This window comes from Sinohyriopsis cumingii, chromosome 8, assembly GCF_028554795.1.
Source record: "Sinohyriopsis cumingii isolate HCF-2022 chromosome 8, ASM2855479v2, whole genome shotgun sequence".
Lineage (NCBI taxonomy): Eukaryota > Metazoa > Mollusca > Bivalvia > Unionida > Unionidae > Sinohyriopsis > Sinohyriopsis cumingii.
The window spans coordinates 57,683,304-57,754,854 of NC_142968.1; the positions used below are offsets into that span (position 1 = coordinate 57,683,304).

Consider the following 71,551-nt stretch of genomic DNA (forward strand, 5'->3'; position numbering starts at 1 on the left):
TAGTCTAATATTTCAACACTAATTTAAATCATTCGTGGTTGTAGAACGTTAAAATAGCTTCTAAACATAGGATGCAATTTTGCTGCTGACGCTTCTGGATTATTTTCAATAATCACTATTAACGCATTAGAAAGCATCAACTCAAAAATATGGTTTTAGGAAAAATAAGCTAATAAAACACTGAAAATAATATAAACGTGGATAACAAACATTCTTTTCTCATGTAAGTTAGATGATTCTAAAGCAGAGTCCCACGGGCCTCATTTACCAACCATACAGTTCTTTAATATATGGGATATATTAGCGATTTAAGCAACACTTTGAAAATCGTAGCACACTATTTTGTCCCGTTTACACTGATTGCTTCTTAATACATTATTCGCCAAGGCTGTCTCTAGATAACGTCTTCCCAGTAATGATTTACGTTATCAATATCAACCAAATTTATGACTGCTTACATTGAAAAGAGCAGGCAGGGTTAAATACTAGATTTTTAATGCGATACAGTATATATTCGTTTCATGTCCAAATATGCTATTGACAAGTAAACAAAGTTCAAACTCTTCTTCATTCTTGGAAATATAACATTATTCCTTAATGTAATTTCACAGTCAACATATTTCTAACGTATTCAAAGCCCATCGTCCAATACGACGCTTTTGAATACTAACGTGAAATTGCAGTCAAGAAGTAATTCAGAGTAACATAAAGACTGCAAATTTGAAGAAAAAAAAGATATTTTCTCAAAAACAAAGATAGAGTTATAAATCAGAGTTCATTATAAAATCAATTCAAAACTTTATAATATGAATTGAAAAACACTAATCTAGAAAATTAAATTATAGTCGTTAATGTTTATATATCATTTATAGAAGGATAAAGGTACCAAACAGTTACAGAATTATACATGTTAATAAATACAGCGTTTAATGGGAACAGCTGCACAAAAGTATATTTTTCAAGTTTCCTTCATATTTTAATTTTTCAGACTATTCCATCGGCCTAATCTTCGACAGACCAAATTGCATATTCGGAACTCTTAGCATAATCAAAACCTGTATAATTATGTGTCTTCTTTGGAAAATTTCTTAAGGTATTACAGTCTATTAGACAAATCCTATCGATACAGGCAGAAATAGTTCCTTCTCAAACAGACCATTTGACAAATGTTTCTAAGCTTTCACCTTGTGAAATGATAGGTATTATATATACTTGAATATCTTCCAGCTAGTATCAACTAGTATATGTTTTAACAAAATCTAGTCTGACCATGGAAGTCAATGATAGTACATTAATACAAGATCATGTGTCTTGTTACATATTGCATAGTGTAAGCCCCATCAAAATAAATGGGAACTGAAACTGTAAGATGTTAATTTTTGGAGCAAAAGAAAATATTTAAATTACAGAATAATTATAGCTAATATCATTTAAGTGTCATTATTACTTGTTTAATACTCTCTTTGACTTCTCAGAAGTAATTCGAAGAAAGGTGTAACATTATACATGGAAACCCGTTGTTTACATATGGAAACCCGTTGTAGGATTTCCTTTCGTGGACATGATTTCCACCGATGTATAGTTCTCGCCAGCTCTTATGAGGCATTATTTAAAAGGCTGTATTAAATAAATGAGAGTAAAAAGTGCACCATTATTAGCCTACCTTTAAAAGCAGCGAGCGTTGCTCCTGAAGATAAAAAAGACCTATCAAATTGATAACTGTTTTGGGAGAAATACATGAACGGCGTTTGGGGGTAGCAAGCGGTGCGACCGCCCCAGGCCACCGCTCTTGAGGGGCCCCGCGCTTGAAAAATGACAATAATAATCAGTTTATTAGGCCAAAGACATTGTCATGTTATTATTTCGATTAAAAAGACCGTTGTTCACAAGCAGGATTTTAAAAAAAATGAATAATGAAAAAACTAAATTCGTGCGCCAAATCGCGAAAGTTGATCTAGTCTGGACAATCAATGTTTGCAGTAGCATACCAATCGAGATACCGATACTCTGGCCCCGAGCGGTCATGGCCGGCCCTAGGTCCCGCGTACACCTAACGCCGCCTCTGAAGAAATAGTTTCAAAATGGGCCTAAACGAAAATTGGGAATAATGGCTCAGTCTTGAACAGCCAGCTAGTTTGCCCTATTACTGGATAGTCATAAGATGGGCTTCCGCAACATAATATTACTAAAGGAAGTGACATAACAAAAACAAGCGGCTAACAATACCATGATACGGATCGGAAAGGTATCAGAAAAACACGGAAGACGGTTCATATTTGGCCATTCCCTATGTTTTGCAGGCAGGAAAACAAATATTATCCAAAAATTTCTCTTGTTATAATAAGCCAGTGTCAGATATGAATACATGCTTGAACAAAAGTCAAGATCGTTAATTTCTAAATGTTTATTTTTTTCAAACCCAGGATGTAGGATATATTTGGACATAATTCTAGACAAATTTCATTTTTTTTCTGGTTTGTTTTCTTTCCTTCGTTCTTTCGCTAGTTTGAACAGCAAAAGTTTTAATTCTGTTAGGTACAAGTGTAAATGGCAGCTACTTTCTGCAAAGGCAGAATCTCGCTTTTGTCCACATAGTTAGCTCCTCTGAAACAGGACTGTCTCGCTGCATATTCTGCAACGTCCCGCCTACCCGTGCTGATGTATACACCGTAGTCTGGACCATAATTATCGTCTGATTCAATGGAGAAATCGAGCGTATCGTTGCTCTTCAACCATGTTGTGACCACACTGGGCATCAACTGGTTGCGTTTACTATGTAAAAAAATGACAAACGAGAACCGATATTGTGAATGAAATCAAAACAATATATCCAAGAGAGAGAGAGAGAGAGAGAGAGAGAGAGAGAGAGAGAGAGAGAGAGTCTATGTGTGTTTGATTTGGAATATTAACATAGCCTTAAACTGCGTTTTCAGTCATATCTCTACGATGTCTGCAGTGTGACAGTTTATAGTGAAGTCTAACATTGGGGCATCATGCCGCAGACATGTAGCACCCTGTTCCACCCAGCCACATTATCCTGACACCCGGCCAACCAGTCCTACCACTAACCTCTTAATGCTGAGCGCCTAGCGAAGCAGCTGATAGTATAATTTCTTTAAGTCTTTGGTATGACTCAGCCGGAATTCGAACCAGCGACCTCCTGCATCCAAGGTCTACGCTCTAACCACTTAGACCACCGGAGAGGTCGAGATCGCGATCGAGAGAGAGTGCATGTGTGCTTTGGATTTTTATCGTAGCTTCAACAATTTTTCAGTCAAATCACTACTGTGTCTGCATTGCGGCACTTTATAGTGTTGTCTAGCACTTGGGCATCATGCCATATACATTTAACATCATGTCCCATCCAGTCACATTATCTTGACACCAGGGAGACCAATCCTAACACTAACCTCTTATGCTAAGCGCCAAGTGAGGCAGCTGAGAGTATCATTTTGATAAGTCATTGGCATGACTCTCCCGGGTTCGAACCAGCGACCTCTCGCATCCGAGGTGGACGCTTTAACCACTAAGTCCACCGGAGTTGAGAGAGAGAGAGAGAGAGAGAGAGAGAGAGAGAGAGAGAGAGAGAGAGAGAAAGAGAGAGATACATTTCAACGGATGATTAGCTGAGAGTTGAGGTAGCATGACATCTGTCCTATTATAGAGTTTAATACATTTTTGTATGATTTTATTTCATACACGAGGAAGAATTATTTTAATATCGGAATAAGGGTGTTAATCCAACATTATGCTGTGGTACGTTGATAATATTTGTCAGATAAGTTTTTTGTGATATAAGATGTTCGACATATAATTACTGAATTTAAACAATATCACCGACATGAACAATTAATGTATTTGATCTCCATTACTGAGCGAAGGAATCATGTTTGAAAATCGATATAAGATACGTGGACTATTGCAATTAACACAAACAAAATATTGCCGAAGGACGCATTAGAACAATCTACAACTGTTGTAAATCCCACAGACCTCTCATGTCGATCTTAATCATCCCCCGATTTCAATTCATTATTGGAACACACCCAAATATCACCATCGTACTCAGCTACAATGCGGAGTACACGTAGATTTTAACAGTGGTTTCATTCCAATTGGAACAATCATTGGAAACTTAGAAAAGAAAACCAGCCGAGATAAATGTCCACTAATTAAGTGCGTTTGCTGAGCATTCCTTGCTTTTGGGAAACATTGCTTTGAATCGGAAACCACCATCTTGAACAACACGTCAGAATCGAGGTAATGGTTTGCATTTAATATTGATGGTAGTGATCGTTTGATGAAATGGTGTTGGGCACCCAAACAATTAAATTAGCATCGTTTTGTACGAGTTGATTTTCTTGTCTGAAGGGCTTTGATTTCTTCAAGCAATTCGATGAGTTATTTAAAGCTCACTCAGAAAAATTGGAATTGATCTCAAACGGCAGTGATGTAAGATGGTGAGATCATCGCCTTTAATAAATCGTGTTAAAAAATTATCTCTACCATCTGTGGGAAAATATACTCTAAACGACGTTCCTGTAGTGACTGGGCTTCAAATACAATGGTTTTAAAGTGACACTTGGAGTTTTACTGGGCTTTTCTCCTATAATAAATATATTACGAAAAGTGTCATTGTATTTCTATTTCAAAAATGTTTTGAATTATTTTATAGAATCTAGCTTTGGGAGTTTGCATTGCAATACTCTGACAGTTATATGCCTTAAAGATGTGTGTGACCCTCATAACATGAATTAGGAAAAATTGTTTCAATACAACATGTACATTTCGGTTCAGAATATCGTACTGTGTAATACAGCAATTAGCATCAGGTAGTAGGTATTTGTTCATATGTGGAGGTCAATTGAGATAGAGAGAAGACATGAATAAATCTTGTCAGGACCTGCTATGGGTCACCTTTGCATTTTTAAACGTTAAATAAAAAAAATTTCAGACAGATTTTAGATCTTCAATCAATAATTAGAGTACTTCTGTTATGTTTAAAGTTTTTTTTAGCATCAAAGATTACGTTGAAATAATGATATAATCAAGAACATAATTGTACGCCGTCAGAATCACCAAGAAAGTAAGACAGAGGGAACTCGGTGAACAAATTATATACTTATGAACATGAATTGATTTTATCTATAACTATGCAAAACTTTCTTCACAAATAAACATGATATATAAGATAATGGAAGAATGTTCAGTTGGTATTGAATTACACATCATCACATGAAAGACTATTAAGAGCTGTGGTAATGAGAATAAAGAGCCTTGGCAATAGATAGACCATGGCAGTTGACCGGGTGGCTTAGGCAAGATTTGAACTCATAAGCCAGTAACTGTCAATCCAGCAGTAGCCACTGAGTTACCACGGACCACGTTTGCTGGAGGTGAAGCAAAAACAGGTGATAATTTATTATTTCGAAGAATTCACAGCACTTGATATCAGGACTGCGTCTCCATTTCTAGTAAGTTATATAATAATCACATGCAATTTACTTTTAAATGAGAGATTTAGGAAATAAGTTGGAACATTACGTTACCTTACATGACAATTTGGAGATCTACTGTCAATCATGACCTTGACATTTGTATTGATGGATCCATCACCGAGTAGCACAACAGGACATCGAAACTCTAGGCATGCAACTCTGTCACTTTTGGTTATGCCTGCATCCACGTCCAAAGCACCTGTGGTGAAGTTCCCATAATATGCCATTGATGGCCCTGTGCTGACAGCAGTTATGAATGTTTCTGGTGGTGCACCCTGAAAAGTTTCAACAGTCTAGGACTTTAAACAAATTGGTTCTTTCTGAAGTCGAATTAAGGTATCGTGTCCTTGGAAAGTTGAGCAGATAAAATTTTGAGACTAACTGTGTTATTCTATTTTAAAAATACATCCATGACAGTTCTTTCAGTCTGTTTAAGTGCGAGAAGTAAAGACACTCTGATTCTGGAGGAGACTACTGACCGTGACTAGACGACCATCTAGTTTGTTGCAGTCGGATCCAGAGATCGAACCCCGGACTACTAAGGTGTATAAGGAATGTTTTGCCGTTGCGCTCTTTCAGCGCTATATATCTTTTATAATATGTTGATTTATCATTGTCAAGTAATGATTTTACCAGAGATGAGAGTTTGGTATTTCTCGTTTTGAATTTCCTTTTTGCTCACTAATATTTCAGCATTCGAATAATGTTTTATTTTTGTACCTTTCATATCTGAGTATTGTTAATGAAATTGCTATTTTTATAAACTATTTTCATCTTGTAAAATAAACCTGCATACAAATCTGAGATATCGTCCTTATCTTGTAATTTGCGTGCTGAAAATGAGTCAATTAAGGCTTTGTCCATTGTCTATTGTCACTTGCTAACGGTGTGTCCTGTAACCTTGATAATGCTTCTTTCAGGAGATGGAAAATATAATTTCGTTTATGACTTCTTAGCGACTGACTGGAAAGGAGCCATCATGGTGAGAATGAAACAATGACATGATATTCTTCCAGGATATTGCATTTCAGAAAGGAAAATATTCTTAAAATAAAAAGGGCAAAGAGTATGTATTTGCGAAGCTCACAATGCAATTATCACGTACATTAAAGGTAAAAGTAAGAGGGTTAATTGTGTAAAAGTTTGTGTTTAAGAATCTTACTGTAACATCGGAAAATATGTTCATTATATCAAAGATCTACGCAGGATGTTTGCACCAGAGATGTAGAACATAGACGAAAATAATAACATTTAACATTTGTTAAAACTCTTGTCTCTTACTTAATGACTCTCTTAGATGTTCGTCCTAGACATGCTGATGCACTCACCGAAACACCAATTTTCAAGAAGCACACTTTCCCATCTTCTAAGAATTCTGGCATTGCGTACCACGACAACAATCTGAATGGCAGAGTTTCGACAGCATGCAAGTTAGGTTGCAAATACGTGTCATTGCTCCCACCTAAAAAAAAGAAAGGCACATTTCAGGTAGAAACCCACAACGTTATTACATTTGTAGTCTCTATGTTTTACAGGCAATTACTTTGAATTCCAGCTGACTACTCCTTCCGGTCTTCGATGAAAAGTAAACGATTTCTTTCTTTGGGGACCATTTTCTAATATACAATCTGCATTTCACTTTTAATAATGAACTGTTCTAGAAGTTCGCTTTCGTTCAATATAGAAAAGCTCATTGGTTGAGGATATATCTCTTAAACTACACTCCTAGCATATTCATGGATGAACTGAACTCCTTTGGCTTAAAGACTTTCAAGATGCATACACTACATTTGAGTAAGAGTTAAAGTGTATATTTGTTTAAGGCACATCAACATATACTAATAGGATATCTGTCTTGCGAGTAAATATAAGGAATTATTATATGCTCATTTTTGTCTCCCAAACATTTACATTGTCAGAACAGTGCAGTATCTTAGGATAATGAACACCTTGATATTGCATGCACGTGCACAACACGTGTGCTTAAAACTAATGTAGTGTATTTGGAGGTACGTTGTAAACAAACCATGTACACTCATGTAGTAGGCGATTTAGGTTTTGGTTGATTAGATTTGTTTTTGAATGAAATAAACAATCTGTTTCATCCATTTAAATGTATAGATGATAAAGTTAACGATGTGAACGAGTTCGCTGGGTCAGAAACGAAACTTTCAAACAAGCACACCAATGAACGTGATATTCGCAGTGTCAACAACAAACGTGAGAGATGCAGTAATTGAAAATACTGTTTTTGTCATTGAGACAGTTATTTAGGAGAATATTCGTATCTTTTCGCAAACAGAATGGTTCAGACTATGACCAGTGCTCCCTATGGTCCATAAAAAGATAGCATAGAAAAGAACATTGAGGCCAAGTGATACCGCATATTTATCAAAGACGTACCATTTTACAAGTCCGACAAAATACTAGATTCGAGAAACAAATGCATCTGAAGGTTTTGGTAGAAAGCTAAGAGCCTCAGTGCCAATAAGCCAAGACGAAGAAAAAGTATTATTTTCAAATAATATACTTATATTTATGCATCTTGAATTTCCTCAAAATGTACTTTTTTAGTTAGTTCTGTAAATCCATGTGACATGTCCTGCAAACCCTTGCACACATGGATATTATACTGGAATTTCGAGTACATTTCCAATTGATCACATTCTGCGTACTGCACTGAATTAACCCAAGAATCCTGTCCATCATGATCAGAAAAGCATAATTGACTTGGATTAACATAAAAACCAAACCCACCCATTCCAGACCAAATGCAAAAGTTGTTGCAATGCGCATTCATTTACAATATGCTCTAAATTTAAATTTTGACTAGGCCAAAACGACAAATCTTTTTTAAACAAGCGTGCGACTTAGTTCAAAGGTAGCTGGGCCATGCTATGTGCACATTGCATTATATTGTTATTGTGTATTGATGAATCTACGGTTGTGTATTTATTTTTAAATACAGCATAAATTCTATTCCCTTGTTTCTTGTAGTGTATTTTTTTTTCATTATTAAGCCTTAGGAAGAACAAAATGTGTAAATAATAACCTACAAAAAGGTTACGAATATATGGTCACAAACCAAGCAACATAAAGAAACAAAACCAACAAGTTTTGTAGAACTTAACAAATAATTCAATTCTCTAAGTTATAGAATAAACATTTAAGAGGAACTTACAGTATTATGAATTAGATCCCAAATAATCCTTAAAAGTTTTATCAAAACTCCAAAAGAATACAGTGTTCCGAATGAATTTTAGGTCTTGAACGTGCTGATGTAATGAAGATGGTAGAGCGCTAATAGTCTTGATCTATCACATTGGCATTGTCCAAAATTTCTTTGAATAAATTCACAATAATCCCACAATAATATTTTAATCAAAAGTCAATAAACACTTTGTTATTCCAACAAATAATCCAAACAAATAAGTCCTTTCAAAAATTCATATACAAAAACAACATTAAGCACACCTGCGGACTGATTTTAAAACAAGAACATAGGAACTAGGAATCAATTCATTTTTCACTTCATCGCTCTTATACACACTTAAGGTTCTATGTCGCAATATTTCATACTGGATCAAGATCGTAATACTTCCACATGACATATTTTTCAATACATCCTCACGTCGAAACAGAACCCACTTGGTTTAATCATCTATTTGGAAATTACCTCGAACTTGTAAAGTAAAGAGGTTCATTATTACAACTGATTGAAAACCCGGTCAATATCTGTTTACAGCTTGTTGCCGTCTACAGTCATGCACAAGAAGTAAAGACACAGTATAGATATACATAATAATACCATAGTCTTAGAAATTTAAGAATTGTTTCATCCTCTGTGTGTGTGTGTGCGTGTGAGAGAGAGAGAGAGAGAGAGAGAGAGAGAGAGAGCAGAAGAAGAAAAAAGACATAGGCCTCAGTACGGAAATTAAGTTTCAATTATATGCAGAATGGAAGGTATTTTCCTCAAGAGTCAAATCGCTACTCCTGATATATAAGTTTTCTCCCACTGCTACGTTTCAATATCACATTATGAAATATGTAAAAAGAGCTTATATCTTGCCGATAAAATTTCAATAAAGATAAAGTCATATTTCCCGAGATATCCTACCGCAGCAGACACAGTCTGGTTTGGGCATGTTTCGAATGTGTACCCTTCTGGTTTGGAATTCGTACTAACCACTGAGAGAGAGAGAGAGAGAGAGAGAGAGAGAGAGAGAGAGAGAGAGAGAGAGAGAGAGTTTATGTTGGGAAGAACTGAAAATTCTCTTCATCATGATACTTCATTAATGTGATAACGGGCGAACTTGAGAGAAACGAAACGCTATCACGACATGCACGGAGACATTTATTATCAATGTCGAATCCATTGATATCTCTGCTAGTGAAAATTCTTACGCATTTGCATTAGCACTTGCATTCCACGTATTAATTTCATTCCAGAACTGCGTCGTCTGTAGTCCGAAGGTTGAATATTTCCTCACTGATACTAAATTGTTATAATCTGAATCCAGTAAAGGATAGTTCCGAATTGCGATAAAGATGATCAACATTAATTTTGGAGCCATCTACAACTTCTTTTAGGACCTTTTACTAAACCTTAGAATAACAGATTATGGCACTCGACAATAACACAATGGATATTCCATAGAGTCCTACCCATTTCTCCGTAGATAGAGTGGAAGATGTTGACCGCTGGACAATGATAGCATCTATAGTTCACTTCAAACTTACCTTTTTCACACAAGTCTCCGAGATATCCGGATGGGCAGCTGCACACATCAACCCCTACGCAAGTCCCGTTATTCATACATGACGGTTTGCAAATGGCTATGATAAACGATAAAGAAATTAAATAATCCCGGAAAACTACAATATATTTTTACATTTGCTCTGAAAGTTGGAGTCTAATAATTACGTTTCTTGAGAATGAGCACGCGTTGCTTCTTTCTACTTCAAATCAAAGAATAACTTCCAACTGGGTTTAGGAAAGAGACTATATTCCTTGATGTATCTGCTGTAAGAATTATAAATGATAGAGAATGATAATGTCATAACAGACTAGAAGTAGATGGAATTTAATCAAAAACAAACGTAGCCTAGGACTCGACATTGTTCTTATATATGTGCAATAAAGTTACCCATTGTAAGGATTCCCCATGTTGTTTTACAGTTTTCTGAAACTATCAAATTCCGGTGGGATCTAATGAGTCCCACATCTGGTCATAAAGCATTTTTTCAAACATAGATTTTTGTACATATGGTCCAACTCACAAATTCTTTCAACATGAATATTCATAACAATCACACGATATTAGAATCTTCACTGTCATATGTATTCTTTTTTGCACCTAAACGTATTTGTGTTTAAACTTACCATGGCAGGGGGTGCTGTTAATAATTTTCTCATTCTTTAGCAATGACTTTTTTTTTTAATTACGTATGCGACACATCCTTTCCGATGATAGTGTCCAGCTTTCATCCAGGAATTCTATCCAGATGTATCTACCATGTTGCCATGTCATTTTTGGATTATAAAGCATAAGTATATCTATCACTCTTCACCTATACGTTTCCTATAATAACATCTATAGTACTAGATTAGCTTTAGTTCAAATTGGTTACCTTATCTACATTAACGTATACTTACGTTTCTCACATGTGTCTCCTGCATATGTCGACAAGCACGTACATCTATTATGAGCAAGGCATGTCCCGCCATGTTTACAAGGAGGATCGCAGACAGCTGAAAGCCAGGCAAAAGCGAAGAAATAAAAATAACTTTGGTCCTTCTATCCATCAGCAAGACATTCGAAAATCATGTTAGTAAACGGTTACTGTATGTTTCAGCTAAACCGTATATGATGTGTCATGAACTCACTATGATCTTCATTTATGATTTTGACATTTTTGCACACACACACATACACACAAACACAGACATATCTATCTATCTATCTATCTATCTTCTCTCTCTCTCTCTCTTTATATGTACACATACATACCCGAGGACTCGGGTTCGAATCTCCATATAGTATGAATTAAACATTCTCTAACCTGTATGATAATACTTCTTATTCATGTTTGTAATAATTCTGTTAGTATTATCAAGCAATCTCCTGTAGAATCTAGAGATAACGCTTTTCGTTCTATTTGGTGTATATTTGTGATCCTCTAGAATTATTTATATATACTTTGCTTACTGTCCTCGGAATCTTGAATAATAATGTACCTAGATGAGAATTAAATACAAGATCGACATGCGGGTGTACCTGCTACGTGCGGATGCTTATACTACCGCCGATTGGGTAACATCATTTTTAGGTGATGTGTGCATGGTCGAGATAGTATGGGGGTTGGTGCTTACTGGCAAGGCGATGGGAGCCGCTCTCTCGCGGCCCCGTGTTCGAATGTCCGTAGAGTACGAATTAAAAATTCTCTAACCTGATTTATAATACTAGTTATTCGTGTGTGTGTATATATATATATATATATATATATATATATATATATATATATATATATATATATATATATATATATATATATATATATATATATATATATATATATATATATATATGTGTGTGTGTGTGTGTGTGTGTGTGTGTGTGTGTGTGTGTGTTTGCATCGATTCCTTAACCTATTTAACAATGCTACATTGAATACCACAAACAGCAAAGTTATTGGCGTTCAGTGGTGTGTTGGGTGTGGAAGATCGGAACATCCTTAATAAAAAGTACCGTCCATGTTGTAGCCCATGAAATCCTGCTTTTACGCCACAGGAAACATATATGTGGATGTTATGATGCTAGTTAAATACCAGGAATATTCTATTTGACGAAACTCGGGGTTCATATTTATTCAGCACCAGATTTTGGTATCATAAGCATGATTCATATCAAAATTTCCCCATTTATTATAGTTTGGTAGCAGGGCAGTTTTAAGATAACGTGGTCAAAGGACGTGATCTTTTAAACGTAGGCTTCAGTACAAAATGCCTGCTCTGTCTGTTATCAAGTTGTGTCTTCTGTATTTACACTGTACATCTGTTTACGTATATGCAAGCTAGTCTGTTTCGATCTCATCCATTAGTAAAGCAGTTGAAACCTTTACGTCACTCTCACTGTTTTAGACACAATTAGAGGAATAATAACGTCTTCCTTTACAAAACGATGCTCCTGTCTTCTTCATTCAATCTTTAAACGGTACTATTTCTTAAGATATCAATAGAACATCCACACAAGGATCTAGGGTGGCTTGCACGGGCACGGCAAAACGTCTTCAGGTAATATTAACTATGGAAATGGGTGGTGTAATTGCTAATGATACTGCATTGATATGGTACCCTTCCCACAATTCATTTACATCCTTTATACGCAACGTATTGTCTGCATACATTTTCTAACAATTCGTCCAGTAGTTTATTTACAAAATAAATAATTCAAACTAAAATGATTGCCTATATTCATAGAATTCCAGTTAGTTTTTGAAACTGTTTTGCTTTTTATCATCTTGAAGAGCACAAACTTATCACAGTCACAATGCTTTTACTTCTTGCAATCAGCCGTAAAGAATAATGTTTGTTTTGCGAATCGATGTACATGAATATCTTGTAAAGGGAATAGACTCTATATATATATAAGTTCTTCAAGCATTTAGATAGATAGAGAGAGAGAGATAAATAGATAGATAAGACAATGCAATAAAGATAGACAGATTGGTTCAAAGAATATATATATATATATATATATATATATATATATATATATATATATATATATATATATATATATATATATATATATATATATATATATTTATAGATAACGTATGCGCGATAGACGTTGAGACACGGTAGTGGAATATAAAGACTATTTGCTCATCAGTTCTTTATCTTAGAAGTTTTAGATCTTAATATAATTAGGGGTGTCACTAAACACCCCAGGACACCCCAAGACTTTCAAAGAACACATCAAGACTCAATAAATTACCTACTTTAAATTTCAACAACAACACAAACAAACACAGAAACAAAAAGTGTGAATATTTAGAGATTGTTTATTTAGCGGAAAAAGTAGCGAGGTCAAAGAGTTGCCAAGGGAAATAACTCCCATTTCGACACCAAGAAAATTACCAAGACATTTCGACCCCAAGACACTTCAGTTCCACTCAAGGGACAATTCGCCCCCAATTCATGCATATTTAAAAAAATAATTAACACTAATATTAATTTCCACTAATCATGCCATTATTCATTGACGTCTGCAATTAAAGAAGATACCAACACATCTCTAAGTCGCCGAAGAAAAAGAAATATCAACATTTAATTAAAATTAAAGTCACGTTTATTAAGTTAATGAATGCACGCTAATCTGAATGAAAGGAAATCACATTTACTGCACACTAGAAATTTGCATAAAAAATCCGATTTTGTTTTAGAAACAATAATTAGCACACTGTTAATGGCCATTCCCACTAATCACACGGTTATTCATTGATGTTTAAAATTTAAAAACAAGATGTAAACAGTCAATTATAATTAAAGTCACTTTTATTAAGTTAATCAATGCACGCTATTTTGAATGAAAAGAAAAAGTTTGAAAATTAAACGCACCACACGCTTTAATTTGTACAAAAGAGCCAAATATTTTATTACATGCTAGTTTTTATCCCAAGCTTTAATCAAGGTGTTTGGCATACTTGTGTGTACATTTAGCATTAATTTATATTAATTACAGTTTATATTGTGACATTTCGATCGGATATATTTTGGTACAATATGAACTGAACTGTGTCAATTGTGACAATGGCGTTTTATCCTTGTGTAAAATATCATAATCATGTCAGGCCTCGCCAGCTTGCTTTGTCTTGTAATAGATGCGGGAAATGACAGCATCGCATTTGCGATACAGGTTAGTGTAATGATGCATTATCCTTTTTTATTCTGTCAGTCTTCCTCTCTTAAATATTTATTTATTTATCTATTTATTTCTGAATTGAACATACCAAGTAGCACAGATGATGCTTGTATATTCATACATTTTAGATATAATAGTATATATATAAATTATGTTTTTCTTTCAAGCTTACCAACTTCATACAGTTATATAATTTCTTTATTTGTAAAACATAATGTAAATAATTAAATATTGAATCAATTAACGATTAGCAAAAACATCTTACTAATTTCAATATTTCAGGCTGACTCCAACACTGTTTACAGTAATTGCGAAGTATTAGATTTTTGACTTTAAATACCAATATATCATGTTCTGTAGTTTTAAATGTATTTTATTTCTAAATTAATTAGTAGTGAGCATGAAGTTAGTAGCGAACTCTTCTATACAATAAATCAATACTACGATTACAGATGTAAATTCTTAATAATATTTAGCTTTCCAAAACATAATATATATTTTATAATTATTAGTATATAATAATAATAGCTTTGTTAATTACGGTGTATTTTCCATTTTGTGATTTCATGTATTTTGATTTCTGTATACGTTTAATGTCCTTGAGGACGTTTGCGAAAATCTGTTTTTTGCTTTTCGGATTTGCACCTTCAGACGCTGTCGTATACGTGTCAAATGTGTTCTTTTTTCGTTAACTGATAATTCCCTCTGTCGTAAAGAGCGCTTCTATCATCTATGAAATGGAGCTGTGTCGCGCTGAAAAGTTTATGTATTAAATCTTGCGCGTGTTGTGGTTTCCAGTCAACCGAAAGTTGCAGAATGTTATTGATGGACTCTGCAGTGTCATTAGTCAAATTCATGCGTTCAGCATTTTTGCAGCTGTTTTTTGAAAAAATATTTATGTATTCTTGGTTTCAAATTATTTATAAAGTATGGTGCAAATGTCGGATGCTGTTCATTGATGATTGTCTCTAAAAGTTCCGATCAACTTTCAAAATCTAATGCAGTATTTTCGCCTGTGATGACACCGGTATCAAATATTTGGGTCATTATTATATCACGTTCACCTTTTTCCGCCAATATTATATTTTGAAAGAATTGCCTGACATTATCCTTCAGATGTTTCGTGCACAGATAGCGTGTAGCCGAGGGGAATACAGACTCTATTGGCTTGGTTATACTCTTCTCGTCATCACTTCCAAATTCCATCATTTCAGGCACTCTTACTTCCACGGACAACAACTTTATCTAGATCTGTAGCAATATGCTCCAGAAAGCTCTTGTAAGTTCCGTAAGAAGCGTCTGTGTACAGAAGGACAGGGTCAATACATATCGGATGTTCGTTTGTACTGTTTCCGTCAATCTTTGATACGTTATAATATCGTTTTACACATCAATAACTCTTTATGAAATTTGTTTTGTAAATATAATGCGAAGAAAGCACGATTTGCTAGAGAACTCAATAATCAATAAATATGCGTTCTGTTTGATAGTGTTGATAAAGGCCTGATTTACTAAAAGTTAATTTTATATTTTCTTTATGGAAACATTGTAAAGTTATTTTGGTAAAAATAAATGTAAATGCGATAGCCCATATTTTTTATTTAATGATTTCAGCTAGAAACTTGCTACATTAAATAAATTTAAAACAATGAAAATCTAACTTTTATATTCTATTGCTATGCTTGCGAAAACATTAATAACTTCTAAAATAAACCAGTTGTGTGTGCTTCATCGTTTTTTTTCGCTTAATCAGTCTGTAATTTGGGTAATATTATTGGCATGTTCTCTCGATTCGCTATTGAGACTGAGTAATTCATACCGAGAATTAAACGACTTGGCGGTTTGTGAGTTATTGTTGATAATTAATTGTCTATGTGACTGTACCATTCATTAAATGGCCTGTATAATCAGACAGTTTAGATAAATTACATCTGATATATCAAGCATAACATTTATGTAAAATCGAAAGGAATTACCGAGCGACTTTCCTTCACGGCTACTTAAAATCAAGGGAAATCACTTGCATGGAGCTTGTAATACTCGTTTGTAATGTATTCTAAACGTCTCTGTCAAAAATGTTGATGCACGATTTAAAATTAAAATTTGTATATAAACAGTTTATAACAAAATAAATAAGAGAAGTATGGTGCATAGCCATTAAATAAGGAAATTGTTTAATAATATTGCAAAATTAAAGATATTTGATGCATAAGAGTTTCCGTAGATAATCGGAAATAGGGACATCAACCAATACTATTAATCATTGATGGTAACAATGTATGTGTGTTTGCTTTTTTTCCGCTTCTTAGTACGTTTTTGAGAGCTTTGGTGCCAATATATGTAATATTGGGTTGTTCTTGGTGAGTCTTGGGGTGTCTTGGGGTGTTTAGAGAGACCGTTATAATTAATGGTTTTTATATTATTAATAAATGGACGACATGGTCAAGGATTACAACATTCTGACATCGTTTTGATACCATCATAGTTCTGGCTGTGCTTTAATATGCCCAACCTCAAAAAAACGGAAAATATCAAACAGCATCAGTTTGCACTATTATTTTGATTGGGGACATTTTGTTCAACCGATCAAAGTGCAGCTTGCACAAATTGATATATTATTATTAAACGAACATATCCTAACGTATTTAATATCACAGGGGAAAAGTGACTGCTGTCGTGAAAGGTAATCTCAGACTGAACAAGTGTATATCTCGATGAAAAAAATTGCGAGTCTTATAATTTATTGCAATACTCAAGATGACACAACCTCTACAGAATGACACTCTGAAGGCCAAATATAAGTTTTGCTTTTACGGTTTCTAATTTGCATTTATCAGGATTCATGTGAAAGTGAAATAGCAAAATGTACAATACTCAGCGACCCATTGAGATAACGTTTGATAGACTCTTCTCTCAGTCATTAATATCTTTAATTATTTCCCGGAGGTTGGGGAGGGATTGGTTCACGCTTTCAAAAATGGAATACTATACTTGGCACAAGCTTGTATATGTGTCTTTTCTAATGTGTACGAAAAATAGCAATGATATGAAAGCTGCGAACAATATAACAGAAACTGCAATACAATCTTATCCTCTATGCAAAATTTCTGCCGAATTAAAAATATGTTTAAACTAACTATGCGGGATTTACGTAATCATGGATATTTTTGCAGTGGTATATGTAGTAATGAGTACAAGTATTATGACGCCAAATTCTTTTCAAACAAACAGTACAAATAGTTCTTTGCTCCCTTATTTACACCCTAAATATTATGGGGAGGTTCACATCTTTGAACTGAAACTGAACTTTATGAAATTAGAATTGCAATCAGAATTTGATTTTGCTATTTTAAAGTGGAATCCATGATGATGTATAAGACATATGGCTCACATAACACATGTAATGTTCAACATTCTAATGTGTTCAATCAGACAAATGATGAACTTGAAAGCATTCAATCTATTGTTGTCAATTTAAAGGTTAATAAGATTTACAAAGAATTTCTTCTGCAAGCTAAAAGTGAACACGACACAAATCTTTACACTTACGTGTTTCACAACCAGCTCCTGTATATTGTGACGAACAAGCACATATGTGAGAAGCGAGACATGTACCACCATTTTTACAGGAAGGATTACACAGATCTGAAAGAAAACCCATTATATATATATTGTAGATATATTCTAATATATTTTACTCTTTCATTTATTTTGATTAAATAAATAAACGACACACAGCTAGAATATACGCATAACATGTACGCTGTTTCTTTGACATATGACACGAAATATACAAATGCGTCATTAAAAGAAAATAAGGCTTGCCGAGTTCCCATTAAAAGAAAAATAATTGTATAATGAGTGGTATATCAAAATTATAGCTTGCGTGCTATACATATATTTTTATTTATAACACATACAAATCCAAATACTTGCGTTTCCAAGGGAGTTAAAATTGCAGGAAACAGTATATTGACGGAGGAAGTGGACTCTTCACATCCCTGCCTAGTCTACAACACGGGGTTCTGCGGATATTGTAGCTATTCACAATCCTCTTTGGATATTGATAATTTGTTTCTTTGTCTGAGCTTCTATTTTCATCTATATTGACTAAACAAATAAACAACACGCTTATAATCAAAACAAGAAAATTAGTTTAAAAGTAGACAGTAGAGCACTATATACATCGCATGGCAAGCGTCTCAGAACAGGGAACGCGCGGTCATTATCACCGTTGAAAAGACTGAAACGAGTGGGGAACAGGCTAAACGAAATGCAGTACCTACAAGAGATAAATCCAACATTAAAATTTTTATTTACAATTGAGTTTAGTCGTCATTATGCTTGACTTACTATTGCTACAGGCCATAATGTTCTTTGTACCCTTCGTCTCTCTTTCTCTTTCCTTTGGTCGGTTTGTCTTTGTTGTACCATCATAGACCCAGAGACATAGTCAAATACGGGCGGCGAAAATCCGCTACTCTCGTTTTCTACGCATTTTGCTTGTAGCGTGCGACGATGGTACAGAGAGAGAGAGAGAGAGAGAGAGAGACCCACTGAGGATATCCATAGAGCGATAGCGAAAAGTAGAAGTCTGGATGAAAGTAAAACTTAAATGCTTACTGACTAACCAACACCGTAAGAGAGAGAGAGAGAGAGAGAGAGAGGGAGAGGGACAGGCATGCATTTTAATAAACAGGCTATTGCAACTTTGTACCTTTAGCATCGTGCAACACTGTCGGAAAATCCAATAAAAGTATACACATACCATTATAATGATTCGGGTTTTAATACGTTACTTAGTGTAAGTTCAGATTCAAGGTTTTCATCCAGCTCAAATATTCTTTTTCCTCCCTAACTCCACACATCTCCACGTATGTTTTTCCCTTATGGCATGTGTGTGTGTGTGTGTGTGTGTGTGTGTGAGAGAGACAGAGAGAGAGAGAGAGAGAGAGAATACTTCCTTCACGATATGATTAGTCTATCAATAAAACACAAATCTGGGATCAACTTATAATAATTTCCTATGAAATATTATATCCCGGATGAAACAATTTGCAGATGGCGCAAACATTTCATTGCTGACGTAATGACGCCATCGATTGGGGTCGGTTTTTCTAGCCATTCCTGCCTTGTTGCAGCCATTTCTGTTCTGCTAGCACTAAAAAGTAACAACAATCAACATCGTTCAGCCTATTTTTTGAATTTAATTTTATCTACATCAAATACAATGTAGATTTTGTATAGTATTCGCATTTTTTGAATCTTCTTATGTTTTCGTTTATGTAATTGTCTTTGCATCTTTGTGCCCTTGAAAAAGAAATCGTTAGACGTCGAAAGCACACTGTCTTGTTTAGCACCAGTTTTGGATAGTTTGCCGTTTTTTTTGTCATATCTATTATTTCCCTGACCAACCAACGCGATCTTTATGATCCAGTATGTTAGGCAAGAACGTTATTTACCGTGTTTGACAATTATGTGTTTGTTTCTTGAGTAGGTGTAGAAAATGATATTTGGTTTTATCAAGTGAATAATGGATATATTTCAATTGGTTCTCACGTACAAAAATAAACGTATATGTTATTCACTAGGAGCAAACAATTTTCCTTTTTATTGTATTGTCAAACGTATTGGATAGAAAGATTCACTGTATAACATATTGAAGTAACAGCTTTCGTACTGTTTCCCGAGCAATGTCTGCGGTTTACAATTTATGTTCTGCTGTATTTTGTGATTATGTGCACAGAAAATATCAACAATGACATAATTCTTCTTCACAATTGAAAGTAAATTACCACATTAACAAAAACACGTAATTTGCGCATTCTTAGATTTGAATTCGAGTCGTGTTTAACAGGAGCGGGCCATGTGTATGGATCGACTACGCAAGCGTCATAAAATAACCTTGAATTTCACGGTTATAATTTTATCCGTGTCTCTTGACTACCATTGAAAAAATATATATTTTTTCCCTCCAGACAAAAATCAAGATTATTTCTCTCAGGAAATCCAGTAAATCACTGCCTAGTTTATAACAAAAGTGGAAACATTATATTGTCACAAATAGCGAAGCCACGAGCAGGGTCAGATAAAAGGGGAAGGAAATCGAGCAGTTGTTCTAGGGCCCCCGCCCGGCCTAAGACTGGCGATGAACCCATCAATGTGCTGAAATGGTAACTAACATATACTTGGTTGTGGAGGGTGGGTGCCTTTGTGAATTGCTTCAGGATCTCCTACCATCTTGATCCGGTAACGACAGTATACATTGTTTTCTACTCATCGAGTCAAGTATCTCCTTATTTCTATTAAAGCCGTATAGTTTTAGTTATATACATTTGAAAGCAATCAACGTCGACTTGCGTGGAGTTTGCTTACATTCCCTGGTTTGTAACCAGAGCTCATCCATCCTTGATTTCTACATCAAGTTAGAACATGATTATGAGTGTGATGTCAGTTAAAATGGATACTTGAGCATTTCTGGGGATACCATATTTAATCTGTTTTATCTCTCAAGTACCATTTCCAGTGAATATCAAATATAATCATGTCATTTAAGTTCAGTAAACGTGTCAAGTTGCATGATTCATGTGGAGAACAATTTGAATGAGCCATTAAATGAGACATACTTTTGCTGTTGTTCAGAATTCGTTTTAGACAGTTTTTGTTAGGATTGTCTCATTGCTTACATAAATATGCAGTATTAGACAATTAGGGCCAATCAGCAATTACTGTAACCTATTGTAGTCCCTAGCAAAATCAATAACGTTTTTCTCTGAATGTTCCTGGAGATTTGCTATCCAGTCATAAACGTTACATGCACTAAATAAAAGCAGCATTATAGTTGTCAATCGTCAAAATAAAGTAGCTATGAAAATAACAATAGATATGATCTAACATTAAGTACATAAGTATTATATTCTATCTAGTTCTAAGGAAGGTTGTCACATTTCCTTTTTAATCAGCTTCGGATATAAGTAACATGGCTTGTTGCAGGAGTTGATTTGAAATTTTCATCGTGGTTATGACCTTATGTACACGTAGAGATATGAATAAGCAATTGATATTATACTGCAAGGGTGGCACTAAGATGGACTCCACAGAGAGACCTGGCACCGAACCGTGGAGCTAGAACTCAAGACCATAGGCCTCGCCCTGCAGACCGCCCCCATAACAGCAGCCGACAGACCAGAATGGTGCTCCATTGCTGTCGCCTCAAGCACCAGACGGCGCAGAGAGGATTGATTGATGATACTTCATGTTGGCTGTTGTGAACCGCAAATACCAATTTTAATTTAATTATTGCAACCACAGCTTTCAGATACCATATTTTGTTTGTTTAAAAAAGAAGAAAAGTGTAATATATCATGCATACATTTAGCAAATGGTATAAAGATTATTTTGTAATATCAGAAGCAAATAAACTGCAATAATATTGTGCCTCCTTGCAAACAAAATCCGCAACATTTTAAAGATGCTGATGTTACCTTGATGCATTTTGTTTTGCTCTGTCTTTTTGTCTTAGTAAATGACCGAATGTTAGAACCGAACGGTGGGCTAGAACAGGTGGGCTAGAACAGTTTGGAAGAATATGTCAAGCATGTGATGCTTTTGGCTAAGACGTGAGTTTTAGTTATCTAACCGTATTAAATAATATGTGGAAAACCTTGTTATGCCCAGATTGGGTGTTAGACGCAAACACGTCAGTCATTGAATTAAGAACGTAAAGATGTCGACCAGTCAATTAAATTCCGATTAAAAGTTATTTTTATTTGAGTGAAAAATTCCTGTCTCGGCCTTTAAGCGTTTATGCATTGTTGCAGTAATTACTTCAATTTATGAAACTTGGGCGCAAGTGTGTTTTATTAACTGTAGAAATGACCATTCGCAACTTATGTCTTCCAACGGGCTAGAGTGGACAATGTTGCGCTATTCACACGCAGAACTCTATGTTTACTCTTCGCGTCGGAGGCTAAATACGTAACCGTTGTTTACTGAAAATGTACGCTAGCATTCAACTTTAAACGACAAAGTAAATTTTTATTTTAAAATGTCAGTGAATTTCACCTTGATTATACTGGTTAATATAGAGTGTCTTTAAAAGCGACGAAGAACAATTATTGAAGATGAACTTACATGAATCACATCTTGACCCCGTAAACCTCGAAGTGCAAGCGCATCTGTTAGACGAATAGCATGTACCTCCGTTTTGGCATGAAGGACTGCAATCTGAAAATAGGCATGCTTAAATTCTCAATATAACATCGGTGAAAAGTATGAATTGCATAAAAATGTTTAAAATGTCCAATATTATTCATTATATGGAAAAATATTATTTACTTTTGTGGAAGCGTGCCATCCATTCATGAAGATTTCTCTTAATTGAAGAATTCGAAAGCTGTTTAAAAAATTTGATTTTAGATATACTTGGTGATTCTTTAGTGTTCTCTCTGTTTTTGTTTTAAAAACGTTTTTTTATGATTTAATTTCGCATGCCAAATTAACTTGTTCTATGCCTATCTTCAGAAAACAATCGCTGAAAGATTTTTTTCGAATGAGCTTATGACATTATGCATAAATAACGATGTACCAAACATAATGTATTAAAATAAAAGATGATTACACTGAAGGTTTGTAATCGACTGAAGATATTTAACAATATACTATGAAAAGTAGCAATTCAATTATTCTTCTAATATGAACTATATGACAAACAGCTGGAAGATTATGTTAATATTTAAGCCTTTCAGCTTCATAAAACCATTCTCTGCCCTAAAACTTACGAAATAAAAAATATTTCTTTAAGTCATAAAATGTACATATTATTGAGTCGAAGAAAGAATAGGCACATAATCCATTAAAAATGTTAGAGGAAAAGACGAAAATGCATTTGCAAGAAATCATTAATCCAACAAAGCAAACTTTCTGCAATAATTTGAGGGTGTAAAGAACGTTAGAATTGAAAAGAACACAGAGTCATCATGATTCCATATACATATATGTCTCAATCTGGGAAGTTTTATGAATAAAAAGCAGGACGAGATAACCTTTCAAAATTTCTATATAGCTGTTTAAATTATAGGCCTCACCTGAGCTACAGTATACACCAGCATCCATATCATGCGTACAACTAAAATTTCCCCACGAATTGTGTGTTTGCTCACATGATGCCAATGACAGTTCAGTCCCAGAACATGCAAGGTTTGTCATCCATATTTGACCGGTTCCTTTTCCATACATAGCATGTGGTATAGCGGACCCGTTACTAAAGAACACAGAAAAGTATTTCGTCAACTTAAAATTAATATTTGTTTTCTTGATCGCTTTTCTTCCTATGCAAGGGATATTGAATGTATCTAACATATATAAGGCCTCTATTTGAATTGCAAACCCTCATTCTTCACAAGTTAAAAAGCAACTCAATGAACGGGCGTGCACAGAAATAATTTCCACACAACTCTGAGGGTAATAGGAAACAGTTGTAGCTATATTGCTAACCTTGATGTTATTCAAACATCTCCGTTCAAAATAATAATGTACTCATTTAACAAAGAGCCACGTTTTTTTTTTCTACCGGCAGAGTTCTTAAATTGAAAAATACGATAACGTATAATTCTATAATTTTTCTCTAAGATACCCATGTTACAGGGAATAAAGTGTACAACAGGATTCTGCACTCAAGGTTTACAAAACAAAAACAGTGACAAGAACAAGAATAACAAAATTAAAAATGCAACGAAACAATGGGGTACTGTGGTTTATAACTTCCCTCCAGTCCCATAGAAACAAAGAAAAGAATTTCTTCTTGTTTCAGCTGTGTTTTTTTCTTCTTTGCTTTTCAATTTTTTTTATCTCATATCTTTTATGGTTTGGATATAATACATTTTCTGTAAACGTGAACTATTCAGGTATATAATTATCACTTGAAAAATTTCTATTTTGCAAACAAAAGCAAATATTTATAAGAGTTTGAATGGTGCCTTTCTAGGCACAACTTTTGCGTGCTATATAACATATGTGCAAATGATGTTTCAATCTATCTCTTTTTTTCTCAACTATTTGAAAACGTTTTATTTTGATCGTTGATACTAAATCATATAGTACGAAATGTTTAATATTGTGTATCAAATATGTTTTCTTGATATCAACAATTTTTGAATTTTGATGGCATATATAATTTTAATAATAATAATAATAATAATAATAATAATAATAATAATAATAATTATAATAATAAACAATAATCATCACTACTACTTGTTTTCATCATGATCTTAATATTACTCTTGCTGTTTGTTTATTCTCTGTCATTGTTATTATAAGCATTGCTGATGATCTGAATCTTCATTACGAATGTGAATACTGATGATCATTTTTCTATTTATTTTCACAATCCTTGGAAAAAAGGCTATGCTCCATCAACTTATTTGAGGAACGTTTTCCTGAGGTTAGAAGTTATATATTTAGAGAATCCACTATTTTAATCACTTGATTGTCTATTTTGTATAACTTTTTCAATTATAATATTCTATCAAATAATTCTTCAACATAAAGAGTGAATAATAAAATACTGCAAATATTAATACTTAGGTCTTTTATCTGAATACATTTCGAATCCTACAAAAGTATCATTATGCATTAATGTTAAATTCAAATTTATAGTTGTTCAAAAGTAAGAAGGGAAATTAAGCATCTGAAATTATATCATTGTTGAAAACAACATTTAAATTGGATCTGCTTGGTTACTACTATTTTTGAATTATTGGCAGAGTCATGATGACTAAATGAAGGGTTTGCAATTTAAAATGAAAATATTATATTAGTATTAGAGATAATCGGAATGACGAGGACCTGCAAACTGCCTCCCCATGGTGTTCCATGTATTCTTGTAAAGTTACTGTCTTTATAACATAATTTATGCGTGAATATTACAGAAATGCTTGTTCTTCTTGGTTTGACCATATTTTTCCAGTGAATTTGTAAACAGTTACTGAAGATACATACATTTTAATTTTTTAACCAGTATATCTAGTACTTTAAATTTTATGGGGGTTAAATTTATAATTTTTTTCCGTCAGTATTAACGCAAAAATCATTTTAATGACAATTCCAAACGAAACTGACCCCGAGGTCATTCGGTCTGTGCAGAAAGTGGCGAGCAATTTGGAGGACATCTGAACGGGAGATAAATGAATATCGGAGGACAAAGATATATCTAAAACTCATGCGTCTGTAATAAGGAGAATCTATAAAACAATGAATCATTTTGTATAGCGAAGAATATCAAAACAATGTTGCATTGATTTCGTAATATAATGAAGGGATGCATTTCATCAAATTTGTAATTTGTTCTGGTTGGTTTGGACATTTGTATAGGATTTAAAACGATTCAGCTGTAAACAGAAGCTGACAACATCAAACAGAATCAACCAATAGATATCAGTCATGACATTTAACTGCTCGATCTTATGTTTTCACAATTTCCTGCCTTGTTTTGTGTTTCTCTTAAGTGAAAATAAAGACAACACTTAACTGGAAGAACTTGTGGTCTAATTCTTTTATCGTTGTGGATCAATACAATGTTTTTAAACTAGAAAAAAAAAATTGATCGCTGATTATTTTTCCGGAATCGCATGTAGAACGAAGCAAGTTATGTCAGGGTGACATAATCATGTACAGAGTCAAACAATACTTATAATTAACGTTTCAATTTTTATTTTTGGAATCATTTCGATGATCCTAAAAGTGATGTTTTAGGCCACTAGTTTCTGAAAGAAACCCGTCTTATTTGATAAAATATATGTACAAAGGGTCCTTGCATGCACTATTAATTTTTATCGCAAGGAAAATCCTGAGAGAAATCACATTCGAATGCAGAATGTTATTTGATATACATACGTTTAATACTCTGATGCAGATATACTTTCAATAAAGACGTTATCGAATTGTCTGGAACACTATGAGGAAACGTTGTGAATGATGGTTTTACTTTTAGTGAAGACTACTGCATTTAATAACGAATCGGCAATATTGGTACAAACGTAAAAGTTCTTGTTACGAGGTTGCCTCTGATGAAAAATTCTTTTGAAAGAATTTGTTTAATTAATTTTATTTTCAATTGATTGGCAGGTTTGCATAGTATGAATACAATGAAAGGACTTGATGCCAGTAGTCTTTGAGTCAATTTTAGCTGAGCGATGTTAAAAAACCCTAATGAAAACGTTCTTTTCGTTCAATTAACGCGTCACAGTGCTGATACATTGGCAAAAATGCCAATGGATTTGATGCACGAATACCTCTTGGACAAATTTTCAAATCTATGTTTTTAAAGACCAGGTTTGATATGTTTAAGTTTTGTTTGTCCTGGCAATATCTTTTTGCAAATCGGGTTCATATTTCCAAAACAAGAGAGGCTATGGTTCAAGAAAATTTAGATTACAAGAAAATTTAAATCACATTTAGCATTATCCTCAAATCTAAATAATTACAGTTATTAAGGTAGATATCTGCATGTAGTGGTTCTTTAGCAAATATGTACACTTTGATTGAGGATTATTAATCGTAATAATGTTTTGAGCAGCTAAGGCTTTTGAAAACCACAGGGACTTTGTAATGCATGCACATACACTTAATTTCATTATGTTTCGCCCATGCAATATATACATAGGTTGTCAGTCTTAACTCAAGAGCATGGTCAAGCACAAACATTGACCTCAGCCATTGGACTCTGAAATTATAAACCATATGTAAACATACAGAAAGACGCAAAACAAAATTTTGTAAAACTTATCAAACAATTTAATTATCATCATAAATGAAAATGTGAGAGGAACTTAAAGTAATATGAAATGAATCCAAACTGATCGTGATAAAGGTCTTTGAAGGTCATACATAAATGAAAAGTTCATTATAAATTTAAAAACCGGAAATGTACTGGTCCTCCAAGAACAGTAACGTTGTCAAGATAGCGTTGTCCAGAAATTGTTCGAATAAAATATCACAGTTCCAGAATAATATTATAGTCCAAAATAAGCACTTTCTATTTCCACTGAACTGTCCAAACAAATATATTTGTTGTCGAATAATATATAAGTACAACATAAAACACGTCTGCAGACTTATTGCAGAAATACAAGAAGTGATAATGACTGCAAAATAGGAATAAAATCATTACTCAGTTCTCTCTTTATATATCCCATCTATTGCGAATATATTTCGCAATAGACCCCACGTGACGGACATTACTGAATTCTTCCAGAATCTTCGAAAGCCCATCAACCAATGATAAATTAAGCCAAAGTCGCCATTATGTATTATTATTAAGATTATTATTAATAAGTGTCAGCACATATGTAATCATCTATATTTAGATCCTATGTAATTTGCGTTCTTAAGACAGTCAGGTAACCTAGACAAAATATAACAAAAAAAATTTGTACAAGTTAGAACCATGAATATAAATTTAAAAATAAATAAATCACATCATGTACCAGGAGTTGCAAAAATATAGATACACATCACACATATAGGTCTTATAGATAAGACCAAATTAGTTATGTAGAACGAACATTACTCATATGATTCTGATATGGCTATTTTTCTTTGTTTATGCGAAATGTATCAACAATACAAATTTTAAAATATCGTGTCTCAAATAAACTTTTGTCCACAAGATGTTTTACGACTATGGACTCTGGTCTTAAATTTATGTATTCGATCTATGCAATCTCCGGGATCATCTTTCTCAAGAAGAATACGTTTGTCCCCTGTAAGTTGGTTTCGTTCTAAAAAAACAAATAACCTTTTAAAAATCATTTAACGAGCTTACTAAAAACTGTATATTTATTTTACATACTGTCACTGTCTACTTTCAAAGATAGTGTAGCAGGAGAGGTCGAGGATCCAACAGTAACTCATCTCGACAGCCAGGCATACATACCAATAGACTAAAGGATCTAGACCGAATAGACTGGTAAGTATTCTAATGCAGTTTAAACTTATGCCAAACATTCAAGTTCTGGTGCAATTCAAGCAACATTTTAACAGATACCAACCTAAAACCCAGCATCTGGCACGCCACTTTGACATCATCATCATCCCAATTGATTCCACATATCGTTCCCCACTGCCTATTGTGAAACACTTCCACAGTTCCGATGGCGGCATTTGGTCCCCCACTGAGTCGAATTGGGAGAACTAAGTCAAAAGAGGTGAAAGCATCAATCCGACTGAACATGATATTAACGTGTACTGGCTTAAGCATGAGACACAAATATTAAATTTACAAAAGGCTTGAAAGGTTGTAAATATTATATGCATTACATTGTTTACCATGCAGTTATATATAAGTATTAATTTGCAGCAAAATAATAACTTCTAAAAGCTTTCGCAACATTGCGATCTCTTCAATATATATATATATATATATATATATATATATATATATATATATATATATATATATATATATATATATATATATATATATATATATATATATATATATATTGTGCTTTTGTCCGACAAATGACCTTACTTAGAGCATATTTCATGTCATGCGATAATTTAATTTGCATTTATCTAATATTCATCATTTAAGAAAAACCTTTTGTCTATGTACTTCAGAAATAATAAAAAGGGTCAGTTTGTTCCATTTCAGCGTGTATTATAATTTTTGGAACCATAACCGTATTAAATTTATTATACAACTAATTATTATAATTATTTGTGCTAAATGATTTTTAAAGCCTTTATTCTTTTGTTGGCTGACAGATATAGTTATCCTCCATGCACATCCACGTTGCATACACGTTTTACGCATGAGCGTCTGTTGCGACAAGATGTATAGTGGTTTAACTTCTGTGGTGAGTATCACATTTATGCAGCTCTATGATATACAATTCCCAAACTCACCTATAAAATCTTAACTAACACCAAAGTCGCACCTGCTGGGTGGGTGGGGGATAACTACGACTGGAAAGATATCGAATGTTTGCATCTACAGCCACTTTGTATTGCTTTTAAGCACCATTCTGTGACGACGAATATCCTGTAACCTCTAACATAGATGTTAAATTCCAATCAAGAGAACAAAACACAAACATCAGATTGACTATTAAGCTCCAAGACTGTCTCCCTACCATCAATGCAAATGTACATTTTGAGCTACGCTCATATGGTCGAAGTTTCCAGTTGATGCTTGCTTATCTTTGTTACATGGTAATTCTATAATTAACGTTCGTCACCATTGTCATGCTGTTGATATAAACACAAATCGTGTACCGAACATAGTTAACAAATCTGCAAATCGGAAGCAATTTTCAAAAGAAATCACGATTAATTTAGATTCACGATAACTGATAGTTATTTCCTGGTCCGGGGCGGTAAAGTAGGTAAATGTCGCTCTCTGTCCTTTGCCAAAACTTCGCGATAGATATAATCCAAGAAAAGTCTCAGCAAATATAGTTTAACCGATTTTGTCACAGTGACGTAGAAAACTCCATTTAGTGACTCATGATTTTTCTTGTAAATAATAATGATAACTGGCAGCCAGCTCGTATCAAAGGTTTTCTTTTCATATATATTCAAGAGGAAAAACCTTTGTTCTTAACGCATTCTCATTTCAGTGTCTTTGTACAAGGACAAGGTTCTTGACATGAATATTATCCTCCTGTGGTCATTCGCGTCATAACGCCAAGGCTTTCCAGGGTTGGGAACCCACACCACCACTGACGCGTTACTATGACAATAACAAAATATGTCCCAACATGCCTAGCGTTCATCCGCCATGGTTTTGTTCCAAGATCATAAGCTCAATTTGTTGGGGCGAGCACAGGAAATTTTAGAACCAATGATAACATGTTCTTTGTGTTTGAACAAATTTTCAAAGCACGACCATCCTGAACTATTACGAAAAGCCAGGTTTGGTTTGGTTGTCTAACTGGGTTTCTTCTAAACGTATTCCAGGACAGAAGTATGAGAGCAGAAGTTGCCTCACTCACCCGTCTACTCTTTTTAACCTCATGCATTACGAAAGATCTTGCCATATAGTCAAACGTGTCTTAACTGTACCATGTGTCCAGCGGTCACCTGGTCACAACGGTCAGTCTATTTTAACCGGCAACTTTCCTATATGAATGCCCTGTATATAATGGTCACCTGCGTTCTTTGTCCATCTGCTTGGTATTTCATAACCAAACAATGGTTCAACCTGTCAGAAGAGGTCATTGAAGCAGAACAGCAGTGACCACTCCAAATGTGCAAATTAAACAATAATTTTAATTAAGAGTTTGGTGTATCATTGCATATAAAAATGTTTAGATAACAGAAACAATACAATGCTACAATAATAATAATAATAATAATAATAATATTCGATGCAGGTTATTTGTTCAAAAATCAATAATTAAAAGAATAACATGTGGAAAATGGCCACTTGTTGCAACGGCGAGTTTTGCCTTTATCCTTGAGTGAGGCGTAATAGAAAATGAAGACTTTTATTATCTCTACTAAATAATGTTATGTTCACATACTCACTAAGGATTGTTCACAGAGGACCGCAATACAGTGAGCAGCAATGAAGTCTAAATAATCTAATTTTGATGTTTAAAAACAATTTTAACTTTGCGTAGAAACAAGCTTGTTCGAGTACAAAGAAATCTGTAATATATCTTCATAATCTGACCGATCTTACTTTAAAATATGATCCAATTATTTATGAATGTAAGGGCATGTCTGTTAAGATGGACAGAGAGAAGAGATGGTAATTTGGAAGAAGCTGACTGAATGACCATGCATATCGCTTTTTGTGTACTATAGATGGTATCATTTTCAAATGCATATTGTTCGCATACCTTTAATAATTGCATTAAACATATCACAAGCACAACTAAATTTGTTAATAAATAACACACATGGTGTCAACTTTATCCCCACGTGATACTTAACCGGCCTGTGATTTAACTCGTCGTCTATGTATATATTAAATAACGACGGCAAATGAATGCCTCCATGCCTTAACCCATTGGTTACATGTAAGGCGCTGGTTACACTGGACAACAAATTTTTACAAAAGTCATGTTACTGAAATAAAATTAGTCAATTCTTATCAATTTTTATGTGCTGAACACGAATATGACAGTCAAATTGCAAAATTGGCTCTGGTTTTTTTGTAATCTGCAAGAAATTAATGTTTACATAACGAAATGCATTCCAATAGTAAAAGGTCAACTGTAATAGCCTACCTATAAAAAATCAAGTCATTGACTACATCTTAGATTTCTTCGCCTGTCTCTTGTACAGCTGTTCGGGAGCATCTCTGAGGAGTGTCCAGCAGTAGTCAGCCAGCATTGTAGTGGACCATTTTCCCTGGTATCTTTGTTCCATTGTTGCGATATCTTGATGAAAACGTTCGCCGTGTTCATCACTAACAATACCACAGTTGCTAGGAAAGAAATCCAAATGGGAATGAAGGAAGTGAATCTTTAGAGACATATTGCAGCCAAGTTTCTTATACTTCATCAACATGTCTTCTACTAGTTCCTTATAGTTTTCTGCCCTAACATTTCCGAGGAAGTTTGTAGAAACTAGGCGAAAAGCATTCCATGCTTGTTTCGCGTCACCTTCCAGCAAGTTGTTGAACCGGTCATCTTTGAAAAGCTCTCGAATCTGAGGACCCACAAAAACTCCCTCTTTAATCTTTGCTTCGCTGAGTCGAGGGAATTTTTCATGCAGGTATCGGAATGCTGGCAAAGTCCGGTCAATGGCTTTCACGAAGTTCTTCATCAAACCTAGTTTGATGTGAAGGGGTGGTAGCAAGATTTTCTGAGCCTCAACCAGAGCTGGGTGTTGGATATTCTTCTCTCCAATGGCTACATTCTGCCTGTGAGTCCATTCCTTCCTCATGTAGCGCATTTCCCTTGCTCGGCTATCCCACTCGCATAAGAAACACATGTATTTTGTATATCCTTGCTGCAGTCCCATTAAAAGGGCAACTACCTTCAAATCACCACAGAGGTGCCAGCTGTACTTGTTATACTCAGTGGAATTCAGTAGCTGCCTTAAGTTATCGTATGTCTCTTTCATGTGGACAGCATACGCTACTGGAATAGATGGAAGAATGTTTCCATTGTGCAAAAGCACAGCCTTGAGACTCAGTTTCGAAGAGTCCACAAATAGTCTCCATTCTTGTGGGTCATGAGTGATTTTTTAAAGCATTCATGAGGCCCTCAATATCGGAACAGAATATCAGATTACTTTCCTTTCTGAAGAAAGGCTCCAATTGCTGGTGGCGCTTTCGATATGCAGTAATTGTGACATCTTCTTCTAGAAGATTCCATTGTTGGAGTCTTGATCCTAGCAATTCTGCCTTGTTCTTTGATAAGTCCAAATCACGAATCAGGTCATTTAGTTCTTCCTGTGTTATTCTGTGTGGGGTTGATGATGCACCACAGTGAAAATCTGGATCACTGCATGCTGATGGACCAGGAGAAGAACAGGTCGACTCACCTTTGTCTTCGTCAGATGAATCAAGAGAATATTCTGCTGGAGGTTCTGGAATAGGAAGTCCCTCACCATGTGGAACTGGTCTCAATGCAGACGGAATGTTTGGGTAGACTATTCTCGACTTCTTTCGCTTCGTTATTCCGCCGGAAAGAGGAGGAACCAAGCAGAAGTAACAGTCATTTAGGTGGTTGCTTGGCTCTCTCCACACCATTGGGACTGCAAACGGCATTGATGACCTTTTGCAATTCAACCACTGTGAAAGCTGTGTTGTACATGTAGCACAGCATATATGCGGAGCCCAAGGCTTGTCTTGGTCACCAACCTTGCATCCGAAGTAAAGATGATATGCCTTCTTCACTTGAGAATTGATACTTTTCTTCTGGTTGGCAAATGTCACTTCCCCAGAAATATAGCAAAAATTGTCCGCGGTATTAACACACTTTGGAGGCATTACTGTTCTTTATTGTACGTAAATGGATAAAATAATAAGTTTTATGTAACAGTAGCTTGAACTGTCTCGCACAACGTCTAAAATATTTTAAATGCTGAACCTATCTGATTGGGCTTTATATAGTACACTGCTTACGTCAGCTTCAGCAGCCGCCTGGCATTAGTATAATAGGCCTACACATGTATAGTACACTGCTGACGTCAACTTACTTCAGCAGCCGCATGGCATTAGTATTGCATTGCATCAGAAAATGATGCAATCAACTGTGGATGATGTGAGCATGATGGTATTATGCAATGTTACATCATTATTCCGGATGTTGCTGCAGTTCTACTGGAGAAATTTACACAGTGAAACATAGAAAATGAGGTATATGAATATCTTCAAAACGAGAGCCAATACAAATTTTTCACGGTTATATTCGTGTTCGGCACACCAAAATACTACAGATTAGGGCCTTTTCAAGTCAGTAATGATTTCACTGTTGACCAGTGTTATTACACTTCCTCAATAGTATAACTGTTTGCCATACCAGTTAACTAGAGTATAAGCTATACAGACGGGTATTTGAATATCAAACAACGTTTAAAAGAGTGTTCAATGGTTGACCCTATCAAATGCCTTACTAGTGTCTAAAATATGCAAGCTCAGGGCTGCCATGTTCTACATAATAGTTGACAGTTTCCTAAAAAGGTATAAGGGGGCGGGGTTTGGGTAATTGTAACTTTTGTTAAATCATTTTGAACAATGTTATGTACAAACATAAAATTATATAAAATCAACAAAAGGACATGAAGTCTACCATCTAAAAATTTAAAATGTTCTACATATAAAAATCTGATAATGGACATTTACCCACTATATTTTAGCTATGGCACGTTGAATCTCAAATAATGTTATCAGTTCAATATGACTAAAAGTGACCTTGAATAGTGAAAGAACATACATCTTATACGAACGTTTGTAACACTACTGAGTTAGGAATCAACAATGATTTTTTCCACATGCTGAATGTGTTATTATTGTCATGATTCCCATCAATGCAAATTGGTAGCCTATTGGAAATTGCCGTATTATTTTGCTTAACTTGCTCCCAGAATTCACGTTGGTTTAAATATTCAAATTTATTTGCAAGCATGTCTGCTCTATGTTTTTCTTCTTCCTTCTTACATAATCTAAGAGCATACTTAAAGTGAGCTCTAATTTTGGAGCACTTGGTTATTTAGCGGTCCATAAAGGTTTGCGGTTATCATGCCACTCACATAAGATAGGGAAGGTAGGCAAGGTAAGCATTACGTGCATAGTCATGCATTTCTTCAACACAGTCATTCCAGCCTGTTATAACCCGGCGTTACAACACACACACACACACACACACACACACACACACATGTATGTTTGTGTCAAAAGAGAATATTATAATACGGGTTAGTGTGTGTGTGATTTGGATTTTTAATGTAGCTTTAACAATGTTTCAGTCATATCGCTACGATGTCTGCAGTGCGACAGTTTATAGTGATGCCTAGCACTGGGGCATCATGCCGCAGACATGTAGCATGATGTCCCACCCAGTCACATTATCCTGACACCAGGCCGACCAGTCATAATAACCTCTTAATACTGAGTTTCAAGCGAGGCAGCTGTTAGTACCATTTTTGCAAATCTTTGGTACGACTCGGCCGGGGATCGAACTCACTACCTCCCGTATCCGAGGCGAACGCTCTAACCACTAGGCCACCGGAGCGGTTATAATAATAATAATAATAATAATAATAATATTAATAATAATAATAATAATAATAGCATAAAGAAAATTATAATTCGTCCTCCTCTAAGAATCAGACCATAAAACAATGGAACCTATATGCAACTAGTTTCCAGATTAGAATTTAATAGAGAACTTAGAAGAGCTCTTTGCTTTTGTGGCGCTTTAACTCTAACCATTGAAAGTTCCAGAGCTTCAGAACTGGGGCCGCCAGTGAGCCGGCCAGACAAGGTTTCCGTGACAACCAAATGAGGAAATTAGGCCGTTGGAAATTAGAAGCATTTAACGCATATTTAAGGTTAGGCAAAATGTTCTCAGCTTTGTAAGATGTTACTGCCATTTCACAAAGATTGATAGTTTGCCGTTTGTGCTAATTTCTCTTTCAGGTCCTGTGGGACCAACAGCGCATACTGGAAGTACGAGGATCTGCTTCAAAGTTTCCGCCTTCACCTTCAGTACATAAGATACAGAGTAATTTCCAGGGCGTGTGGGGGTACTCTAATGAACCGGCCCCACAAAATTCCCTCTTGAATCCAACTGGGCTCTACTATGTGACATGCTGTCCATCTCGAGATAAGATCACCTTAGATTAGTTTCATTAGGAAAAAATTATTTTGGTTCTTTAGTTGTAGGCGACTGCCCCTTACCTGTACATATTGCTTCGTATAGGGGGCTCATTTGTCCGTGCATGTATTCTTGAACACAATATGACCAGTTTTTGAAACCTCAAATGCAATCACGTTACTATTAATCAATATGAACAATTTTCTTTTTTTGATATAAGTCATTTTTTGTTCTTTGTCGTCATCCACTCCTTTTTGATCTGCCAGAAATACACCATAGTCTATTTCCTGTTTTTCTGTTTATGGCGGTTGCCCCCCCCCCCATTTGTTATAATGCAATATGTCTCATTGTTAAATTTGTTAGCACGTTTACTCAGTAGACTTTATCAAATTTTGTAAGGCATTAAAAATTTACTTTTGATTGATTTATGTTTTCAAATTTTAAAATAAATTAAAATCGTGAATTAATTACATATAGCTTTTTACTTGAACCGTTCGTAACAATAGCGCTGTGGGCGCCGATTACAAAGATCACAATGCAAATATTTGGCATTGATGGAGTTGTTATTTTATGATTTTGTGAGTGTGCGAACTGTTCTGTGCATTATTATTGGCTTGTAACCACTGTATTAAATTCAGATGACCTTTGCATGATTAATAGCTGCATCCAGTATGTTACACGTTGTTACTTTTGCAAAAAAAAATCCCTGGCTTACTTGAAAGAATAAACGTGACTTACGTGGATTACAGGTTATGTTACTGCATGTAGTGGCACCTATATCGCACACTGGAAAGCAAGTGTCTGTAAAAGCAAGCAACGTCAGTTAAATTATACTGCATACGTAAACATCAATATTTGATTATATATCCGAATCCGATTAGTCTTGTAATAATGAAAAAAATTATATTCAGAGTGTCAACTTTCACTGAAAAAAACAATACAATTCATATATCTGATTGTAGTAAAGTTAGTCTCTGTGGCATGTAGATACACAGAAGATTTCCTAAATGGCCAGTTTTGATATTTAAAAATCTTTTGAAGTGTTTATATACATTCATAAAATGTTGGTTGGCACAGGTGATTAACGAAACGCACTAATATCTGTGTTATTCAATAAACAAATGTATGTACCAAATATATAGGCTCTGATACGTGTACATTGAGCGCAAGATTTGTAATATTGAGAATTGCAACAAATGAGGGTTGAAGTAAGAACAGTACCGTTATATGATGTAACTTTTATTTTGTTAGCAGTATAATATACAATAAATGTTTAAAAGAAGTTGATTTTACAATCGCAGTATCGTAATTCATTCAATATAGGAATTTTGCGCGTTTGCATACTTACAAGGGGAGCAATAAACACCTGCATCTTCGTAATGACCACAGTCATGAGTTCCCCACGAATTGTGGGGACAAGAATCAATTGAAGATTCTGTTCCTCTACAATTCACGTTATCTAGCCATATTTTACCGGTTCCTTCGGTATAGAAAGCGCTTGGTAAAGCAATGCCTGTTCTGAAGAAACAAAAGTTACAAAATAAAATTGAATAATTAATACGGTAGTAGTATAGAAAACAAGTATACTAATTCACCAACCCTATTTTCTAATTCTAATTTTAGTTACAAGGAATTCAGTGCAACCGCATAGCTTTCAAGTAAGCGAGGGATTTTTTTTTTGATGCTTAATAAACTACAATATAAATGAAATGTACTAGGGATACAAACATACTAGTCGTTTAATATAAATATGTTCTGTGCTACTGTTACCAGCTCCAAGAAATACTTTTCATACGTCATGAAAGGTTGGGCGTATACAAAAAAGTATTGATAGTAATACGATGAATTCAACATGACATATAAACAGAAAATATACTTAAGAGAGTGCTTGAATTATTACACGGAAATCTGTTTTACATACTAGCTGAGACACTGGTTAATATATTAGCCGAGGAGGTAGCTAAGATATTGTCTGAAAATGATGATGCAGAATCGCTGTCTAATCTACTATCTTAAGTGAAATAATGATTTCATCCATAGCTAATCTGTATCAATCAGTGAACCCATAGCTGTAACTGTAACTGAAACGATAACTGAAACCATATCTAAACGAATCACAAATAGGTAATTTTGTGCCTAAAATAGTAATACGTATACCAAATTAGCTTAAAACTGCAAAGGTTAAAAATGCGCACACTGTGATAAAGAAGAATTGGCAGCCAACATTAGGAAACAATAGTGGTACAATGATAACGATAGTAAATGACAAATGTCACCACCCAATGCAACCGCCAAATTTTCTGTTTACGTAAACGCAACAAAATAGCTTTTAGATCTAAGCACCAAATGTCTGCCTTTCTAGAACATTGCACAACAGTCCTTAGAGCCTATAAAGACAAATATGCATCGAATGTTTGTTTGCACATTTTGCACTGTTTGCACTTTATTTTCCAAGACGTTAACCTCGCATCATAACGTAATGCCATTCACATTTGTAACAGGGGCCCCGAGTGGCCGAGTGGTCTAAAGCGCTCTCTGTTACGGATCACTGCCATCTCACCTCTGTCTGCGTGGGGTCGAGTCTAGGATTCGGCTAATGTGGGTATGTGAGAAAGCTTGCCTGTAGCTTCTCGTGGGTCGGTGGTTCTTCCCGGGGTTTTCCCCGGGGTCTTCCGCCACCATTAATACTGGCCGCCATACATAGCCTATTGTGTGCTGAAAAATGACGTTAAACCCCACAACAACAACAACAACAACATTTATAACAACCACTCACCAGAGTCTACACACATAGAAATAATGGAACAAAAGTAACAAATAACGGAGGTCATTTCTTCAAACGATTTTTGGTTTCACCACAATATAACTCATTTTAAATAGCTCTACATGTTGACAATGAAAGCCACGGGCAAAGAAATTTGTTTTTAGAAAATACTACATTATGAGAGTGCTGTGGTTTTTGCAGTACATATGCATTCTGCGACAAAAAAAAAATCAATCACAACATGATACTCACCAGCCTTGGTGAACAATTACCCTAATGAAAAATTAGCGATCATTCCAACAACAAAAATGATGAAATGTATATATCATTTTCAAAACATCTCATAATAGACAGATTTTTAAAATGATAAAATAGACGTTAAAATCAGATTAACTATATGATTCTCTCTCTGTAATATATATATATATATATATATATATATATATATATATATATATATATATATATATATATATATATATATATATATATATATATACATATATATATATATATATATATATATATATATATATATATATATATATATATATATATATATATATATATATATATATATATATATATATATGGAATCCTGCACAAATAGTGGCAAGTTATCAAAGTAGAGTTTGAATGGTTAACTGATTATGATATATTTCGCATGATAAAAATCGGAATAATAGGTGAATTATACAATATATGCTTATCAACATTTTAAATGTTTACATTGATACAGGATAATTTGACAATATGAAATGGTAAAGGTACGTTTACTAGTATATTGGTATTTGATTTGAAAGTGCCCATTCATATACATTATTCTTTCAGAGACTACTAATTGGCATCTGAAAGGTTAATGCTACAAGCTGAAAAATTGCCATCGTTGTTGACGAAAATGATAGACCATGGAAAGACTACGAAACCATCAGTAAACAAACTATCATGTACATTACACAACAAAAAACCTTATTTGATTCATTACCGTATCCTTAAACTATACGCTTAAACGATATGTCAAACTGGGCTTAAAATTGACTAAAATTCATAAAGCTTTCCTATCGTGCCAAGAACCAACCATGGGTACGCCCTACATTGTACTAAATACCCAGTTAAAGACAAAGGTACAAAAAACAGCTTGAAAAGAAACAGATGGAGCATTGAAAAAAAAGGAATAAGGTCACATATGAGCAGATGAGACATGTATGTTGTTGTTGTTGTTGTATGGTTTAACGCCATTTTTCAGCACAAGATAGGCTATACATGGCGGCCAGTATTAATGGTGGAGGAAGAACCCGGAAAATACCCGGAAAGAACCACCGACCCAAGAGAAGCTACTGGCAAGCTTTCTCACATAACCATATTAGCCGAATCTGAGACTCGAACCGACGTAGACAGAGGTGAGATGGCAGTGATCCGTAACGGTGAGCGATTTAGACCACTCGGCCACTCGGGGCCCCCGAGACATGTATGTATGTATGTATGTATGTATGTATGTATGTATGTATGTATGTATGTACGTATGTATGTATGTATGTGTGTGTGTGTGTGTGTGTGTGTGTGTGTGTGTATGCATGCATGCATGTATGTATGTAGGTATGTATTTACTTATTTATGTCGGATGCGGAAGGTCGTGGTTCGATCCCCGGCCGAGTCATACCAAAGACTTACAGAAAAGGTACTCACAGCTGCCTCGTTTGGCGCTCAGCATTAAGAGGTTAGTGTTAAGACTGGTCGGCCTGGTGTCAGGATAATGTGGCTGGGTGGGACATCATGCTACATGTCTGCGACATGATGCCCTAGTGCTGGACATCATTATAAACTGCCACACTGCAGACATCGTAGCGATATGACAGAAAAATTGGTAAACCTACGTTAAAGATCGAAATCACATACACACACACACACACACACACACATTTATTTTTTTATGTATTTTTACTACTCTATGGTCACAAACTAAGTAATAAAAAGAAGCAAAACCAGAAAAGTTTGTAAAACTTAGAGAACAATTTATTTATAAAAGTTATAAAATAAAAATTTAGGAGGAATGTACAGTATTATGAATTGAATCCAAAATAATCCCGAAAAAGTTATATCAAAAAACAAACAAATGAAAAGTTCCGTACAAGTTTCAGATCCATGAATATACTAGTCCGCCAACAGTTCGGACTTGTCAAAATGGCTTTGTCTAGAACTCCATTGAATAATTCGCAATAGTTTCAAAATAACAGTATAATCCAATGAACACTTTCTATTTCCACTGAATAATCCGAAATAATGTTTTGTCTCTCAAATATTACTGAAGTACAACATAAAATACCTCTGAAAACGTGATATTACAACCAGAACATAATCAATAAGAACAAGAACAATGTCCAGTCTTAGCTACGTATATATACAGATGTGAGGGAAACACACATATTGTCGCTACTATCTTCGTGACAAATTGCCATTTTCCAACAGCGTAGAAGAACTCACATGATTTTAAAACCAGCCAATGCGAATTAACTTAATCCTTCTAAAATACCACCTGACCGACCTGTCCAATGGGACAAAACCACGAAACTTATAAACATATTTACTTATAATTTTGTTATTAATAACTATCAATAGTTACGTAAGCATCTATTGATAGATCCTACGCAGTTTTAAATAGATCACCTGCCCGTACACCCAAATGCAGCTTTACATAATCACTACAATTTTCAGTCAAAAATAAAAAAATTAAAAAATGATATATACACACAAAGCTTCCCTTCATAAGGAAAAGAAATTTTTTTTCAATAAAGCTTTCTTTCCCATATCAATCAACACAAAAATGATACTAACAATGAAATCGCACAGGAAGATGTCATCTGTAATGAGTGTCTAACAATATCGAACTTCTATACAGGCGAATGTGCATCGACGATTAATTTTTTCCCTTGATGTCCCGAATGTCGACTTTGTATTCTTGCAACAGCAACATCAAAACTCCATATGATATATATATATATATATATATATATATATATATATATATATATATATATATATATATATATATATATATATATATATATATGATTTTAATAATATTCCTTATTTATTTCGTTCTTCCGTTTGTCTCTCTCTCTTTAACCTGGCATCTGTATTTCTTTCTTCAGTATTGATATTATTTAATAACACGTCAGACTTATGTAAATCTTCTTCATAACAAAACTAATATTGACAGTGTTTGAAAACAATAAAGGTTACATTTATGGTTTGATAATCTTTTTGTGATGTTCATTTTAGTTCTGAATTCTATTTATTATTGGAAAACTAAATGAAATGGGGCACTTTGAAGAGATTACATGTATCTTCTCCTTACTTCCATCCAGCTAGGGTCCTTACTTCCATCCAGCTATGGCATTATAAAATAAATCTGGATTCAGGGATGCAGAGGTAAAAAAGCCGAAGACTTAAAACAGAGAGTCTCTCCTCTCCGTGTTACGTAAAAGGACACCGATTAAAATGTACACAACTACTATATATTTTGTACTTCTGATACCCCAGCAGGAGTCTCAGGTAAGAATAATTGGAATTGTGTGTATGTATGTGTGTGTGTTTTTCTTCATTCTGAAATGAAAGACCAACTTGTATGGTAAATAAAAGAAGAATTTCTTTTCAGGCTGGTTATCTCATTTTATTTACTTGTGTGCTAGAATATGTAGATAACTACTAAATAATGAATAAATAATAATAAATAACAATGTGATAAGAGATGATCGTGGTGGTGATTTTAGTAACAATTATGAAGACGATGGTCATCTAAATTGTTTTTGTTAAGATAGAAGATAGCGTTCCATTCGATAGCTTGTCTGCATACGATAACTATAATTTGCAACTCATTATAGACACAATTATATTTATGCATATCTAATTTGTATACATTTTTCTGCAGAAAGGAAGTTAATGCTTTGCAAATTTGCTAATATAAATGTGTGTATATTTTGTGGACGACAATATCGATATTGGTTGGTCTTGGTGAGCGTGACAATGGAACTTGATATTAGGACCAGTCCGCTCTCTTACAAGAACTGTAAGTTTTCGTGTGCTGAATTCAGCGAGATATTCAAGAAAGAACAAATATTTTCGTTAAACTTTGCTACGCCACGCTAGGTCACTATTTCGTCTCGCCATCTAAATAGTTCATTGACATTTCGCCGGCAGAAATCTTGTCGAATGTTGTTCTAAATTTCGTGGTGGGATTTCTATTAATTCTTTGGCAAACGTTATGAGAAGTATAATAAATTTATGCATTCCAAATGATAATAATTTTTAGTCTCATGTATGGACATTTCTTGCCCAAATGTATGAATACAACAAACTGTTAACGGAGTAGCGTCACCAGCTTGCATTCTTACGTTTTCACGGGTCCTTTTCAATCAGTTCAAAACTAAAATATATCGCTGAAAAGCAAAAACGTGTTAGGACAGAATTTAGCGTTATTATCAAAAAATCACTGTGAATAATTTGCAATGAAACTCTGTCTAAATATATTTTTGCGCATTTGTCCATTTGTGGAACTCCGGTAACTTCTCATTACATATATGAAATCTCTCTCTCTCTCTTCCTCAGTCGATCGAATATATAACCTAATGTGAAACATTCCGAAACAGTATTTTACGTGTATAAGGGAAGTCGATTAAGGCGACAAATACATATAAAAATAACATACAGCTGAGACAAAGTTGAAAACAATGCAACAGATTGTATTAAGTGTAAAATTATGAAAGCTGGAAACTATTTGTTTTAGAACAATTTTGTAGGTTCTTACCCTTAGCAGCAGGTAGGGCGAACAAACCTTTGGCTGAAAAGCGTCGAAACGTCGAAAATGAACCCTCATACGAACGATCGAAAAATAAAAAAGAGTCGACAGATTTAAAAAAGCGTCGACACTTTACTGAGAGAGTCTCTATGGAATCTTCTAATTGGTGTTACTTTATTGTCTTTAGTTTTTTTCTAGTTTGTTAAGTATGTTTCGTTTACCTAATGACGTCTTAATTGAGATCGCGCCCTCCCTGCTGCTGTTAATTAAAAAATTCTCATATCAAATAATGTCAAACATTATTAGCGCGAGAGCGATTAGAAGCAATCAAAACATTTCTTCCTGTTCGTGATCCTGTAAAACAAAACTTCAAGAACGTCAAGAAGCACAAGTTGAATATGCTGCGGGTACAGAACAGTTATTTAAACCCATCACAACAGCTACTGAAAAAATCGCAACAGCTACTGAAAAAGCTATATGGGGAGATATTAAGGATAAAGAGGAGAGGAAGAAATTGGGTATTATTCCATTACTAAAAGAAACTGTTGAACGAACTGAAAAAAATGGCGACAAGAGATAAAAAAAAAACAAAAAGAATTTTACGAGATCTTCCAACTGATATAGCTGCCACACAACCCCAACCCCGACAACAAGATGTTGGTGCTGACCCTGTTGCGGATGAGGATGTTGTCGCTGACCCTGTCGCAGAAGATGCTGGTAAGGAAGAACCTAAGGGGGGAATTCCCTTTACGGAAAAATTTACTGATAGTGGTATACAAGAAATAAAAAAAAATTACGTTAAAAAATAAAGAAGATATAATAAATTTTGGTGTGTTTGCTGCTTCAAGTTATCCATCACGAAGCAATTTTTTAAAACCTGGATATGGTAAAGGTATTAGTCGTGATACGTGGATTGATTGGGTGTATAAAGTAAATAGGGATATTAGTCGGATATCCAGACAAGATATTTATTATAATACTTTTTTAGGGGAGTAACATATTATGATGAATTATTACTAAAACAAAAAGAACAAAAATAAAAACAAAAAAGCAAGATCCTTCTCATCGACTTCCTCCGCCTCTGCAACAAACAAAAGAAAAAACGGATATTCTTAGTTCTCCTTTTCCATCAGAATCTCCAGAAGAAGAATTTCAAGATGCACCTGATGCTACTTGTAGTGGTTCGGGAAATAATTTTGTTTGTCCTGACTATATCCTCAATGACGCGTCACGGTTAGAAGTTCTCGTAGGAGGAAAACGAGCTGGAAATAACTCACCAGAAATAATTAATGAAGCAGATGATATTTGCCAACGATTATTTCGTGGTGGTATTATGGATATCGGTGTTTACCGGAAACTTATTGATTAGCTCGTTGATGACTATCACAGTGATTAATTGTTAGATAAATAAATAATTAAATAAAAAATAACTATACACAGTTCTCATTGCAGGCCAATCATGGTCAAGACGGTAAATTCATGATTACCTATATATAGAATAACTCATGGAAATGGATTCGGTGATGTTATTAAGGGTTTATTTACAAGAATAGCTCCTAAAGCAATACCAAAATGCAAAACAATTATCAATGAAAGCTATTGATGTTGTTCGTGATAAAGCTCCTGGTATCATTGGTAACGTTGCCAGTAAGGCATTCATGGCAATCAAAGACAGGCTAGCACGATTGATGCGTAGATCAAAAGTGGTTCAGCCAGTAAAATTACCAAGCACCGAAGTGATGCCCGCAAATGTCAGTAAGGTAATAAATCAAGCCGCAAATCAAAAACTAGCGTCACTAATAAACCAACAAGCTGAACAAAATAAAAGTCTAGTAGCGGGAAGTCGTCTTCGTTTTAGACGATAACAAATTATAATAAAATGTTTAAACGTGAATCCGACACATCGTTTGACATGGCCGAACCGGTTCTTAAATTTGAATCAGTGCGTGATTTTCAGTAATACTCTTATGACCTACGAGATCCAAATCAACAAGGACGAATTGAAGTACAAGTTCAGGATACAAGTAGATATATCTTGCCCGCTGAAGCGTTTATCGAAGTAGAAGGTGAAATTTTGAAAACAGATAATACAGTATACGGAGCAGATGTTAAAACTGGTTTTGTCAACAATGGAATTATGGCTTTGTTTGAAAGCGCCACGTATCTCAATGACGGAAGAAAAAATGAATCAATTGAAAATAATGTTGATGTAGGTACAACAATAATCGGTCTAGCAAGATATTCTGATGATTATACAAGATCAGCTGGTCCATCAATGATATTTGCTAAAGACACTTCTGATTATCCTACCAATAATCAATATGATATAAAACGGCCAAGAAATAATGCCGACAACGCCGACGCTGATGTATCGCCGGTGGTTCATGGTGCTAATACAGAATTTAATTTAGGATTTGCAACACGTAAATTTATGTTGGGTGGTGATCGTAGAAATCTTTCATGTGCAATTCCGCTGTCACACATATTTGGATTTTGTAGAGATGGTAGAAAAGTAATTTTGGGAGCAAAACAACGGTTGTGGTTTTTCGAAAATCGGATGACAATGATGCACTCTGGCGACCTATGGGTGATGCTGGTAAAGTAGTACTAACAAAACTTTCCTTGTGGATGCCAGTAATGACCCCTGCAATTGTTGAAGAACAACGATTACTTTCTTTTATGGATCAAGGCGGTAAATTGTTATCATGGCTTACAGTAACCACAGATAGTGCTCAAAGTAATGTTAATGGTTTATTTACATGGCATATAGCATCGCAGCAGGGAGTTTCTTCACCGCGGCATATTTTTATTGCTCTTCAAGATGTTGCACGAATAAATTCACAAACACGGAGTCATATGATATTTGATAAACTAGGTGTTACTGATGTTTCCTTAAGAATAAACGGACATCAAGAACCATCTGAAAATATACTACTGAATTATGAACAAAATCATGTAGCACGTGTATATCATCGTTTGACAAAATATCTGGGACGTGATCTAAATATTGATACTGGTTTGCAAATATCACAATTAGATTTTACAACGTATTATCCAATTTATTACTTTTCATTGGAACATCTTGATTTATTTAGACAATCTGTCGTTGACATACACTTCAGAGCTCAAGTGGCAAGAGGAGCTATAGCTAACTACAGAGCAATTGCGGTCATACTCAGCGACAAAGCGATGTTACTTGAAGGTGTTGGTGGTCGAATGAGAGTGGTTGATGCACCGGTGGAAAATCTTTAATTGTGTTATTTAGAAACACGAGTATTATCCTAAAATGTCATATAGTCACGTTAATGTCATTCTGACTCCCGGTCAGGTGAAAAAATTTCAATCAAAAAACGCAAGCGCATGTGGAAAAAATAACACTAAAACAGGATCAGATTTCTAGTGGTGGTTCGAATTAACTATCACTAACCAAGAATCAGATTAAACATTTTAATAAAGTACTAAAATCAAAAACTGGAGTTCAACTTCATCTTTCTACGAGTGCTATTAAAGATATGATTAAAACAGGTGGTATTTTCCCGCTTCTCGCAGCCATTCCAGCGTTAATTGCCGCAGCCGCTCCAACCGTAGCGAGAGCAGCTGCGTTAGGTGCTGTTGGAACTACTGCTGGAGTGGCATTAAAGAAAGCAACGGGGAAAGGATATACAAAAGGGGCGCGGCCTGAGATTGCCAGGATCTCTTTGGGAGAAGAGGTCTGAGGCTTCCATGATCAATCCGTTAGACATTCCAGCATCAAATTTTGATTTACTTGATGCTGCTAAACAATTAAAAATATCTGCCTTTAGAGGTGTTTTTAGGCGAGATCAATTACCACAACGACCAAACAACGTTGAAACGGGTATTATTAATCTCGACTCGAATTCAGGACCTGATATTCATTGGGTATCATACGCAATTGATCCACGTGGAATTATTTATTTTGATCCGTACGGGTTAGCTCCACCCATTGAATTTATCAAACATGTCGCGCCACTTGATAAAAAAGTTTGGTATTCCACGCTACCGACACAAAGAATGACAGATCCACCAATATGCGGCCGTGAAGCAATTAATGTACTTAACGCTATATCAAAATCATCCAAACCGCCACATAAAGTCGTGCATGATTATACAAGTAACCAGTTCGTTAAACGTAAAACGTTTTAAAAAGATTTTAGATCTCATAGTGGTTGATATTTACGGAAGATCTTCCTCTACAAGTAAGAAAAAAAAATCCGACATTGACCTATCAAAGTACGCGACTAAAGATGAACTTGCTGATACTATGAACCTAGCTGAAGTTGACCGAGACGAAGTTGTTGTTTTTTCAGGACCGATATGGTGTTTTGAAAACGAGTAACATCAAATGGAATGATATAGTTCGACGAGTACTCGGTGCGGTCATGGATAACATTCCAGTGTTTACCGACGGCGGTAGAATCAGGGATTCAAGTAAATCGTTTGTAACCATCAGAGATCAAATCGCATCAAGTGTTGCTAATCGTTTGAAAAACACCGGCGACACAATGACGGGAGAACTCAGCATGAACGGAAATAAGATTTTGGAGATCCAACATCCAACGAAGATGCAGCAACAAAAAATTATGTAGATTCCAGGTACGGCACCATAGATGGTAAATTATCCACGTTGCGGGCTGAGTATGATGTTCACGTACACGTGTTTACAAATCTCCGTAGAAATTTTAGAAAACTTAATGAAATCACACACGAATTTTTTGGTACTCCATTGACCGTTAATATAAAACTCTCTGATATCAAGACCAATATTGACATAACTAAAAAAAACATTAGAAGATGTCGTAAGTGGGATTCCTGAAATCGTTAACAAAATTAATCTGATTAAAATTTCAATCGGAGTAACTCCCGGGCATATTACCAACATAGTATACACAGTGTCATCCGGGTTCGCAACATGGTCAAGACAAAATAATACTATTAAATATACCGCAACAGTTACTGGCGTGTACAGGCTGTCTGTGTTCAGTGCTGCAAAATTCGAGATATTTACAACGTATCCATGGCGGCACAGCACCGATAAGTTTTCCGGGGTTGTATCTGTTATATTAAATAGCGGCAACGAAGAAGTATTTAATCAATCATATCACGAAATTACCCCATTATACAAACAAAATTTACTTAATATAAAAAATTCATTACCAACCATCAGACATTTTATATTCAGTAAAAATAATGATTTGTTTTGGGTATTTACATATAAAAAACACAATGGAGGACCCAACGAATATACTACTGTTCTCTTACATGAAGTTGTTGAGTATTTTAAAGAAATTAATCAATATCATAAGCAACAACAGGAGCAACTACGACAGCGCTTTCAAGAACATCTTTTTGATATAACAAGTCATTACGCGTATAGAAAGATTAAATCAACTTGTATCCGACATAGAATATCTTAACCAGAAATTAATTTATGTTGTAGCTGATTTCTTCAACAACAAAGCGGATCGAGGATTTTTAGACGCATATTCGATAACACATGAAAATTTGCCAAATTTTAAATTCCCCGGGTATAACGTAGCTGAGTTAAGAAAATCCACCAACGAAATCATTGATGAATTCTTTATTGAAAAACTTGATGCATGGAAAAAAATAGCTCCACCTCCGGTTATTCTTAGACACAACAATGATACACAAGGAGGCGGTATACATATTTCACCTGGAATCGTTAATATAACATCAACGATCGCAGTCAATTTTTGCTGTGACGTTATCGATGGTAGCTATCAAATAGATTTTGGAAAATCAAATCAGGCTCAACAGGGATATATTTTATATACATTTACTCCAAAAGTATCCCCTGGAAGCTTAATCGTACAAGAACCAACTAATTAAATTTCAAACTCACCGACCATCTCGGACGAATAATTGAACTTCGGGGAGGAGAATTGATTGTAAATCTGTATGTGAAATCGTAAGATTTTTACCGTAAGATCTTTGGTCAGAAATATTTTTATTATTATTCTGAAATTTTTTTTTATCAAATATTTATATTATTCTGAAATATTCTGAAATATTTTATTATTATTCTGAAATTTACGGGGTAGTTGATACTTAAAATTAACAAAATCAACCAATTTTGTAATTCTGATGGGGTGGTTGGTACTCAAAATTAACAAAATCAACCAATTTTGTAATTCTGATGGGGTGGTTGGTACTCAATATCGTATAAATCAACCAATTTTGCAAAAAATACTACGAAAAATATTATTATTATTCTGAAATATTTTTATTATTCTGAAATATTTTTTTATGAAATTGATCGGTTGGCTGGTACTCAAAATCGTGTAAATCAACGATTTTTGTAATTCTAATGGGCATTTAGGTACTCAAAATTATGTAAATCAACCAATTTTGTAATTCTGATAGGTAGTTAGGTACTCAAAATTATGTAAATCGATCAGATTTTATGATAAAAATATTTCAAAATAATAAAATATTTCAGAATAATAATAAAAATATTTCAGAATAATAAAATATTTCAGAATAATAATAAAAATATTTCTGATAAAATAAAATATTACACGTGCTCGGTCGTTTCGTCAGACATAATTTTTCTTAATTGTCTTATACGAGTATTAGTTATTTTTTTGTTTCGTATTCACTGGATAGTTCTGACCTAATTTTCTACCGCAGCAGAGAGAGAACGAATTCCTTCACTTGATCATCTTCTATTGTAGCTAGTAACTGAAACATCGCCGTCTGAATTCGTTTTATGAACTTGTATTCAGATGATAGTGTGTATATTCCTTGATTTTTACATTATTGTAAATTTTTAAAATCAGAAATAATTTTTTCAGTTCATCACATTTTTCTAGATTTTTAATAGCAGAAATAATATCATTAATATTTTCATGGTTCATTATACAGTTATATATATATATATATATATATATATATATATATATATATATATATATATATATATATATATATATATATATATATATATATATATATATATATATATATATATATATATATATATATATATATATATCCCCATGTGAACCTCTAGTCGAGTGTTCCAGCAGGCTGAGGAGGATGTTTCAAGGACAGCACAATATATATGATGAATGAATGACAATCCCCTTATGAACCCCTAGTCGAGTGTTCTAGTGAGTCCAGAGGATACACAACACAACATATATTCCCATTATGAACCCCTAGTCGAGTGTTCTAGCGAGTTCAGAGGGTATACGAAACACAACCCCACCCATGCGCGCCCCTAGTCGAGTGTTCTAGCGAGCTCAAGAGGGCGTGTTTCAAGGACAGCACAACATGCATAATGAATGAACGAATGAAGGACAGTACAAACATAGATCTTAATTAAGGACAGTACAAACATATAATCCCCATATGAACCTCAGCTTCGAGTGTTCTAGTAAGTTCAGAGGACACACGAAACATATAAGGACAGTACAAGCATATAATTCCCATATGAACCTCTAGCTTCGAGTGTTCTAGCAAGTTCAGAGGACACAAGAAACATATCAGGACAGTACAAAGATATATCTTAATTAAGGACAGCACAAACATATATTTACAGCATTTGAAGCGTATTTACAGCATTGCATTTATAGTATATACAGTCTTAATTAAGGACAGTACAAACATACACGGATGCCATTCTCTACACTCAACAGATTTTTTGCACCCCGCCATGATCAATCCATAGGTGATACAAAAACATATATCCACCACGTAATGACATGGTGGGAGTGTGTTTTTTTTCTGTTAATTTTTTTTTTTTGGCGGAGCCGTCAGTTATACAAAAAAACGCAAATATGCGTAACCACCGACAGTTGTCAGTCATGGGGACTCGATCGCCGGACCTCGTGTCTTACGGTTCAACGTGTTCGCAATGAGCTATTAAAGCATCTGACAAATAAATGTTTCAGAATTTATTATATCGGTTTCTGAACAGATTGTAAATATTTCTGTATTAAAACAACAGTTTCTGAACAGATCGTAAATATTTCTGTATTAAAACAACGGTTTCTGAATAGATTATATATATTTCTGCATTAAAACAACGGTTTCTGAACAGATTGTAACTATCTGCATTAAAACAACGACTTCTGAATAGATCATATATATTTCTGCATTAAAACAGCGGCTTCTGCATATATTATATATATTTCTGCATTAAAACAGCGGTTTCTGAACAGACTATATATATTTCTGTAAATATGTAACGGCGTGTTCTGCCTCGATTTCTCGTAACAGATCTATCTTGTACGATGTAACCACGTTATTTTTCTATTTTATAAGTTAAAAACCATGAATATCTTCATACTTATTACATTATTGATATTAATTACGACGTAGATGGTTAATTAACTAATTACGACCATAAAAATCACAATCTACGGAGAAAGCTATATTACAGAATTATCTCCCTTCGCTCAAGTCGAAAATTAAGTAGTATGTAAAAAGAAATTTCTGACGGAAAAAATAAAAATTAAATAAATAGTTAATAAATATAATTTGAGGTAATTATTTGATAGCGATGACAATTTATCTCTCTAATGATAATAGAAAACGACTTTCTGTTTATATTTTTGAGAAAGTAGATTTGGTTATATTTTCTGCGACCTTTCGTACTGAGGAAATGCAGATATCAAAATATTTTGCAGTTGAATTCATTGATTGAAATATTATTTCTTTACTAGTATCTATATTTATAGATTTTACCGCCATCTTTCCAATTGCTTTGTATTTACCCGTCCCTCCTCGTGTATTATTCTCGCTCTGTGTAACAACCTGAAGATTGGATAAACTATTGTCGGTTTTCACACCGTTGGTGTGATCGATCACAAGACCATCTTTGATCAACCCCTTGTGACACTCGTACACAAATCTGTGACATAGATACATTTTGTTTCCAACATTAAATCTTAGATAACCAGTATTAATGACATTACCAACTGGTCTTTTCAACCGACAGTGCCTAATAACACCATCACGATTTGCTTCGTAGTTTGTTATTATAGGATGTCGGACAAATTCATCTTGCTTCATATATGTAATATAATTTGTTTAAATCATAATTTGTCTAAAAACTTAGTTAGATAATCCTCCACGGATTTTATAGCGCTATCCCTGACAGAGTCAGGGTCATTATTTTTTTATCATAATATCTCTTAAGTTCCCTGTATTTTTTACCACCATATTGTGCACACACCTTTTTTTGTCTCTAACTCCGACACCACAGCGCAGACATGGTATTAGTCCTAGACTCCCACGTCGACCATTTTGTAAGTGATACCCGCAGAATTCCTTCACGCAGGATTTATTGCAGGGGGTCGATGAGCCGGTCATCAGCCATTTGCAATTATCTCGTTGAGACATTGTATATATAAATTTTTTTATTTAAATACTTGTCTGAAATATAGCATGGATGAATTTACGAGATTATCAAGAATCAAGCCTTGGAAAACAAGTAAATTTAATCTCGACAGGATATATCCCAACTTACTAATAAAAGATCTGGTTGTACGAAAAGTAAAAATTTGATCAACAAAATTCACGACGGAGATTGTTCTGTATACTTTAACAGATTTGGTCATTCGATAAATGGACCATTGCCAGATTTTATACTTGGTTTGGAAAATATTTTTCAGAAAAACGTTGGGCACCAACAGTACTGTTACGGTACATGCTCGATTGTAAAATAATAGTATCGCTGACGATCAGCGAAGCAATTATATCATACCGGAAACAAACTGAAGTTTGGTTACCACAGCAAAAGGAAAATTCTGATGATGAAAATCCCGATAAAACAGATTACGAAAATAAAATCGCAAAAGATCTTGGCAGAAAAATAATTGGCAAGTTCACCCAAGGAGGATCATATGATCATAAAAGACATTTTACAAGACTGATTATGGACATTGCTGAGTTAGATTTTATAATTGCTGATATAACGAGTAGAAACACGTTTATAAGCCGGGAAATAGCTTTTCTGTCAAATGGAACTAAATTAGGTACAATTGTGAGCTATATGGACGGTGAGTCACCACAGTTCACTCATTTAAGATCTTCAATGCTCGCATACGTTTCGATATATTATTATCAATGATAAACAGAATTTCTACACTCGCTGTCAGATTCGCTACGGATTCGTTTTATATCAATAAAAAATATTCAGGATTACTAGAACAACTACATATCGGTACTTTTGCATCATGGGGTTCGTGGAGAATAAAAAAAGAAAATATACTCGATTACTCCAAATCAGCTGATGTTGAGATTAAAGATATTTATTGTAAAAAATATCAAACATTAAAGCTATCGTTGTTGCCATCAGTGTACGATCCAATAACCAGAAATAAAACAGTTTATCTAAACGGACCTGGAGTTCTGGTAAAACCACTCGAGTGATTGAACTATTTCAGAATTCAGATATGATCGTGCTAACACCCACACATAGACTCACGCGAGAGATGAAATAACGAGGAGTGCAATCATGTACTTATCACAGCTTTTTTAGATACAGCGGCGATGCATGGACTTCTTCGAGGACGGGTGAAAAATATATTCCAAGGATCATCGTTTGAGATGAAATATGTACAGTACCGTTAGAAATATTAAAAACATTTCTCGATTGGTTGTTATTAAAAATACTGCAGTGATAATGTGCGGCGATCATGGTCAGCCACCACCTTTTGTTGGACCATCTCCACACGATTGGCTAAAGAACTTTGTTGACCACTATGAAGTAGTGGCTGATGATCACAGATCTCTTGATGCAGAATTGAAGGAATTAAAAATATTAATCAGACTACAACTAAATAAAATTCAGTGTGAAGTAATGCGTAAAATAATTCCAGAAACCCCCATGAACGACTTTCTGCAAACGTGGAGACCGAACGATTTGATAGTTGCAAGTAGAAAGATAGTCAGGGACACACTTCAACAGCGGTTGTTTCAGTTGCATAAAGAAAAATTTCCGGAATTACCAGTGCCGCTGTGTTATCGACCAGCAGATACACGACGGCAGAATATAGACGTTAATATACCAGGACAGACCGAGAAACAGAATCTAGTTCTTAATGATATTGTCGCAGTTGATGTCAATATTGTTGAAGATACACTGCGCGCGGATAAATCTCAATGGACGCTAGGATATGCTATGACGATTCACTCATCTCAGGGATTAACTATTTCTGATACGCGAGTTTGGATTATAGATGATCGTATCGAATGGTCAAATTTAGTTTATCTCGCAGTGTCTAGAGTCAGAAGAATATCTCAGCTGCGAAGGACTGTCATGGACGCTACAGAAATTATTGATGATGTAACCGACGATAGCATAATAAGAAAAAAATTAGCTGGTTATAAACAAAGTGACAAAAAAAATATGATTTTGACCTTGATACTGATTTCATCAGCGCATTGAAGCAACAACAGAATAATCGCTGTGCAAGTTGTAATTGTATGATGTTATGGAGATATTCAAGTAATAATCCAAGATAATTTACCGTAGATAGAAAAGATAGTAGTCACGGTCATACACGCGAAAATGTGATGTTGACCTGTCTTGAATGTAATTGGCGTAGAGGTGCTAGTTAAGTGATCGCAGTGGTAATTAAGTGTCCTCGGGAATTACTTGTAATTGTTCAAGCGTAAATCCACGTTGAGGAGCAGTTGAATCTAATCTGTAGATTGCGGGTCTACTTAAGGATCTTGTTATGTTAGATATCTTGTGTGTCGTAATACTCCAGATAGGATCAGCCGCTCTTTTTTTACCACCTTCAAGTTCACCGGGTTCATATAAATATCTTACAGTAACATTACCTAATACTGGCTGCACTGAAAAATCACGTCCTTGTATTGGTATATTTTTTGTAATTGCATTAATGGGTTTCATGTTGGTTGTTCGAGTAATCTCATTATTTAACGCAGTTATCACATTTGGTAATCTTGCAACCCATTCGCGAGATCTTTCGTCTTGAATAAATTCTTTAGCGTACTGATATCCAAAAAACCGCTCATCAAGTGTTCGATTACACCGCTCAACAATTGCCTGATCACGATGAATTGCAGTATGTCCTCTTCGTATTTTGACATTATATCGCTTCATCAACGATGATACTGGACCAAAAAATTATTTTCCAGATATCAACCTGTAACAGCTGTGGCCATCGTAGATCACCTCGCTGATAAGTTCGTTTAAACGCAGAAGCTACTTCAGCGGCTGTCTTTGTCAATAATGGTTCTGCTTCTTTATATCTACTTGCAGCATCAACAACGGTTAGCGCGTATTTGTATGTTTCTTGCGTATAGTATCATGTGGTAAAAACAAATTATCTCCTTGATGAACTTCATTAGGGACGCTGACATGAAAATACGCGTACTGAATTTGCTTAGGTGGTGGTAGAAATTTGCCATATTGCCTGTTTAGATAACCACGATTCAGCGCTGGCGCGTGTGACTTTTGCTGCATCAGCGAGTTTAATAATTTCTGTTTTACCCTTCCAATATCCTCTTGGGGAATAATAAATCGGTCCCATTTATTATTAATTACGAGCGCCTAACGCTAATTTACCTTTCATTGCAGATCTAATCAACCAATTAGCTAATTTTTCTTGAAAGATTTATTCGTAATGGAATTTAACGCGTGAATTAATATCACATCTGCGATACGTCTGTCTTGTAGATTTTCACTTTTATAAGCTACATCGTGAATATGACACGCTTTATCAATAAAGTTTATTGGATACTCGCTTGGTTTTGGTTGGTCTTGGTTGTCAAGTCTGATATCAAGTCGGGTTCCAGGACCGCAATAATTATATCCTGGTAGATGTTTCTCTCCTGGGTATTTAGCCCACGGACTTCCCGGTAATTTTCCTAATGTTGCTGCAATATCACCTCCTCGCTTTCTGGCTCTTTTTTTAAAAAATATCTGATTTTGATTGTTTATCGCCAGGAATGAATTTAAATTTCTTTGTACCACACCGCGTACACTTACCAGTAACCGCTGATCTGTTATTGCTTGTTGTAACAGTTGTTATGTCGATTGTGGGAGTACGCGCTCTACATTTAACACAATATAGATCCATAAATATTTTATATATAATATGGATATAATTGATTTCTCAGCGACAAGGAAACAAGAACCGGTCAAGCATCATGCCGCGCTACCAAATTCTGTTCGTATGATTATCGTAGGTCCATCTGGAAGTGGTAAGATGCAACTGTTACTTAATTCGGTAATGAAGTGGATGAAATGGGATAAGTTGTATTTAGTTGCTCCGTCCGTAGATGACCAGCAGTGTTACAAAGTACTTAAGGATTTTAATGAAAATACAAAATTGTTAAATGAACGCGGTGACGGTGTCATTGAATTTATAACCGATATTGATGAAGCACCGTCCGTTGATGATTTAGACGGATTTATTAATAATTTGGTTGTATACGATGATGTGATGTTGGACAAACAATCAAATCCAGCTAGGATTTTTTCGCGAGGTAGACATAAAAATACTGATGTGATCTATGTTACTCAGCGATACACACAAATACCAAAAGTAATTAGAGATAATTGTAATATTTTAGTTGTGTTTAATGGAGTAGACACACATACGTTGCGAAATGTTCATCAAACTTGGTGTGGCAGTGACATGGATATAATTAAATTTAAAAACTTTTTTTCACGAGCGCAGGCTACTCCACACGGATTGATAACGCTAGATTTACATGATCCTAGAACAAGATATCGTGTGGGTCTTGACAAAATATTTGGATTAATAGCAGCAAGGAGGGCGCGACCTCAATTAAGACGTCATTAGGTAAACGAAACATACTTAACAAACTAGAAAAAAACTAACGAAAATAAAGTGACACCAATTAGAAGATTCCATAGAGACTCTCTCAGTAAAGTGTCGACGCTTTCTTATTTTTCGATCGTTCGTATGAGGGTTCATTTTCGACGTTTCGACGCTTTTCAGCCAAAGGTCTGTTCGCCCTACCTGTTGCTCCCTTGGCACACTTATTTATACTTTTTACAACAATTATGAGAAAAATACACATCATTCATATCACACAATGGGGCAAAATCAGATATTATTGCGAAAAAATTGTAGCTTTAGCTATGTAAAACATGCCCAAAGTTTACAATATGTTAAATAACGACACCCTCGCGCCAAAATAAGAAGACACAGAACTACAATACCTGTAGCCTAGCATTCTACAGACAACCTGAGCGTCCTTGTCATCCCAGGAATCATCACAGACTGTCCCCCATAAACCATCGTGGAATACTTCGACGGTCCCAGCTTCTCTTACTGGACCTCCAGAAAGTCTGATATTTTGTGCTGTAATTCGATAATGACAAATGTTTAAACTTTCTGACAAGTCAGGTTAAAAAAGCGTTAGTTGATAAGTTTCATTATAAATAATCCTAACGTTTTGGAATAAGAGAAACTTTCACCACGTTTTGTGACTATGGTGATGATTTCAGTTTAGCTCTACGCTACCGACCTAGTGTATGGATATTGTTTTAGTCATCTGTTACAAGACATTGTGGACCAAACAAACGCGAGGGAACAACGGACATAATCTTTTGGTAGTAATGTAGTTCTATGTGTAGTTTTCATTTGTTCCATGAACAAATGTTTTAGGTTCATCTGGAGGAAGAGGAGAAACATATTTAATATTCTATAGAGAAAAGCTCTTAGGAAGAATACGAAGTTGTGTTCAACAGTCCAGTTTTGTTTGGTACATAGTCTATTTTAGGAATACATTTCAGGCCTGAGACCGCTCCGGTGGCCTAGTGGTTAGAGCGTCCGCCTCGGATGCGGAATGTCGTGAGTTCGATCCACGGCTGAGTCATTCCTAAGGCTTACAGTAATGGTACTAACAGCTGCATCGCTTGGCGCTCAGCATTAAGAGGTTAGTGTTAGGACTGGTCAGCCTGGCGTCAGGATAATGTGACTGGGTGGGACATCATGCTACATGTCTGCGGCATGATGCCCCAGTGCTAGACATCACATAAACTGTCACACTGCAGACATCGTAGCGATATGACTAAAAAATTGTTAAAGCTACATTAAAATCCAAATCACACGCACACACACACACACTCACACACGCACACACACACACACACACACACACACACACACACACACACACATACACACACACAGGTCTGAAGCATGACCATCCTTTGTTAAACAATCTCAATAACATTTTCGAAAAGTGCACGCAAATGATTATCATTTCAACATTAAACATATTTAATTATGGTAATTTTAAATTTGCCATGGAAGACGAATATGCTTGATTTAGACTTGTATCAACCTATGTCAAAGGATATGAAGTTGAGGAAACAGAAAAAGACAATAAAATGTAATTATGTCAGTACTGATACTTCCCTGATACAGGGTATCCATAAATGAGTATCGCAGAAAATACGCTGATGCAGACGGCAAAATGTTTCCCGTCCATAATTTACTGAGCTGCAATAATAATACTAATACTAAGACTAATAATAATAATAATAATAATAATACCGTAACATGACAGAAACAAACATACTCGAAAACATATTGTCTAGTTCGATCCTGCAGAAATGATAGTCCTGCACACATCTCCCCATTTATTATAGTTCCTGCTTGATGTTTTCTTTCATAAAATAGGATAGATGTCTTAAATATATTGTAAATGATTCAAATATACTTCCGATCAAGACATTACATTTTATATTACGTTAACTAATACTTCAAGTTATGTATGTGACCAAATGTAAAGTTTTAAAATAATTATTATAAAATTAGGTTTGACCATATTTGGAATACGAGTATCGCTAACATGGTGATCATTAGGAATTTATCTTCATAATTATTCTGGTGTTCCGGATGTAAAATTCAAGTAAATATCTGGAAATTAAAATATGTATTTTTGCTTGTCTTGACTTGTTTTCCGTATAACCAAGATCTGCATACAATTGAATCTGCAACCTAAGAAAATGTTCCTTAATTTTTAGTAGAGTTTAAAATCAGGCTTATTCTTATGTTAAGCGGCTCCGAAATATAAACTTGGGGCGACATTGTACATCTCTGTTCATTTATATGGGTTCATATGTACACACTTGTATACCAAAACCCTATTTCTTAAATAATGATGTCTCTATACCTACCGTATGTCGGATTGCCCAGGTGTTCAGTGCTTTTATCAGATAGACGCAATGCTCTTGTTGTACATGACAGAATACCATCTTATCATCATCGAAGTCAAAGATTAAAACTTCTCTGGCAGTTGCAGAACAATGTACAATTGTGATAAAGTCTCAACAACCTTTAGTATTCATTTCGAGTGAGTGGTGCTATGTGTTATGTATTCTGATTAGAATGATACTTTACTTAATAATTTTAAAGCACACTTTTTATTTCATTCATAGCCTAGCATGTTTAATCTACAGAAAGTCATGGTATGTTTAGCTTTTTACCTTGCTCAGTGACACATCATTATAAGATAACCATTATTTGCTAGAAAAAAGCTGCACATTATTGAGTTGTACTTTGATGATGGATAAGGGTTTTATTTTTGTCTTTATATCACGTTAAAAGACATATCCATTGCATCAAATACACGAGACAGTCTCACAAGTTAGATAGGCAATCATAGCACTCAGCTGGTTCAATGTACAATAAAATATATATATATATATATATATATATATATATATATATATATATATATATATATATGTGTTTTGAAACAAATATATAGATAACCAATGTCTAACGTTGCGACAGTGTATGCTGGAAAATATTCTACAAAATGTCAGCTTAACGGATGTAAAAACGGATCACATAGGAATACATCTTATTGTTTTGACAACTACTTTGTTTTTCCATAAAATATATCCTAGTATTTGATCTTGCATTCAAGGTCGCATATGTACTCGCAATATTTGCAAATATGACGGACGCGTATTTCAGACCTATCTAAAATGGACATTTCGAGCCATTATACTTAAAGAAACAGGATAAAATTTAAGCCATTCTATTTTCAAATTGTCTTACGTCAGTTTGAAATTTACATTTAAGAAGTTTAAATTCAACTTGTATAAATTCAACGTGTTGTGTTATGTGAGGTTAACATTTTTTCTATGCAAAATCTTATAATATTTGATTTTTCTACTCGAAAAATAAGGATATATAAAATTGGCTTCCGCTATGCACTTAATATGTTTAATAACGGGTGAAACTATTGTCTTCATGAGATACCGTAGAATAGTGCGTTCAGGATATTAACGTGATAATTTATATTGTGGATTCTAATACTTTAGGAATAAAGGGTGCTCGTAATGGTCTACGTTCATTGTTGCAATATTACTAGTTATCTGATTTTAAGAAAGGCAATAATTAAAAATCAGTACACTAAACAAAGATTCTGCAATATAACAACATGACAAGAAGCACTTACAATATTTAAGAAGACACGCGTAATAATACATGAAACACATAATACAGAAGTTCAAATACGTACGTTTGTAAAGTAAGACATATAATTACAAACAATGCCTCTATCAGACGGTTCTCATTTTTTCTCTACAAGCTCGAAGCGATCCCTTTTCTTTTACTTTAATAGGCTGGAACTACAATTAAAAGCAAACATATAAAAACCGTAAATTGATATCATGTTCTCACTATAGCGAGAGCCAGGTCTCCTTGAATATGGTTGCTTTGCAAAAGTATCGCTTTATTTTTTTTTGTTTGTGCCTAATGTTGTGTTTGTTTTTACAATATTATGTATACTAAATGGCGTCTAATATTTATAGAGAAGATATATATGTTTAATAGAGTTAAGAACACCTAGAATAGTTCCACAGAGTAAATAATTAAAAACCAAGCAATCTTATTAATTTATATGAATACACGTAATCATTATCTGCTTATATTAGTTGTTAGCAAGTTAGGAAACAATAGGGAGCAAGCAGGAAAGTCGAAGAAGAAATTATACTTCCCATTAATATGTGAAATTCAGGATAACGTGGTTTTATGTGAGTTATGTTCTAAAGACACGTATGTATACACATCAGAGAAAACTATTTGAAGACGAAGCTTACAATAATAGATATGTTGGAAGTGATGCTATCAATAAGCATGTTATTGTACATTTTGCCAAAAAACACAAGCATATGTGAAGCTAGCAATACAAGATTTAGTAAGACGGTAAGACCAAATGATTACATACCGTAGAGTAATTATTAAAATGCTTGTTTTTGAATTAATTTACAGAATACGCAATGAACACACATACTATCTATCTATCTATCTATCTATCTATCTATCTATATATATATATATATATATATATATATATATATATATATATATATATATATATATATATATATATATATATATATATATATATATCTATATCTATCTATCTATCTATCTATCTATCTATATATATATATATATATATATATATATATATATATATATATATATATATATATATATCGATCGACAGAAGCAGATCACCATATTTAGAAAATGCAGTTACATACATTTAAATTTAACGAATTTAAACCGAATATAATTTTAGAATGATATTTGCAATAGCGAAGGCGCCGTGATCTTCAATAGCACTTGTTTTAAAATAAATCAACAAATTACGTAGTTTTTGAGGAATATTAATAATACAATCATGAACAAGCATTGATAAATAAAACTAAATTTAGACGAATATATATATGATTTTTGTAAAACCAGGAAGTGAAAATCAATCTTCATATAAACGAGAAATTAATGTAACAGTAACTGATTGAAATAACCCAATAGACATACCGTTGGACTTATAAACCTAATGTTGGCGTATTAAACGCTGGCATAGGAGTAAAATATCATGCATATATAACTGAGTACTACCTTTTAAGTAAAGTTAGCTGCATACAAATCAGATCAAAAGCAAGTTTTATAAATATGAAATAAAACATGCAAAAGAAGATGTTATGGAAGTGCTAAAAGGACCAGTCCAGGTGAACCAGAAAGGTACTGGGAATACATGGTGTTGTGCAAAATGCATGCACAGGAGCCTTGTAACTCAGTGTAGTTTGACTAACCTCTGAAAAGTTTAGCCCCTTGGTTTAAACTACAATCTTCAGCAGGGTTTATAGTCAAAAAAGTAGATAAAGCCAACATGAACCACAACGTGTACTAATGAAGCAACTCAGGTCAACAAGAAATGAGCTGGGGAGGAGTTGTTCTGATGCATGACTCGCACGTAAGAAACTAGGAATTGAGGATAAATTAAAATCGTGCAGGAAAGAAAACCTGCACAGATAATATGGCTTCCTCCTGCTGGTGTTAATTGATTTTTTTTCTATGTACGATCCGCAAGTGGAGAAGCTGCAGGTGCTTAAGTACACAGAATAATAGCTGTAACGCAGTCCGTATCTATCATACAATATATTGTAAAACAATTAATTGAAAATGAAACTTTAAGCCAGGAAGGATATGATTCAAACATTACAAGAGTGCTTTTGTAATTTTAGTTAAAACTATAGGATCTTTTATAATTTCGTTCCTGAAATTATAATCTATCTCACTTTATTTGTATCCTTTCAGTTGTGCGTTTTCTATCTTTGATTATAATTAGTAACAATTAGTCAGTCATGACAACAGAAAGATAAACAATATAATCATATGTCACATAAATAAATCGTCAATCTAATTTTAATATCCAGCTCATTGCACTGACAATAAATTCCAGGGAATTCTGAGGCTGCTTTCTCAACTAATCCAATCAAATATTATGCAATATTTTTAATTATTATTCTAATTAGTCAAGAAATTTACCCATAGTTCTTTTGTCTCAAAAACATTTTCCACCTCGAGTCCACAAATAGGTTGCTTTCCCCATGTTAAACTACTTCCAAATTCGCTAATGCGAAATCATTAGGTTTAGTAATCATACTTTTGTTTACTGAAATAGTAGCAAACTGTGCATCTTTATCTTTAAACAATTGTTTTAACATTTTTACCAAATAGCAACTTTTCTATAACGTTTAAGTTCATATTGTTGATATGTTCTCTAACATCTGCCTTTCGAAATCTTTTAAATGCCGACCTATTTATGCCTTTTTAAACTGAATAGTTGGTATTAGTTCTTTGAATTTCGCTTTTTAATACATCTGTTTCTCTTGAAATGTCATTTGTTATATCTCGCTTTTACTTTAATAATATTTTTGAAGGCAATATTCTAATTTTGCTATAGTGGCAGCATCAGTTATAATCTTAGAACAATCCTTGTTCTTCTTGAGAAAAAGAAAAACAGTAGGTAAATTGTTCTCATCCATTATAAACTCTCGCTTAGAAATTTGTAACCTTTGCTTTTTAAAGTGTTTCTTGTCTAATTCATCCATTTATTTTATTTTCTCATTGAAATCATAATAACCAAACATATTTCCTTCCCTTCTTTATGCTCAGCTATACAGCTGGGAGTATAACGTTTTTATTGATTTCCTTATATAAGAAACACATAATTAACCTTTATCCCTTCCTTTATACTCGTAAGTTTTATCCTTTGAAAATGAGGTTTAATTAATTTATACTTATATTCATATATTTCTAAACCATGCTTAGATGACAAATCGAAAAGTTAGATTTTGAGACTAGTTTAAGGGTAATTAGTTTAAAGGGGTTTTCTAAGCCAAACCCCTATTTTGTATCACGACGACATCAACGACTACCCCCTCCCAGACCCACCGTGTTAGTGTAAACAAAGTACGAAAACAACTTTGTTGAGGCAGCAACGTCGATTTCATTATTGATTACTTGTCAATGACTATCACTGAATCATCATCGTCGTTATACAAGTTTTTACTGACTTAGAAACGCTCCTTTAATCCAACTTCTGTGGGTTTTACTTGAAATCACTATATTTATATTTTAAGCACAATTTATCTGTAAGCAGTTTGCGCCTTTTTTCCACTTAACCTAACATTCACATAAAATTTGCATGAATTTCTTTACTGTCATAACCAAACTAAACATCCACCTGGCTAAGATCAATACTATCGTACATTTTATATCCTAAATGTATTGATCCCATCAGAGCAGTATCTTTTATCATCAAAATTACAAAGAACAGATTCAATAATAGCATCGTTCTCAATTTTATGACAATTTGATCTTAATGCCATTATCTCAACATAATTAGAAAACCAGTATAGTGTAGCCTAATACATATTTAATTCTATTACCTTATCTACCACATTCCTTTTTAATTCCTTAGCTCGTTTCTTTACTTTGTTATCAGCTAGTTTTAGACAGTGCGTTTTACTACGCAGTCCGATGCACTCTACGATAGGAAGAAAAATTGTCTCATACTTAAATTTTCCTATTACGTTTTTATTATCATCACAGTGAAATCCGCCGTGTTTTGGATAATCAGAAAGATCAAATATCTCTCGGTTATCATAGAACTCTTGATAAATATCATCCGATTATATCTTGTACATTAGCGAGTCAGTATCTGTAAATAACAGCTCTGCATCAGGCCACTTAACCGTAACAAAATCGTAATGAAATTGGTACGTTAGCCACATTGATATTTCAAATACTGCCATACCGATATGAACTGGCTTGTTCAATTTTAGATTTTTCATTCTTCGTTAAATGGCTACTAAATTTTCATTACATATTTTCATACTGACAACATCATCTTATGCTACAAGTTAATTAGGACGTGCCACGTTATTAACGATCTCAATATTGACTCGCGTTCTGATGTTTTCCATGGTCTTGCCAAAGACGCTGTTATTCATAAACTATTTTGGTGGCTGCTCGTCGTGCTGTGTTTGAGTCTATATAACTTTTCATCCACGGCGATTGCTAAAGTTTTTGCATACAATGAACTTTTCTTAATTGTAATTCATGTTCAAGTGCTTGTTTTAAAATTTTATAACGACAAACGTATTTTCGTTTGTCAAACAGATTAGGAACAAATTTTTGATCAACAGATTTACCTTTCGGATAATTTATGTTTCTCTGACAATAAATAGTAATCGATCAGCATTGATTCTGAACAAAATGGATAGTAATTATGCTCATAATGAAGCTCAACAGGATATTAAGGATCAATTTCAATAAAATAACTAATATCATCGGGTGTTATGATTTTATAAGCTTCATCAAAAAACTGTTTTCACTTATCAACCGCATCAAATCCGTTCCAATCACCAAGATATTCGTAGGGATTCCTTTTCGTGTCAATAAACTGTCAGCAGTTTCTCTGAAATGCTCTGTCAAGTTATCAAATTTATCGCAGCCTTTTACAAGCTCGTCTAGCGATGCTGCCAAAAATTGCAGTTTATCAATAAATCTCAACTTGCATAGTATCACCAACATGCTCTTTTCAGTGTTATTTGCGATGCACTTTTTTATTGTTGTTATTAATTTTCAGACGGTTGATTAATCTTTATTGCCGAATGCTTCAACTATAATATGAGAATCATATCCTCTGAAATTATGAAATACAACAGGAACGAAATGTGGTGCGGTATATTTTAAATTACACTTATCTTGTGCTGGACCGCGATACTTTCCAGCAATATCATAGTGATCTTTTGCACAATCTTATGGCATTTTGTTTTGCTGAATTAAATTTAGCTTCTTGTTTTACTGTTATTGGTTTCATTTTTATTTTGTCTTAGCAAGTAACATCATGATAGCATCGATCTCGTCTATAAGGCTTCTTAGCAACCAGACAGTAGGATCTTTACTGCTATAAATTTTACTGGTTTTGATAAAGATCTATCAGCAGCACAAATGACCTTATACGCTACTCCACAAGGATTATGACTTGTATTTTTCGAAGATTTATCAGGGTTATTTTCTGCTACTTGCACTGGAAGTATAATAGACTCGAAATATGCACATATTATAAAGGGCACATTCATCTTGTGTCTGTAATTTGTAAATTATAATGTTTTCGTCTTCACCAGACTTATATATTCTTTGTACATTATAATAGTATTCGAAATGTCGATCGAGAACCAGTCGCGATTTACATCCATGCAAGCACTTGAATCATAAATATTTCTTTTAATTGTGTTTGTTATATTGCCCTCCGACTAGCCCGTTAAATTTCTTGATCCACAGGTAATGATTTTATAAAATAGTAAATTTACTGTCTGATGACATACTCGATCGCTGATATATCTTGGATTTATATTTTGTTCATCATCAACACCAAATACATGAACACCTCTTGATAACAGGTGTGTATTTTGTTTCTCAAATTTTTAAATTTTATTTTCAGACACATGAAAGTCAATGCTACTAAAGTTTAGATTGCAAAGATGACCAGTAGACTTTGATACTCGATAAGGATTATCTCGTACTGGAAATAACGCCTATAGTATGGCCCATTGAAAACATAATATTTCACTGTTCTGGATATTTACACAACATTTTGAGTTTTTTGTTATCTTAATTTGCAGCTCGAAATACGAACTACCTCGCAATGGATTATATTTCATACTGTGAATCAATTTCTCTGTTATTTTATCAAAATTTCAGCTAGAACCAGATGCAGTGTACTCATTGAGTTTGAGTTTCTTCTATATCCCCTGAAACATATTATCTGATTGGCGGGCCCATCCCCAGCTTTCTTTTGGGATTCCTTATATATATTTAGCTGAGAAAGCTTAACAATGTAATTATTCTTAAAACTAACGCTTCGTTTGTGCTTCGAACTCATTCTGGTTATAGGATAAAAGTGAAGGGTGCTGACGATACCAAGTATACTGAAATGCTAACCAAGGACTTCATTTATTAGCTGTTTGTGAGGAGATTCCAACTGGGATGAGAGTCTATCCGGTAAATAGGAGTATTCCTGGCTATAATATCACCAACTTGTCATTACAAGACGAGTTTCAACCACATTATGTTTATAATTTATACTTAGCCAGCGACAGAGGCGTTATCAGACATATTAAGACAACAAAGTTGTTGGAAATATTGATAAAACGGGTTATCTTACTGTAAAGATGGGTGGAACTAATACTAATCAAATTATTTATGTGTCTCATAGGTTTGTGTTTGAAGTTTTTCATGTACTTATTTTAAATTGTTTGGTAAATGACCACCTTTACAACATCAAAGCAGATAACCGAATTGAGAATTTAGATTTTGTTACTTCGAAAGAAAACATACGACTATGTAAGGTTGGAACAATCCTAACAGTTTAAAAAATCTAAGATTGTGTCAACTAACTCTGAAACAAACTAAGAATTGTCGTTTCCTTTCATTACATCAGCTTCAAAGCATTTTTACAGTAAAAAAGCATCAATAAAATGTGTTGCAGATGGCATTACGAAATCATCGACGTCAAAACGAACATGATATAGAACTGTCTTTCGATACGAATCACCTGCTATTTAAAATATTTTCATCCTCGCTATTTGTCAAGCAGTAATTGAGATATTTGTTTAAGGTTTCTTTCGTATCCGACTAGAATCTTTCCGTATTACAACATGTGATCAAGTTTTATGCTGCTTAACAGAATCATTTTTTTTTTCTCGTTCTTCTTCAATGCGATCTACCACGTTGTTTTCACCGCGGAATATATTTCTAACAGCCTTGTCCAGCTGAAAGGGGATTTACAATATTAGCTCGAGTAAAAATTATATCCACTATCTGATAATGAACATAGAATTCAGTTTATTTACTAATCAATTTTCAGAATATTTCTCAGATTTGCCCTTGTCAAACAGCAATGAGCTCATTTCATAATAGTGTTTTTATCATATCTAACAAAGATATTTTGGTATTTCGCAAGTTCTGATACCTCAAAATCTGTCAGTAACACATCAAGCGCAGAATAAGGATCGTATTCAACGACAAAATTCACATACTTTTCTCTCTGTTTTGATGGCTCATAAACAGCTTGACAGAGTCGAATAAGAAGTTCAAATTCAAGGTTTTAGCTCTTACGATTCTACTTATTTCTATTATAATAATTAAGGTAAAAGTGTTATTTATTAGATGTCTCAAACAAATATTTTGCTTGCGAAAAGGTTGTCAGATTTTTACTGTGATATGTATCGTCATACAGAGCATCAGAATTCTTCGAATTCCACCACTGACAGTCAGCATGCAAACATTCAGTGTATTGTTAGAAATCTAAATACTGCATCGAACCAGGATTTGAAGAACTCCAATACTATTAACAGTCAGCATTCAAAACATCAGGATTCGAAGAATCCCATTTCGATCTAGAAACATATTTGTTCCCTGTTATGGAGGATACATTTGCAGATGATCCAGGTATAGTACTGTCTCTGAACATCAGATATTTTGGTTAGAAGTTTATAGCCGTCGACAAAATATAAAATTTGATTTTCTGTTTGTTAATATTTTTAACTTGATGGGAGAGTGCGCACTAACAACAATACGAAGACAATATTTGATATCATTGTGCAGGCCAATGTAAGTCTATCCTTTTGAAATACAAAAAGATTTACAATGACTGGATTTGATCGTGGATTGTATAAACCTGTCGAAGTGGCCTCTCCATTTAACCAAACTTCGCTTACCTTTCCTTTTTATTACTCACTCGATGATAATATATCCAGATCTGTCCGCTGTAGTTCCTGTTCGTAAAACGTTCAATAATTTCTCCTCCTGCTGATTCTTTTAGTTTGTTTGTAAGTTACTGGTATTGTTGTTAAAATTTTATCAACAGCGAATGCTTCCTCGGACCAATTCCAGGTGAATCCTTTTTCAAACGTTTTCTTCACTAGTGAAATTCTAACTCAATCACCCACGCAAAACATATATCTTCTAGGTTTCGGTAATTTACCAATTAACTTGTGAATATTTAAGCCGGATCCGATTACAGCTCGTTGATTGCAACACTGGCAATAAGTTACTATTTTGTCCTGCTCTATACAGAGATCGTGGTCAGCTTCACATGTACTCGCTTTGCTTTGTTTTTTTGTTATAATTTAATCGTCGACTAAAATAGTATTAGGAATTTTTGGCATTCCCTGATCTCCGTGTTTGAAAAACATGCTCTTTTTCTTACCACAGGCAGCACAAATACTTTTCAACATTAGTCTGTTATGTTTGGTATTTTCCATGGTTTCGTTTGTATTTTCCGTTTTACTTCTGCACTTCAAGCAATACGTGGTCATTTTTATATTTGCTTCTTAGATACAATTGCAATTTTATTGTTTTCCAAGCTTGGTTTAGGTGTAAATTGTAATATAAATTTCAGAAAATCACCATTTGTCCCGGACATTATTTTGATAAACATAACGCAGTAATATCCACAAAATGCAGTTCCAACTGGCTGAAGTTGGTCTGAAGAATAATTGATTTTGTTATACTTTTGGGACGCTATGACGTACTGTACTTGGTGGCAGCCCAAACGAATCATCATAATTGTCTTTATAAAGAGCTACCCAATAAGTGCCAGATCCATCGTTGAAATTTAGAATATTTATTACACAACTAGTTGTAAGCTCTTTAGAGCTTCGCTCTTCAGGTCGAAGTGATAATTCATAATTTGAAAACACTCCTTGAATTATGTTGGTATCTTTCAGTTTATCTAAGATCTCAACGTTGCTTAAACGGGGACGCTGTGAGAGTCTATTACTGGGTAGCATTAGTCCTTTTCCACTTCCTATTCCCAGCAGATTGGGAAGTAGACTTCCTGCTAGCAACGGACCTATGAATCCACCTTCGACTTCTTTCCGGATTTCGTTGTTTAGCTTTTTTTTACGTTTTTTGCTGTTTTAGGTTTCTGAACGCTTCGTGTTTGGGCATTTTTATTTATAATCGTTAGACAAAAGTGAAATGCTTTGCAAGCTATACTAACTGTTTGATACAGTCACCGGAAACATCTGTTTGGTGGCCCTAGATATGGCCCCGAGGCAGCAGCTATCCACAGGGGGCCTAATACTGGCACTAATTTGGGTAGTACCGTTTGTGCAATAATTGACAGTGTAGGTCCCAGAAAAAAACCGCTTATTTCTTTACTCCGAGACATTGACGTAATTTGCGCTGCTGATAAATTTTTTCCAGTCAAATTTTATTGATTTGCCACTGTGTTAACATTAGTTTTGCTGGCGGATGGCTAGCAATCTGCCAACTTGTTCCGAAATCTATCTTCAGTGAAACATGCTGTCGTTTAAGAATAGCTTGTGTTAATTTTTTTTAAAATTATCCCGGCGATAAATTCACATCATGCATAATGCATTTCATTTTGTATTTAATTATGTTCTGTTTGATACAATTTGTACTGCAGTCATTTCCTCGCTTGTTAGGGGATCAATACATTCCGTCCGATTGTCTGATAAAAATGCAAATTGCAAAGCACTTCAAGTGCAGAACACTTCAAATAAAAAGCACCTGGTAGTCATTCTCTTTCTAGAAAATCAATACATTCCGCCGCTTGTCTGATAACGTTATATCACCCACATTCAGACTTGGACAGTCATTTGGCCTTTTGTAGAATCTATCGTTAAGAATTTATCAGATACAATACTTAATAATTACCAGCTCCTGGAGCCTGTCCAAGTGTCCACGAAACGTCAACATCACAATTTCATCCAGTAGCTCTTTTGCTATGCTTACTCACATCAAAGTGAAATATCGGATAAAGTATTCTAAATTGTTCGACTGAAATTTGAGATCCATTGGCAGCATCTTGATATTTTTGCGTTGCTTCCACAAGGTACATATACACACGAGATACGTCTCTGTTCGCTAATGCTGCAACATTAGCTGCAAAGTTACATTCGATCGCCCGTTCTGCATACACTATAGAATTTATTCTGACAAATATTCATCTGACATATGGACTATCAAATACAGGATTGTTTTGAAGCTGATTTCCACGTTTATCATGTCGTTGAAACTCAATAATACATGTCTTGGTAAATGCTCACTTGATGCTGCTGTTATTCACCAGGTATTATGGACCGAATCTGGCAATGGGGTTTGATAACATTTGTTCTGCATAAAATGTAATCATTTTTGTGAATGCTGTTAACATCGTCTCAAGTTCAACTGATTTATCGATCGAATGAAAGACACGTGGCATCCACAACGTCAATCGTCAAATCACAAAGTGAGTGTTAGTGACACCTGCAGCATCCATCATACAATTGTTTTGATCAGCTCGGTCAAGTTCAAGTATATGTTTTATGCCACGAAATACCTTATTATAGTCTCTACAAAATACGAATATTGTGTTAAGCGGTAGCATCATTG

General features: G+C 34.5%; 1 protein-coding gene across 1 annotated transcript; it reads right to left on the reverse strand.

Moving 5' to 3' along the window:
* Nucleotides 1-2,419: 2,419 nt before the first annotated feature.
* Nucleotides 2,420-59,516, reverse strand: LOC149793597 (uncharacterized). The gene is made up of 14 exons (XM_089966433.1): nucleotides 59,449-59,516; nucleotides 58,685-58,768; nucleotides 57,481-57,622; nucleotides 37,055-37,224; nucleotides 36,445-36,507; nucleotides 28,477-28,618; nucleotides 23,512-23,687; nucleotides 22,559-22,651; nucleotides 17,975-18,070; nucleotides 11,155-11,250; nucleotides 10,239-10,334; nucleotides 6,827-6,960; nucleotides 5,550-5,773; nucleotides 2,420-2,772 (listed from the first exon to the last, which is right to left on the reverse strand). The coding sequence occupies exons 2-14, from the start codon at nucleotides 58,755-58,757 to the stop codon at nucleotides 2,532-2,534; spliced, it is 1,746 nt and encodes a 581-aa protein (XP_089822559.1). The 5' UTR covers nucleotides 58,758-58,768; nucleotides 59,449-59,516; the 3' UTR covers nucleotides 2,420-2,531.
* Between the last annotated feature and the right edge of the window lie 12,035 nt (nucleotides 59,517-71,551).

Bases quoted from the DNA above. Each gene is read 5' to 3' on its own strand.
- LOC149793597 (XM_089966433.1), bottom strand. From the start codon at position 58,757: ATGGACGGGAAACATTTTGCCGTCTGCATCAGCGTATTTTCTGCGATA. The intron at 57,623-58,684 runs GGAAGTATCAGT...ATCGAATTACAG, and splicing joins TTATGGATACCCTGTATCAG to CACAAAATATCAGACTTTCT. The intron at 18,071-22,558 runs GTAAGTTCATCT...GTTTTCTTTCAG, and splicing joins GGGGTCAAGATGTGATTCAT to ATCTGTGTAATCCTTCCTGT.